This window comes from Rhodamnia argentea, chromosome 9 (genome assembly GCF_020921035.1).
Source record: "Rhodamnia argentea isolate NSW1041297 chromosome 9, ASM2092103v1, whole genome shotgun sequence".
Classification (NCBI taxonomy): Eukaryota; Viridiplantae; Streptophyta; class Magnoliopsida; order Myrtales; family Myrtaceae; genus Rhodamnia; species Rhodamnia argentea.
The window spans coordinates 8,847,506-8,919,207 of record NC_063158.1 but is presented as its reverse complement, the minus strand read 5'-3'; the positions used below and the strand labels follow the sequence as shown (position 1 = coordinate 8,919,207).

General features: G+C 39.1%; 6 protein-coding genes and 1 long non-coding RNA gene across 8 annotated transcripts; 3 read left to right on the top strand and 4 right to left on the bottom strand.

Annotated features, from left to right (window-relative positions):
- Positions 1-14,826: 14,826 nt before the first annotated feature.
- Positions 14,827-20,783, top strand: LOC115730291 (long-chain-alcohol oxidase FAO4A). The gene is given in 4 exon segments (XM_030660922.2): positions 14,827-15,175; positions 15,427-15,699; positions 18,826-19,088; positions 19,090-20,783. Coding segments are annotated over 4 exon segments (2,400 nt in total). The 5' UTR covers positions 14,827-14,908; the 3' UTR covers positions 20,687-20,783.
- Positions 20,784-23,468: 2,685 nt separating this feature from the next.
- On the top strand, positions 23,469-26,588 carry LOC115733301 (pentatricopeptide repeat-containing protein At4g19220, mitochondrial). The gene is given in 2 exon segments (XM_030663962.2): positions 23,469-25,929; positions 25,931-26,588. Coding segments are annotated over 2 exon segments (2,955 nt in total). The 5' UTR covers positions 23,469-23,529; the 3' UTR covers positions 26,486-26,588.
- A 2,062-nt stretch (positions 26,589-28,650) lies between these two features.
- LOC115730847 (ABC transporter E family member 2) lies at positions 28,651-34,305 on the bottom strand. Its single transcript, XM_030661465.2, has 12 exons — positions 34,141-34,305; positions 32,937-33,022; positions 32,760-32,857; positions 32,539-32,656; positions 32,366-32,455; positions 31,654-31,958; positions 31,369-31,564; positions 31,102-31,287; positions 30,727-30,996; positions 29,656-29,901; positions 29,167-29,301; positions 28,651-29,082 (listed from the first exon to the last, which is right to left on the bottom strand). Exons 1-11 carry the CDS (start codon positions 34,241-34,243, stop codon positions 29,182-29,184), a joined length of 1,818 nt encoding a protein of 605 aa, XP_030517325.1. The 5' UTR covers positions 34,244-34,305; the 3' UTR covers positions 28,651-29,082; positions 29,167-29,181.
- A 4,178-nt stretch (positions 34,306-38,483) lies between these two features.
- LOC115752920 (glycine-rich protein A3) lies at positions 38,484-40,921 on the bottom strand. The gene is given in 4 exon segments (XM_030691335.2): positions 38,484-38,662; positions 38,665-38,840; positions 39,218-39,530; positions 40,768-40,921. Coding segments are annotated over 3 exon segments (534 nt in total). The 5' UTR covers positions 39,504-39,530; positions 40,768-40,921; the 3' UTR covers positions 38,484-38,590.
- LOC125316676 lies at positions 39,450-47,370 on the top strand. The gene is made up of 3 exons (XR_007199769.1): positions 39,450-39,625; positions 40,746-40,747; positions 47,354-47,370. It is a non-coding gene; the product is annotated as an uncharacterized LOC125316676 (long non-coding RNA).
- Positions 42,998-44,658, bottom strand: LOC115752919 (upstream activation factor subunit spp27). Its single transcript, XM_030691334.2, has 2 exons — positions 44,313-44,658; positions 42,998-43,349 (listed from the first exon to the last, which is right to left on the bottom strand). Exons 1-2 carry the CDS (start codon positions 44,532-44,534, stop codon positions 43,224-43,226), a joined length of 348 nt encoding a protein of 115 aa, XP_030547194.2. The 5' UTR covers positions 44,535-44,658; the 3' UTR covers positions 42,998-43,223.
- On the bottom strand, positions 46,787-51,999 carry LOC115752914 (uncharacterized zinc finger CCHC domain-containing protein At4g19190). 2 transcript variants are annotated; one of them, XM_030691327.2, is made up of 7 exons: positions 51,628-51,999; positions 51,473-51,535; positions 50,841-50,995; positions 50,613-50,729; positions 48,459-48,660; positions 47,892-48,006; positions 46,787-47,812 (listed from the first exon to the last, which is right to left on the bottom strand). In XM_030691327.2, the coding sequence occupies exons 1-7, from the start codon at positions 51,850-51,852 to the stop codon at positions 47,295-47,297; spliced, it is 1,395 nt and encodes a 464-aa protein (XP_030547187.2). In that variant the 5' UTR covers positions 51,853-51,999; the 3' UTR covers positions 46,787-47,294. The 2 variants fall into 2 exon arrangements, with proteins under 2 accessions (XP_030547187.2, XP_048141551.1); XM_048285594.1 differs by having other exon boundaries at positions 47,892-47,982.
- Positions 52,000-71,702: the final 19,703 nt, after the last annotated feature.

The following is a 71,702-nucleotide window of genomic DNA, read 5'->3' as shown; positions in this document are numbered from 1 at the left end:
TTATTGTGATGTTATTTTCAAGAGGCAAATGGAAGTATTTTTTACACCTCGTAAAGTATTTTGTTGTTCTTTACCCAAAAAAAAAAAGAAAGTATTTTGTTGTTAAGTACTGGAGATAAGCGAGGGAGGTGTAGTTTCTTTGAATTGGCCCGTCGGGGAGTTGTAAGGACGGTGTCCTCTCCCGTTGGCCCCAAATTGGGTCTTTAATGACCAGTTTAGTCGCGTGGAGCTGGGTGCCAAGCCAACTGTCCCTTTAATCTTGACCCTACCAATCACGGCGATATATTCGAGTCAAACTGGGTCGAAAGTGGAAACCATTTCCGCATTATGAGTATGAGTTGAGAAAGAAGCGGAAAACTGAATCTCCGTATATTTCGATGTATATAGAAAAGAAAAATATGTCGTGCTATTTCCATTCTAGTTTTGACTTTCACATTACCAAAAATTCTATTTTTACCATTCTGTCCCCTTGTCGTTCCTGCTTTGGTCAAATTTTTCTCCTTTTTTTTACTTATTTATTCCTTTTCTTTTCTTTTTTTTTTTTTTTTGTTCGGGATCTTTCCCTCTCTATAATCGTATGAGATTCCACATACAAGAGTTTTTTTTTTTTTTTTAAAAAGATGCTTTGGGGACATTATGGTACTGCTCACGAGGCTCAAAAAATAAAATTGCTCAAACAAAGCACATTCAATGATAATTATCTTGCTTGTTTAGGCTTCTCAGCTTTCTTCATCACTATTCGACGTCGTGCCATTATCGAGAGATCTCTGTTCTGCTCTGCTCTGTGGTGGCAAGGACCGAAGAAGTCGAATCTCGTTTGAAGCTCATTCGCAAGCATTAAGTTCGGTCCACCGACGATTTCGAAGCTTACGTAATCGATTTGGTCATCCATCGAGCTTCGTTTCACTCCATTAACCAGTTTGCAACGATGTCCTTTCTATCTGTTCTTCAAAAAAAAATTAAAAAAAAAAAAAAGACGAGATGTAATCTTCCCTGTTATGATCTAATTTAGCTTGGTTTCGTCTTTCGATCTGATCTCCGGAGTTGGAAGTGCCAGAACCGCTGATTTCGCATCCGGTGGAGCTCCTCTTCTTTCATCGTCGCTCTCTGCCAAATTCTGAAGCAACGCTGGTACCCAGCAGCCGAATTGGCTATTTAGCAGTCTAATTCAGGCACTTCATATGACGGTCTAAATTTCCGTCGATTTACTTCATGGATGGAATAAGTAATGTCAAGTTTGAATTATACGGGATTATGAATTGACAACTTTAATATTTGGTGTGGCGAAGCGTTGGATTTTGGTTCGTAATGGGCCCAATGAATTCAGGAATTGGTGGATTGTTAATTACCATTAGTTGTCTTCGAACCGCGATAGAACAATCGCGCGAAATCGGGACAAGAATGGAGCGCAAAATACCCCAATCCGCCCGGGCCCCACTCTCTCACCTCTCTTTCTCTTGCTCGTGGACCCCACACACCCCGCGCCCTAACTCCCCCCCCCACACAAATTCCGGCCGACTCTCCTCCACCTCGTTCTTGTATCAACGACGCCGTAGCTTGTTCCCGGTGGACAGTGAGCTTCCCTAGCCGTGCACTAGCCCTCGACGCCGCTAATCTTCTTCCCAATGTGCCCTTGTAGCTGCGCGGTGTACCAAAAAAGGGAAAGGGTGGTTTGAGCTCATCCAAGCGGCAAATCGACCTCCATTTTCTTGGTGCGGTAACCCAAGGCAAGTACTACCTCTATCCTAACCACTACATGTCCGATAGATGCTTATTTTGGTGATTCATGCTGTTTTGAAAACGGGTATGATGTGGGGAAGTTCTGTGTGCATGGAAGGGAAATCGCTTTCGTTTGAACGATCGGTTGCTAGAATTAGTTTCCTCAAGTCATGGGTAGCTAGAATTCATGGATTAATCGCCTTGAACGTCATTGAACGGGTGGAATTTTGGGAGTGGAATCATACATGACGTTGTCCGTGGGTTATTAGGAGTGTTCTTTGGAACTTGTGGCTCGGTTGTTGAAGTTAATGGTCAAATCCCAACCCCCTAGCTCTGGTAGTGCGGATTTGAGGACTGATTGTCAAGATTATCGCTGGAACAGAGTGAATTGAACAGGTTAGTTTGGGCAAGGATGGTTTTGACAAGCGTCCTAAGGGAATTGTGCACTTCGGAGCCCTTCGGTAATTGATTCTAACAGAATTTTCTACCTAACCGTAGACTTTATCTGTGTGCTTCATTGTGGTTTCGTCATTGCCAGCTGATCTTCGCCTGAATGAATGGTGAATCGGATAGTTTAGTCATTCGGTTAGATGTTTTACTTACTAAGCTTTGGCTCACTCCCTCGTTGTTACTCTATTTCCAGTTACTAGGTACCAGTTGATACAAGCGATAAACGCGAAGTTGGAGCTCGAAGATGGTGCTAGCCTAGTGCTTGGATGTAGAGCTTTCCCATTGATTTTCCTCCCAGTGTATTTCTTGTCTTGTTTTTAAGAAGATGTAATCTAATCATTTGTTAGCTATAAAAATAAATATTTTGTACATACCGAATGATCTTCCCGTATGCCATATAGGTTAGGAAACCATATGAGTAAGGTCGTACCCTTTAGGCATCATGCCTGCCTTTTCCTTTTACATGCACTTGTATTTTTATCCTTTTTTCCGCATACGCCATGTTATATGTACTAAAAGATTAAAATAGAACGCGATTAGTAAGGCGACGTCCAGAGCATGGATTAAGGACGGTTTGTGACATTGTTCGTATCAGAGCAAATGGGGTTAAGGACGGCTTGTTACACTTCGAGCCTTAGTTCGATGGAATTATCATCCAATCCCACCAAAATCTCTGCCCAATTTAGAATATGGTTACGGCTGCTCCAAGCTCGCGTTACAAAGTCTCGGATCCGGAATCTGAGCATGTCACCGCCTTTATCTTTCATGGTCTTCATCATATGCATCTCTGTTCTCTCATCTAGTCTCGTTATCCGATTGATTATATCACATTCCCTCTCCTCTTTGCCTCGTTCATTTCCCTTGCGGTCACTATTCTCTTCAGTCTCTTTCCCATCACCATCATCTACATTCTCATCCTCATCACTTGCCGCTTAGGCTCATTGAGTGCTTCAAGCAACTTGCGGAGTTGGTTTCCTCGTAGCTGGCGATGGGTTGAAAAGTAGTTTGTCGATCGTTGTTGGTGGGGTTGGGGAGCTAGGGTTTCCTTCGTTATTATTGTCCAACGTACTGGAGACATGACAAGGAAGAAATAGGAACGTGGGAACCACATGAAAAGAAAAGTAATAAATAAGCAAAAAAGAAAATTTGACGAAAACATGCGAGATAAAGGGGCAAAATGGTGAAAACACCATTTTTTAATGTCAAAGCCAAAACTGAAGTGCAAATAGCAGCAAAAAAAAAAGTATAAGAACACTGCAAATGCCAATATTTGTGTATAGCACTAAGTTTGATGCCAATATTTATTTTTTGGATTACTTAAGTGCCAATTTTTTTTAAAAACGAATATTTGAGTACCAACTCCGGTGAGACAAAACTTACATAGCAACTACATGGCTCACCAAAGGATCCAGTTAAAAAAAAGCCAATAATTAATAAAATATTTCACATGTTATTAAAAAAAAAAAAATAAGCTAAAAACTAAAACATAAGCTAAAAATTAAAAAAAAAAAAACACACACACACACACACACAAGTTCCAATGGCGAGGGCTTACACAACCTTCATCGCCATCACCCCCACCACCACCTTTGGGCATGATTTGCCTCGCCTAGCTATGGCGAGGCTCAACCTCGCCCGATTTGCGAGGTCGAGCCCTAGTTAGCCATCGGCAAGGGTCGCCGGCCATTGGCAAGGGCTCGGCGACCCTTGCCAACCCATCTCCCACCCAAACCACAATGCGAAGAAGTTCTTTTTTTTTTTTAGTTTTTAGCTTATTTTTTCAATTTAATATGACTTTTTTTTAAAAAAAAATAGCTTAATTTGTAAAAGTCAGTCCACGTGTATTGAAATTTTCTAAAAAATTTGCCACATGGACTTATTTTTAAAAAGAATGGCATGGGGGCTGCCTTTTTAAAAGAAAAATCCACGTAAAATTAAAAAATTATTAAAAAATGTCACATGGAGTATTTAGCTAGAATTTCTCGCCGTTGGCCCTTAAGTGATCGTTTTTTCTCCGATTTGGCACTTAACCGTGCCGGCAAAAAATATTAGCACCAAAGTTTGTGCCGTAAACAAATATTGATACTTAAGGTGTCTTTTCGCTAAAAAAAATTACATAGAGAGCCTATTAATAGGCTTTATTAGAAGACTAAATAAGCAATAAGATAAATATAATATGAAATACAATCAATTAAGGATAATGCACAATTAAAAGAGATATATGTATAATCATGAAAGATATGCTGAATTAATTAAATATTCTAATATTGCTAATAATATGCGTGTTGCCTTACATCTTTTTGTTTTACCACGGACCGGCGCTTAAAATGAAAATTCTTGACGGGACACGACGATAACTTCGATAGAATGTTCCTCTCCACGGCAATGAAAACGTAATCAGCAAAAGGATGTCTCCACGACTTTTCCAGTAGATGTATCAAGCTTAGGGCTGTTTGGATTGTCAAGTGAAGATTCCAAGTGGCGCACTCCTCGTTCACTTCTGTCCTTCAACCGTCTGCTCCAATGTCTAACGTGGTTACAAGGGAATTATTCTCGCGGCGTCGAACCTGTGTGGACCGAAGGAATTGTTATAAAGCGGTAGAGTCTTAACATTAATCGATAGAGAGGACAGTAGTTAGAGTTGCCGTCAGTTTGAAAAGCAAAATCGGTATCAAGTGTGGCATTGGATCGAGTGTCATAAGTAGGATCCGTCAAACGAGTGAATCGAATCGGATAAAAAATATTCCGACTCAAATTAACCCATTCAAATGTGATGAAAATTTAGTGAATCATACATGATCGACTCATACACAATCTATACCTAACCCCGACACATTTACTAAAGTATTTCCATATGTAATCCAATCTATGAAAATCCGTATCCACTTATTTAATCCACTTTAAGCGTTTTAATGTGTATATGTTATTTGAATAAAATTACTTTTTCGACATCAAGATGTTACAGAATTGGCTTTCAATGTTGCATAGAATTTTCAATTTTTATATTAATTCATAATACATAATAAGATAAAGGGTACTTCATAGTGCATTAATAAAATTACAGCAACAAATAAAGTGGAGGCTTTAAAATTTTGATTAAATGCAATGTAAGATATTGAAGAAGATGATTTTAAACATGCCATGGATTGCAATGACAAGAACGAAGATTAGAATATTACAATAAGATGAGAAAATTTGTCCAAAAAAGTCCTAAAAATATTGCAATTTTGTCAATTCAGTCTTAAATCTTTTCACGTTTTATCAATTGAGTCCATCGGCCAATTTTGGCTAGAAATCACCGACGTGGATACCAAATGTCCTACATGATTTGGTCGATGTTGACGTAGATAAATTTTAGTAATATTTTAAATATTTTTTTGATTTTCTTATTAACTTTTTTCCTTTTTTTGTTTTCCTTTTATTTTTTACTTCTTTTCCTTTTCTTTTCTTTTACCCTCAGCCTGCCATCGCCAAGGCCTCATCTGCCGGCCTCATGCAAGGGTCGGCCTTGTTGGCCCCTAACAAGAGTCAGCCTCACCTAGGCAGGCGTGGGCCGGCCTTCAACAAATCAAGAGAGGCCTAGCGAGGGTTGCCCATGCCCTCCCAAGCAAGGGCAACCCTTGCCAGCCTAAGGCTGGGCGTGGTGTTACTTGCCTGAGGCCACGACCTCTACCAGTCATCAATGAAGCCCAGCGATGGCTGGTGGAGGAAAAAAGTACAAAAAAAAAAGTACCACTTGTTAAAAATAAATAAAACAGAAAAGCACAAAAAATAAATAAAAAATAAATAACAAATAAAAATAAATAAAAAATATTAATATATTATTAAAAAACTGTTCATGTCATTGATGGCCGTGTTACGTAAGACGATTGGCATTCATGTCACCGATTTTTAGCAAAAATTGGCAAGATTAACTCAATTGATGAAATTAAAATGTTTATGATTGAAATAACAAAAAGTGCATTAGGTTTAAAATTTTTTGGTCAATTTTCCTAATAAAAATGACAACGTCACCGGTATGAGACCGCTCATGAAATTGATCTCTTCTGCCCTTCGACAGCTAAAGTAAACTACAAGAAAAATAATTGTCCGTGGACTAGATGTACTTAAGCCGCCCTTCGCATGAAAAATAATTGTCCGTGGAATAGATGGTGGCTTCTTTATTGAGATAAAACCGTTAGATTTGCTCTCGGACTAGTTAAGCCGATGTGGCTCATCCATCTGAAACTTTCGTAAAGTTGACATCGGATGCGATAACAATTCAGAGGAGCTTCCACCACAAATAGATAAAGCCACCACGTCATCATAAATAGTTTATTCGGGGTCCTCGTCATTTAAATGCATTAATTCTCTTTGAGGCCAAGAGGACTTGAGTACATTCAAGTCACTGGTCATGACAACTGCGGCTCGTCGAGTGGTTTAATTATGATCACCAGACACCCACCTCTGAAGATAAGGATGTCTCGTCCGATGGACGACAATTGAAACTAAACTCAGAAGCCATCTGTTTTTTTACTATTATTATTATTTTTTAATAACCGAAATGTCCAGGCCAACTTACGCGCATCTCGACTTTTCCTCGAGAGAGACTAGTACAACAACCTACCGCCATGACCCTCCATTTAAATCATGGTTGCTCAGCCGGAGAATCGAACCTGGGACTAGTACCTAATCACACAATTCCAAATGTGTCCTAACCAATTGAGCCACCCATGAGTGGGTAGAAGCCATCTGTTTTTTTTTTTTTTTTTTTTTAAAGAAGTAGAAGCCATCTGTTTCTTGCCATTTAAACGAAAAAGGACAACTCTGACCAAAAAGAAAAAAAGGAAAAGGACAACATATTTCCCAATTGTAGACCAAGATATAAATTCCCAGTTGAAATCGAAGTTTTGAATTCGCAGGATCAAAACCCCCATCTGCCACCAAACTATGGGGTCTCGCCAGAGCCAAAATTATTCCGTGGATGGTGAGGTGGTGGTAAGGACATAGCCATTAGGGCGGTGGACCTTGGATGGTGGGTCGGCCTCCATCGCCACCGGCTACGGTAGCCACTAGCGAGCTCAAGGCTTGCTCGAGGCCAACAATCTTGAGGCCGCTAGATCCAATGGCTGAGCTCAAGGCTCGTCAGGGACTGGCAAACTCAGCCAACGGCCCCAAGCTTGCCATTGGCCACCGCCAGCCAATAGCGGTGAGGGAGGAAGAAAAAAAAGAAAAATTAAAAAATTAAATTAAAATGAAATATTAAAAAAAAATTAAAGAGGAGCAGTTTCTGAAAATATTTTCACCTCTTTAGTTTGGGGAATTCACTTTCTTAATTTTGCACATGAACTTTCCGTTAATCGGAAAGTGTTTTCTATTGACTAAATCATTTTTCGGTAAATCAAACGGATGAAAGTCCGGAAAAATAATTTCGGGAGAACACTTTCCCCGAAACAAACACGCCTAGGAAGGGAACGATTTTTCCTTCTGATAAGAAAAAAACGTTTTTTCTAAATCACCAAATAAATGGAATTAGCTGTTTTTTTTTTTAAATGATTTTTATAGAATATATTTCCCCTGTCTTGAAATTGCAAAATAAACTCCTTTCTTTGGGGCTACATTCACCGCAAGTGCAAACAGAAGATTATTCCTTCACCCAATCACTTGAAACATCCGCTTTTGTCCCATTAACCCTCTTCAACGGCAATGTCTTCCTTTATCCTGCGAAAGTTGGTATCAAGAGAAGAACAAAATCAGTGATGAAACATTTGCTGGTAACATCCATGTAAGGAACTTGTTGTGTTCGTAGAGGTATGGTGTGATGTGGCTAACAATATCATTTAGAGGGAGTGACTAGGTGATTTCAAAGAATTTGATAAATTAATGTGGAATCCAAAACTATCAAATTCAAAACTAATCCGAACATGAAGAGCAATATATTCAGATTCATGTCTGTACAATAAACTCTCGGATGCAATAAGTAAAAGTTAAGGGATATTGAGATTTGCACGCGATGTTTATAGTGGTTCGGTTTTGGTCAAGTCTACGTCTACTCTCGATGCCAATGGCCTACTAGTTGGATTTCACTAGCAAATCAATGAGAGATTACAATGAGTGAAGCTTTTCAAAGGGATAGATAACACTAGCTCACACAATCACTCTTTTCATCACCTCTCAAGGATTATAACTTCGAAGCTCACGAAGACAAGTGTATAAGAATTGAGATTTGCACACGATGTTTATAGTGATTCTGTTTTGGTCAAGCCTATGTCCACTTTCGACACCAATAGCTTACTGGCTGGATTTCACTAGCAAATTAATGAGAGATTATAATGAGTGAAGTTTCTCAAATGGATAGATAACACTATCTCACACAATCACTCTTTTCACCACCTCTCAAGGATTATAACTTTGAAGCTCACGAAGATAAGTGTATAAGAATTGAAGCTCCCTTTGAAATTTGGAATTTTTGGCTCTTGATATCCCATAGCTTTTCAGCACATTGGTCTCTTTTTATACTCATCCACTTCCAATCTACCCATCAGACAATCTTCAAAAGATCACTCTCCTATCAGCACGTTGGATAATATTGTATAAAAAAGATCGCGTACCCATTGAGGGATTAAATTAGAATCTCCATGGATTCAGTCGCCCAAACAATTTGAATCTAGGTTTTCGTGAATAGAGTTCTTCATTTATGGAAGACGGCTTGCCTATTCTAATAGAGAAATCCAAGCCAGATCACTAGCCGTTATAAAAATGATTTGTCTCCGAATCTAAATGTTGCGTCTAATACTCTTTTTAAAGTCTGAGTCATACTCATCTCAAAGTCTGAGTTTGAATAGACTTCATATTCCGAAGAAACGTTATGAATCTAAATACTCTTTTAGTCCGAGGAGACTCCACATAGAGTTTAAACACATCTGAAATAACTCCAATGTATACGATATCCACAAATTAAATATTCAAAGATTCAGATGGAATATATAGAACTTCACTTGAGCTTTTATCTTATGGTCTCTCTAAGCATATTGGAAATCACGGCCATACTGCTCCATTCACTATCCAAGGTCCCTTCAAGTTTTACCGAACTTTTCATTCTAGGCTTGTTCACCTTCTACTCCGGTACTTCCACCTCGTAGGCACTTCTTTAGCCAATGCCTTATTCACCATTGATAGACAACTCATAACCCTCAAACGTTATGTTAAGACATCATCTACAACGACTTGTGCATCTTTCACCCGGTTCCACTCAATCAATAAACACATTAGTAGTGTTTGATTATTTTGTGATCTCAAAACGTCATAAGGGATTTTCCATAACATGGTGAAAGATTATCGCTTGATTCTCCTTTTCGCATGTCTTGATCGAAAGCTCAAGAAGAAGATGACATTATTCATATTACATTGGCGGTTTTATCATGATTCAAACCATCTCCTTACCAGAAGGATGCCACTAAATGCCTAATAGTACCTTTGGTATTTAATTGAACTCGAAAGTTCATGGAAGATGGTTCTCATAGGCAAAACATTCAGATCCGAATAGCCAAACCTCTGCGCTCGCGCCCCAAGGCTATCAAGACAACAAGTGCAATTTAATTCTCACCGAGTGACATTTCAGTATAAAGTTGCATATTGAAGAGGAGATTCGAGACAAATACTATGAAATCATCCAAAATATTACGACATAGACACTTTTAGACCTAACTTTTTATAGAGGTTCTAGACGGTTAGATCCTAGCCATTTCTTAAATATCACCGGGGTACAAAGTCTAGAAGGTGTGGTGAATCATGTCGCGCACACCCAAGTCAATTCCTAAGCCGCAACACTAAGTTGCACCTTCTATTACCAATAATCAAAAGGGTCGGCTCAACTTCAAATTAGAATAGAGAATTCGCCGTAATTTTTCTCTGTCGTTAGTATATAAAAGACAAGATCGAACGATATATAATGTTAGGGAAACAAAATGTGCCGACCCTTCTCCTCTGGAGACTCCATTCTATGCAAGTAAATTGTGACCGCGTCTGAAAGTCAAAGGAAGACTCGTTCACGCAGAAATTATCGTCGAATCCATTATGTCATTAGGCGTAGAAATTGCGGAAAACATCTTAGACAGCTCGAGCGTGACCTCATTGACTAAATTATGTAATTGATATTGATTGATAGTTGCCATTTGCGAAGGTCACTCTCAAAGCCAAGCCCTCTGTCTTTTGTGGCCTCCAACGGTTGGCAATCATATTTCTCCTGTTTATTAGGAAAGAGAAATGAATTAATTAAACGAATTAGAAAATGAGTCAACAACCAATCTATTTATATAATGCATTTATGTGTGCGTTAGTTACAATCTTCTTTCACATGTGAACCAATCCTTACAGGAGCAACATATAAAAGAGATGGATGTAATCACACTGAACAGAAGATTGAACACACGAGAAATTGCATAACGAACATAAGAGAAAGTGTCGGGATGAGAACTCAATCCATTTGATGCTAAAAAGGATCTTTTACAGGAAGGTTGGCCAAAAATTTCTCGTAAAAACACGAGCAGGACCTGTGCTCCAATATCACGTTAGATAAATAGTCCCCTTTTTACTTCTTTTACGAAGTCCTAAATCGTTAGAAAATGGATCGAAAACATGTGCAACATACTGCTGCAACTATAGTACACTCTAGGCTCTCTTCCTTTTTTTTTTTTTTTTTGTAATTTTTGTTCCTCACTTTTTAATAATATTTTTGCTGTTAGAGCCACCATTGTCGCCAGTTCAAATTGTAACAGTCTAACCCATATTTTAATTCTTCAACGAGTCGAGCAATAAGAGGGCCTGAGAAGTGACAGAAGCTTTGGTTCCATGACCCAAATCACACCAAAGGGTCATTCACAAATCCTCTTTCATCTCCAAGTTGGACGAATTGGGTGTAGCTTGTGGCAGGTAGAGCATCAATTGGGCATGAATTTGAGCTTTAAGATAATGCAAGTGAATGAATAAATTAAGGCATAAAAAATTATAACTCATATGACTTCTTCTTTTTAAATAGCAATTTGTTTGACTCGAGATTCAGCCTTTGCTAGCTAGTGATCATCCCCACAACCTGCCTCTACAATAACTAATAGGGCCACATTGCATTCATGCATGCAGGCGCTGGGATGTGGAGGGGATTCAGCTATTCCAAGTCAATTTAATGAGCGGCACTAGCAGTTGCACTGAGTTATGAAGTACCAACTGGGGGCTACCTCAAAATTATTTCACCATATCAATGGATTGTCATAATTTAATTTAGGGGGTAAGTGCATTGGAAGTCCTAAAATTTGTCATGAAAATATAATTGAGTCATAAAACTTTCAAAAAAATTGCAATCAAGTCCTAAAACTTCTCAAATCGGTCCAATCAAATCCTTTTGTGGATTGCACTTTTTGATAATTTGAGGACTCGATTGCATTTCTGTTATAACTTTTAGGAATTAATTACACTTTTTGAAAATTTTAGGACTCCATTGCGCTTTCGTTACAAGTTCTAGGACTTGACTTAAAAGTTTTACGACTCAATTACGCTTTCGTTACAAGTTTTAGAACTTCTAATGCACTTGTCCATTTAATTTAAGCAACCATCTTTGACAACGACCCAAGCTAGAGCACGAATAACCAAGCATAATTGCGTTAAGATCTATCATGCCAACGTTATATAAACAGAACAAATTAAGAGTGACCATTTCAGTTTACCGATTTATCATCTTGACCGGCCAGACATACTGATGAAACAATGAATTCTTCCAGTATTCATATATTTAAGCGAACCTTTTATGCATAAACATGGAAAGCTATTTGCCTAACGTTATTATAGTAGCAAACACAATTCAAATTGCAAAGATGACGCATGACATTCTTTTGAGCAGTCATCACTATAGTGTGGACTGATCCGAAGATGAGAAGACATGAGTTTGGCTTGAGCTGGCTTGAACTCATAATTCAATCTTGTTTGGTTTCATTTTCCTTGAATTTGTATTCCGGCATCTTGGTTTGAGCTGGTATCTATTAAGGTGGGCTTTCTGGTATTGATAATTGAATAAAGAGATGAAAGCTTAAGTTGTTAGATGAATGCACGGTTTAACATTTATGTATTCCAACACTTCCCCTCACACATAAGCTTAGGTTGGACTTTGGTCTTAGCCTAAAGCGTGGGAATATGGAATTGAAGAGGCAAATAAAGGCCCGAAAGATTCTAACTCATGATCTTCCACTCTAACACCATGTGAGATTTTTGTTAGGAATCGCGCGCCAATTCTAGAAAAATAATCCGAGCAAACAATCCACACTAATAGAATATAATAATAAAAAGAACTTAATCAGAAGAACACACAAGAAAATTTGTTATCGAAGTTTACCCAAACTTGAGCTACGTCCCCACGTAGAGGTACTCTGCGAATCCACTAGTCTTCTAGAAAAGTAGAAATACAATGATGATCTTCTCACAAGATTGGGGCAAAAAGAGATTGAGAACACTCAGAATGATGTCACGCCTTTTCTTTTTCTTTTTGTTTTTGTTTTTGTTTTTCTTTTTCTCTATTCGCTACTTTGCACTTCTTTTTTCTACTCTTGACGGCTACTACCTCTACATTGCTAATGTGAGGTATAGCCTTTAACCTAGAAGCAAAAAAAATGATAAAAGACAAAAAAAAAAAAGCCCTTATTAATAAATTTGGCTTCACCGCCAGCAATCTCCCATTTGAAGACAAATATATCCGATGCACCAAGCAACTTTGCATCCATCTTCTTCAAAAAAACTAGTGATTGGAATTTGTGCTTCTACGATACTCCTCATCTATTAACATGGAGTAATGCCAATAGTAGTAGTACAAAAAATATGCTTCTCTCTATCTACTACCTTGGTAAACATATCAGTTGGATTTTTTTAGCCATCAATCTTCTATAGTTTTAACTCATTATCTTTCAATGCTGACCTAATGAAGTGATAACACTTCTTGATATATCTAGTCCTTGAGTGGTAAGTTGCATTCTTTGCTAAGTGCATTGCACTTTGACTATCACTCCTCGGTGTGCTCATTGGCTTGCTTTCAGCCATACAAGCTTTTCGTCAAGCGACACACCATGTATTCTTTATCTTTGATCTCAAAACCTCTAGGTTGCACTATGTATAACTCTTCATCTAGATCACCATGCAAAAATGCCATTTTTACATCTAACTGCTAGAGATGAAGATTCTCCACTATAACTATATTTAGCAAAACTCTTATTGATGTCATCTTTATTATTGGTGAAAATATCTCGGAGTAATCGATCCCTTCTTTTTGATAAAAGCCTTATACTACAAATCTCGCCTTGTATCCGATACTACCATCCGCTTCACTTTTGATCCTATACACCACTTGTTTAACAAGGACTTTTTACTAGTGAGCAACTCGATCAACTCCCAAGTTTTGTTACGAAGGAACGTGTTCATCTCATCTTTCATAATACGCTCCCACTGCATGTGAGATGTGTCTTTCTTTGCTTCATCATAAGTCTCTCCCAAATTTGTATATAAGCCATGGCACATGATAGTATTAGCTAATAGATAAAAAAAAAATTTACCTTTGGCTTTCTTACACATGTAAATTCCTCAAAACAAATACTTCAAGGTCGTTAGTTTATTCCGGACTATTGCACTCTTCTTGAGCGGCATGCTCTTTGATAATATGTTTATATTGAACCTCCCCTTTAGGTGCACTCTCATCTCTTGGAATCATCTTCACGGGAATTATGTCCAGCTCAACATATCCTAGTTTTCTTGTAGTCTCATGCTCTGTCCGATAATATTTGTACATCTTTTCTTCATGAAACACCTCATTCCGACTAGGAATGACTTTGTTATTTTCACAATCCCAAAGCCTATATCCATACTGATCGCCATCATATCCAATAAAGACACACCAATTCCAAAAAAATATATATATCCGAGCAAAAAATCCGTAATGGCATAATATAATAATAAAAAGAATAGAATCAAAAGAACACACCATAAAATTTATTATCAAAGTTCACCCAAACTTGGGCTATATGTTCATGCAGAGGCACTCTACGAATCCACTAATTTTCGAGAAAAGTAGGAATACAATTGATGATTTTCTTACAAGATCAGGGAACAAAGAGATTGAGAACACTCCGAATGCCATCACAATCTCTCTTTTTCTTTTTCTTTTTATTTGCTACTTTGCGCTTCTTTTTCTTACTTTTGATGGCTACCACCTCTACATCACTAATATATGAGATATAACTTCTAATCTAGAAGCAAAAGAAATGAAAAAAAAAAAGCCCTTACTAATAAATTTGGCTTGACCGCCAACAGTCTTTTGATACCACTACTAATTATTCTAAGAATTTAAACCAGTGAATTAATGTCTATTTTTTAGGACCTGTCTCTGTTTGTACACTCATTTCCGTTGGCGCATCCCACAGCTTTGGTTCGTCATCCTCACCACGCTGATCTCTCTCTCTCTCTCTCTCTCTCTCTCTACCAAGTGCAACACCAACGCACACCGTCTACTTGGCTGATGAATGGGCTTTGAGAAGCGAAGATGTAACCCTTTGCGTATATGTCTCTCTCTCTCTCTCTCTCTTTAATGCGGTGCCTGGGACTATAAATTGACGACCCAGTTCGCCATTTCTTCTCGCAAGCTTTCTGTCACAAAGAGAGAGAGAGAGAGAGAGAGAGAGAGAGAGTGAGTGAATGGGGCTGAACGAGAAGGGAAACGCGAAACTGCGAGATGATCATCACACAGTGGAAATCGAGCTCGGCCACGACGAAGAGCTCGTCAGATCAGCAGGAGGAGGAGGAGGAGGAGGAGAGACGACCAGTCGGTTATGCGAACTCTCTCTCTCCACGTCAGATGGACACGCTCACCGCCCTCTGCGACACTTTCTTGCCCTCCATCGCTCAGCCTTATCATCCTTTGGGTGGCGGTGGCGACGGCGACGAGGAGGTAGCCAAGTTCTATCAAACGTCAGCTTCCATGGCCGGAACGCCGGACAAGGTAACTTGACTTTTCATGTAAATTTGCTTCTCTTGTAGGCAAATGGTAAACCAGACAGTTCGTGTCGATAAAATTGTCTTAAGAGCCCATTTGCTTCGCGTCATTAGAGACTAAAATCGAAATCTGAAATCTTCCTACTTTAACCCTTCTTCTTTCTCGGGCCATGCTTTCCTTCGTTCCGGTCCTTGGCCGGGGGAACATTTCTCCCCCTCGAACCATTCTTTAACCATTCTGTTTGCCGTGTCATGCAGCTAGGGGGTCTCATCAGTGAGAGGATGAAACACCCGAAGCTATGGCTGCTCCGCCTCACCTTGTGGCTCCTCTCGACGTGCGTCGGAACCTTCATCTTGTGCGGCCGAGAATGCTTCTCAAGCCCCCGCTTCCCATACGTGCAGAGATTCTCCGAGATCCCACAGCGGCGGAGGGAGGAGGTCGTGCGGCGGTGGTCTCGCAGCGTCTTCCCTCAGCTCCGGATGTTCGCGCGAGCCATCAAGTTTCTGACCCTCCTCGTCTTCTTCACTCAGGTGCGGCAACTTTCCATGTTCCATGAAGGGAAACTGTTCAAAAACTATCATCTTAACACTTAATGCACCGAATTGTGCCGTACGTCTCTCTGAAAAATAAGGGAAGTGGGGTGAGTTGGAGGAAGAAGGACAATATTAAAAAAAATAATTTTTTTAAATAAATATTTGAAAAATATTAAAAATTATTACATCCACGGATCTGTTAACCGAGATCATCAGATTGAATTGGCCAAAATACAAAAAATTTAATATTACAATAGATTTTATTTTTTATAATTTTTCTCGGATTAGTGTTTTACGATTTGTACAGCTAATTAAATGCGCATCTTGAACTTTAAGGCACACAGGACATTTCTTCTTTTTTTTCCCAAGTGAGATATTTCATTAATGTTAATAAAAGATATGAGACGTGACGAAGAGAGTAGCAACTTGTCACCTTCATCACCACACTGATCTGCATGCATGCCACGTGGCGTTTGGTAATGTCTTTATGGGAATTATTATTAGAGGAAGCATTAAATAAATTTGGGCTTTTTGCTTGGCTTCTGGACTGCTTCAAAAGTAGTTTTGAAGTTACTTGAATAAGTAAAAAATATTTACTTTTCTCTAAAAGCAAAAGTGTTGTCATGCACGTCCTAAATTGCTACAAATTGCTCATTTAGGAAGCACGAGCTATGTTATTTCTAGTGCAAGAAGAGCTGAATAGTTCTTAAATATGAAAGTGAGTTTGTACAAATTACTATGTTTTTTGTGATATGACACGTTTGTTCTTGTTAAGTCCCGAACAATTTCAATTACTTTTTTGATCAACTAACTATAGTTGTATACAGATAGGATGTGGCGAAAACACACTAAAAAATATATAAATTTTGAACCCATTAAATATTTAAAAAAATGATGACATGAGATCCAGCCCATTAAAGTTTATTGATAGTTATACTTTCACCTACTAGAAACCCTTGTGAGAAATATCTCGCATTATTCAATTCGAAAAACAAACGACTAAACCTAGTTCAACTTGTAATTTTGTCAACTACGTTTCCGTGAGAAAATGAAAAAGAAATCATCCTTCCGCTCATCATTTGATTATTAATCAAGCAAGGAGTAAACTAAAATTCACAAGCTAAACCGACTGTCCGGGAAAGGCAAGATGTGATCATATGAATTAGGTCAGTTCCAATTAATGAGGTGGGCTCTATATAGTTTAGTACAGATTAGGTGATGCAGCCGGTCAACAAGAGTTGGTAGTTGCAATAAACAAAGATTTCCATCGAGATTTTCTTTTTTTGGGTTGAAAGATGCTTACATATTACTGATCATGAAAGGCGAGATGTACAAGATAGATTCGGTTAGGCGGGTGAAGGTTCGATCTGATATTATAAATGTTCCGACGGTCTCGAATTAGGTGGGCACACAATTTATGCCTCGGCCACGAGGAGCTCATTGAAAGAGAAAGAGACCCTTTGATGAGTTAGGAATTTTTGAAATTTGAGCGTTCTATATAGCTGGAGACACCAAAATGTTCAGACCCATCATCTGATTAATTTATATTCCTCCAGGGGACAAAAATTTAATGACTCATCATAAATGTGTAGGCTGCAATTGCAAGAGAGGGGATGGGACTCGATCTCAATAAATTCATTAAAAGAAATTTAGAATTTTTTTATTTATTTTAATCTTATCTTAATGACTTTGAGCTTTATCCTTCTGTTTTTTAAGCACGTGTCCATTATGATAGTCCCTGTTGCTGTTGGTCCCTATCTATGTAGCATGGGCACGCTTCCTCGCCAAATTTTCACTTATCAAACACGTGTCGGTGCCGGACATGAGCCGGACACGAGCCGGACATGCGCAGACATGGCCGGACACGCTCGGACACGCCGTCAACACGTGTCCGAGCTCCGACACTTGGTCAACCGAACGGACACGCGAGGGACTCGCATGTCCTGAGTAAAGAGAGTCAAAATTGGAAAAGACCCAAATTTTTCTGACCCAATCTCCATCTCTCGCATTCTCTACCTCTTGCTCTCTCGGCTCTGTCGCGACTCTCCTCTCTCTCTCTCTCTCTCTCTCTCACGTCATTGCTTTCGGCTCTGTGGAGATTCGCCCTCTCCTAGACGTCTCACGGATTCTCCCGGGAAACAGGCAGGAAAGTGAGAGAAAACGGAGGTGGGTCTTTGACGATGGCCTTCGTAGAGTTCATGCGAGGCATTCCTCGCGAGGGAAAGGCGCTACCTTTCGTTGTTCGATCATGGAAATGGAAACTGCACACACAGAGTGAGAGAAAGAGAGAGATAGAGAAAGGTGTAGTATTGTTGCTTGATGGAGAGAGAAAGAGGGGGGAGGGGAGAAGAAGCGGCAGAGATTGAGGATGAAGAGAATCGGGGAAGAGAGAAAGGCATGGGTTAAAATGGAAAGTGAGAGAAAAAAAGGGAAAAACTTAAATTTTTATTTTGGTAAGAAGGGGATAATTATTGGAGATTTTCTCTTATTAAACGTACAACTTTAAGATCAAAATAATCCGATAAAAAAAATCAAAATAATCATTGTGGATAACATCTTAGGATCAACCTCAATGTAAAAAATAATCAATTTTATTTATCGAATCATAAAAATAATAATTTATTATGCATATTTAAAAAATATTCATTTAATATACAACGTATCCCAATGTGTAGGAATTCTTTATTTTTTGAGAAAGTGCGTGTCGACGTGTCGTGTCGTCTCGTGTCGTGTCCGTGCTACATAGGTCCCTATCAATAAGGCTTTAATGTGGAACCTACCAAGGCCAAATCTACTAAATTTAGCTCCCACTTGCTCTTTGGTCCATTCTATCTCAACAAATTGAATGTTTGAAAATAGTAGGAACACTTGCACAACATATAATATATATAATTGTTCGAGTGGTAAGATAGATATGATTTCTTATTTTGATACAATGGACATAATCCATCATAATAGCAAAAAACTACTGGCAGCATAAGAACAAATGTTAATGTCTAGTGATGATTTGAATTGGGGAGACCCATTTTCCCCTCACTTGTTAAATGATTTGATCCAATACCATAAATTACCTATAAAATAGGAAGATGGGTGTGTTTATGATAAGTTTTGATTTGTTTTCAGGTCGACGAGACGGATCGCAACCTTTCCTGGAAAGCGATTGGCTATGTCGGACCAGATCCAGAGTTCGAAAACTCCAAGAAATTAAAGCGTTTGTCTTGCCAAATCTCAGCTGATGAACAGCAAGACCAAGAACAAGCGACAGCCAAGAATGGTTATGAAGATGAAGCCGTCTTCGGACCTCTTCATCGAGGTCTTGTCCACATGGTGCACCCACGAGATAACGTTGCGAAAAGTCTCCAGCAGTTCGGGTTCCCTGTTCTCGTTTGTCCCTCCGGATTATAACGTACGGAAGCATTGTTTCCCATCTTTGAGCATCCAGTGCGACGCGGTGGTGATTGGTTCAGGCGCAGGCGGGGGGGTCGTCGCTGGCGTGCTTGCAAAGGCGGGCCACAAGGTGCTTGTCCTGGAAAAGGGAAGCTACTGTGCCAGGAGCAACCTCTCCCTGCTCGAAGGGCCTACCATGGATCAAATGTACCTCTCCGGCGGTCTCCTAGCAACCCAAGATATGAGCGCACTGGTACTCGCGGGGTCTACCGTTGGAGGGGGCTCGACAGTCAACTGGTCCGCCTCCATCAGGACGCCGCAGCATGTGATGAATGAGTGGTCGAGCAAGTATGATCTAGAGCTGTTCGACAGCAAGTTGTACCGGGAGGCGTTGGACGTCGTCTGCAAGAGAATGGGAGTTCAGTCAGGTATAGACGAAGAAGGGTTCAACAATGCAGTGCTGCGAAAAGGGTGTAATGAATTGGGCTATCCTGTGAGCACCATTCCTAGGAACTCGCCTGCGGATCACCACTGCGGTTGGTGTGGCTTGGGCTGCAAGGACGGGAAGAAAAAGGGTACCGCAGAGACATGGTTGGTGGATTTAGTGGAATCCGGGAATGGGGCGATCCTCCCCGGATGCGAAGCCATCGAGGTCCTGCACACAAGGCGGAGCGGAAGAGAGAGGGACACAGCGACCGGGGTCGCGTTCGAGTTTGAGCAAAACGGGGTCAAGGTGGTCTGCGTCATTGAGTCCAAGGTCACCATCGTGGCGTGCGGGGCTCTTAGCACGCCAGCTTTGCTAAAGAGAAGCGGCCTCGTAAATCCCACTATCGGGAAGAACTTGCATCTCCATCCGGTGACGATGGCGTGGGGCTACTTCCCAGACGCAAAGACGGCAGATCTATGGCTGGAGAAGGAGAAGAAGAGCTACGAAGGAGGCATAATGACGGCAATGTCCACGGTTGTCGGAAATTTCGAAAAGTCCGGGTATGGTGCGGTGATCCAGACCCCAGCTTTGCACCCGGGCATGTTTTCGGCCTTAATGCCCTGGACGTCCGGCCTAGACATGAAGGAAAGGATGACCAAGTTCTCAAGGACAGCCCACATATTCGCTCTCGCTAGGGATAAAGGGTCGGGGACGATTGCATCGTCGAGCTCTATAAGTTACAAGATGGAAGACACGGACGAGCAGAATCTGCAGAAGGGGCTCGAGAAGGTGCTGAGGATACTGGCAGCAGCCGGGGCCGAAGAGATTGGGACGCACCACATGGGAGGGAAAACACTGAACGTGAAGCGAGTGAGCTACCGCGAGTTTGAGCGGTTCGTGAAGGAAGAGAGTGCGAGGCCGATAAAGGGCCTGTCGACGCCGCTATGCTCTGCCCACCAGATGGGGAGCTGTCGGATGGGGCCCGACCCGAGAAGCTCGGCGGTGAACCCAATGGGCGAGACGTGGGAAGTGGAAGGGCTGTATGTGGCCGACACCAGCGTTTTTCCGACGGCTCTGGGCGTGAATCCAATGGTCACCGTCCAGGCGATCGCGTATTGCACAGCACAATCAGCCCTTGAAGCTCTCAGGAGGAAGAAGAGCAGACAGTGATGGTAGTATTCATGTATTCACAGATCGCATTCTTCTCTTTGTTCTCCTTGCTTTTCAGTTTCACCTCTTACTGCAGCAAAGCTTTTGGTCCCCACCAAGTGTACGACAGCAAATGAATCGTGATCTCCATCACTGAGTCCGGTTAAAGGTCTCTATCACTTTCAGATACCGGAAGTTCAGCCATTCTGAGATATCAGCAAAACAAGAAAGCTCGAACCGAAACTTCACGGTTAAAATCGATTGGAGATCAAAACTTAAAATAAAGCAGCTACAGCATTTTCTGAGTTTTTTTTTTTTTTTTTTTTTTTGGCAAACGAAAATTTTTATTTTACTTGAAAGGGAGGTATATCACTTAAAGATAAATCAACTTGGTATAGCTTGTAAATACTCGCTCATTTCACAAAAATGCATCAAAGGCCAACCTCCGAATCTCGTATCAATATGAGCGATGAGCACACGCCAAAATTTCCTTCTCCAGTAACTACGATTTTGTCAAAAGGCGATGCATGCCTAGATTCGATGTTCCCAATACCATCACCGTATATGGATAACAACAATTCCAACTAGTTGAAAAACAACAGATAACGCCTCATAAATTCTAGATCTAATTCTACATCGGAATAAAAGAGTACCCAAAGTTAAATCTAATTATAGATCAAGAGAGAAGACATGCAAATGAGATACCAGTTGATTACAAAATCACTTTCAATAAGCCGACCGAAGCAGTAGAGAAGCCGCACTCGACTATAGGAGTAAGCACGGAAGCCAAAACGAGCGAGCAGATCCGGAATAGCGAATTCTTCCGTTTGAACTCTGAGCTCTTCAAACAAAAATCTTCACGTGGAAGAAGAAGTTAGTGGGTTATATGCAAAATCAATGAAGAAGTCTTCGAGAAAAATTTGAGGATATAGAGAAGGGCAGCTCTATTTCCACTCTCATTTTCGCTAAGGCACTCTTCTTTTCAATCAATAGATCGAAATACTCTTCCCCCTCTTCAAGTTATTGTTTCTTTTTTTATCAACCTAACCAACATAATTGCCTTTATTTCTATTTTCCCTTTTAAATATCAAATTCACAATATAAATGTCAAACTAAACCAAATAAAATATCATTTTATAATGCATCAAGTTATCACTTTTACTAGAGAAGTTCGTTATTCTTAATTTATGATCTCATGTTTTTAATTAGAAAATTTATATAAAATATAAGAAATTTCTAGTTATAACGACTTATGAACACATAATTAACTATCTATTTTTTATGAAATAGTTTGAAGGAAACTTTATTTCAAAGTTGAAATTTAAAATCCAATATATTATCAAGCGGATTTTGATTTTGAGGGTAATTTTCAAATTGACTTGCAGGTTTCTAAAATTACAAATGGCTTATTTGTGCCTTTTTTTTTTAGCTTTTCACATTTTAATATGAATTGTAAGATGGGGTTGAAATTTTGTTTACACATTCTACCCTTTTAAAGACGGGTGCAATTTTTTTGGGGAAAATTTTAAGTGTATTTTAAATTTTTTATCCACTTGCTATGAGATTGAATTTATAATCGATATTAATTCATTTCATTATATCAAGAGTTGAACAGCACAAAAATTCATGTTTTTTTTTCCTTTATGTGTTTATCCTTTGTTAATACATATCTAAATACAAATATGTGTAACATTTTATTATGCTTTTAACATATTAATCTTTTTCCATTTTGTGATCAATTTTCCTTTTCCGTTTTTATCAAGATCGACTAAAAATAAAGGCAGATTTGTGGATTAGTTTGATAAAAAAAGAAAATTTTAATTGAAGAAAGATGAGGGTATTTTAGTAAGTTAACTAGCAAAAATAAGTGTCTTAACCAAAATGGGAGTAAAAATAACACCGTCTTATAGAGAAATAGAAAAGCTAAAAAAGAAAAGGCAAAGAGGGGTGCATGAAAACCATTATGTTCCAAAAATAGATTTCTAGCTAGAAATTGATTTTTCTATTTTTGTTTCTAGATGAGTTTCTAAGCAAAAAAATGTGTTTGATAATGATATAAAATTTCTAATCTTGGAATAGAAATTCATTTGACAATAGTTGAAAATTTTTGCTTCTAGAAATTATTTTTTTTTTTTTTGGTAAGGTGCTTCTAGAAATTATTATGTACTATTTAAAAATAAAAAAATATTATTTATTTTTTACTCCGAGGCGTGCGGTGGTTGCGGCGGCCGGGCGGTGGGTGGCAAGCGGTGGGGTGGGGCGGCGACTAGCGATGGGTGGTGGGAACGGGGAATGAGGGTTGTGGTTGGCGATGGCGGATATTTGAAAAAATGTGAGGGGTTATTATTTCCGATTTTTATTTCTCCGAGAAGTTAAAAATTTTTGTTTCTGATTTCTCTTCCAAATCTATTTTTGGAACAATTTTTTATTTCAGAAATAGAAAAATAGAATAACGTTACCAAATGAGTTTCAGTTGCAAATCTTTTGCAGAAATAGGTTTCGAATAAAAATAGAAATAGAAAAATAAAATAGTTGTCATGCATTCCCAAAGTCTAACAAGTTTGGTCATTTTTATTGGCTTGTGGGTCGGGCACAATTGAAAGATTCGCCGGTCTCATATGGCGCGTGCTTCCCTCCTATTTCGATTTGAGCATGGTCTTTCGGGCTATGCTTATACGATATCGAATGTCTGCTTATACACATGTGGGAGCCCTATGTTTCTTCTGACCCATTTTGCCTAAGCATGTCTCATGCGAATGTTTCTTGTTTCGTGGTATCTTATTATCCCACGCTCTTCGTGAACTCACCTGCATGTTGTCGAACGACCCGTCTGTGTCGGAATCATTGACCAGCGAGCATGGTTTATGGGTCGCTGGAGCTTGTTCCTATATCCGTTCAGTCCGAAGGTTCTCACTCGCTCCGCACGAGCACGACTGTCCCAACGCATCCCCTTGCTGTCCGATCTGGAAGTCTCCAAATTTCGTCCGTGTAAAGCGAAGGCGGCTCTCGTAGAAGCAAAGAAGACTGCTGCTGAGAAAACATCGACCGGCTTGTCTTTGAGAACTGGATTTGTGCGCCCATTTCCTGAAAATGTCGATTTCAGCCGCAAATATGGTTTGCGACCCGGAATCCATGCTTCTCACATTCTTAAATCTCGCCGCGCGTTTCCGCAATCTGTCAGTTTCTCTTCCGTCTGCGACCCGTTCGACGAAATGGGTGACAGGGAATGGCATTCGCGGGATGGCCGCTTTCACCGAGTTTTTGGTTTCGCCAAAACGTCCGCCGTGAGAGGTGACAAAGAAGATGTCTCAATTGCCCATTGTTCGGCCCTCAAGATTGGGGCTCTCGCTCACTTGCCCATTTCAACCTCTCTGCTCATGGCCTACTCACGGGCTGCGGACCTGAGTGCTTTACGAGCTTTCTTTGACGAAATTCCCGACAAAGATGTGATTACTTGGAATGCGATGATCACTTCCTTGGCTGATAACCAGTGGTTTGTTCAGGCCCTGGATCTATTTGCCAAGATGATGCAAGGTGGAAGTGGTTTTGATTCCACTTCTCTTTTAATTGTTTCATCAATATTCACACGCACAAATCAGTTGATTCAGGGTCGTATTGTTCACAGCTTAAGCGTGAAGTCAGGGATGCTATCCGATTATTCGCTGTGTAATGCACTTATGGATATGTATGCAAAATGTGGTGATCTAAGCTCATCAGAGAGCATTTTCGTCGGTATCGGTCGTAGGGATGATATTGCTTGGAATTCGATACTCAGTGGATGTCTTCACAACAACAATCCTATAGGGTGCCTACTGTACTTTAAAGAGAGAGCACTGTATGAGGAAATGGGGGACAGTATAAGTCTCTCGTGTGCTATTTCAGCTGCAGCTTCATTGGGAGAACTAAGTTGTGGTAGTAATTTGCATGGTTTGGCAATCAAAGTTGGTTACGACCAATGCCCCCGCATTTCAGTTGCCAACTCTCTTATTGCGTTCTATTTTCAGTGTGGGCACTGTGAGGATGCCGAGGCTATTTTTAGAGGAGCAATGGCTCTATACGACATTGTTTCTTGGAACACAATGATTGACGGTTATGCCTCCAATGGAATGATTCTGGAAGCTTTCGATCTTCTGCATGAAATGCAGTTAACAGCGCCCGTCCAGCCTGATTCAGTGACTCTTCTTACTCTAATTTCAGTTTGTGCAGATGCAATGCTACTGATAGAGGGAAAAACACTTCATGGCTACGTTACTCGCAGAGGGATGGGACTTGATCCTCGAGTGACAAACAGTCTTATGAATATGTACTTGAGATGCGGTGCTGTGAGGAAAGCTGAGATTTTGTTTGATTCCACTTCAGAGAGGGACGTGATCTCATGGAACACAATGATCTGTGGGTATTCCCAGAATGACCTATCTGAGAAAGCTCAAAGTTCATTCAAAGAAATGCTGCTATGTTGCTCAGGATGCAGCTTACCTACTCTGTTAGCCATTCTTCCTTCCTGTAATTCCCCTGAATACCTCAGATTTGGAGAATCGATCCACTGTCTGCAGTTGAAACTTGGATTTTCACACAGCGTTGTTGCTTTAAATTCCACCATGTACATGTATGTTGTTAGTGGAGATATTAGAGCAGCATGCAAGTTATTGACTACCTGTTCAGTTCATGAAGATCTCACTTGTTGGAACACTTTCATTGCAGGCTGCTCAAAGAGTGGCTTCTTTTGGGAAGCTTTAGAAGCATTCAACAGAATGAGGGAAGAACATAATGTCTCTTTTGATTCCATCACACTTGTCAATATTTTTTCAGCTTGTGGAAATCTTGAGCTGTTTCTTGAAGGGAGATTGATCCATGGGCTTGCTCTCAAAACTCCAATAGGATCAGACACCCGTGTGTGTAATGCGCTTATTACTATGTATGGACGATGCACAGATATTGCAAGTGCGAGATTAGTCTTCAACACCATTGGTAATAGCAATTTATGTTCGTGGAATTGTCTGATTTCTGCCTTGTGTCAGAACAAGGCTGCTAAGGAAGCAGTTGAACTCTTTGGACGTCTTGCATTTGAATATGATGAGATCACCATTGTCAACATTCTCTCAGCCTGTACACAGCTTGGCCTTATGCAGTTAGGAACAGAAATTCATTCTCGAGTTTTCAGAGTAGGGTTTCATGAGAATTCTTTTATATCTGCAGCTCTTGTTGATATGTACAGCAACTGTGGGAAATTGGGTGTTGCTCTTCAAGTATTCAGAAACTCGCCTGAAGAAGTCCATTGCAGCTTGGAATTCCATGATTTCTGCCCATGGGTACCACGGTGACGGTAAGAAAGCACTGAAACTTTTCGAGAAAATGCGTGAATCTGGGACAAGAGCGACTAAAACCACTTTCATAAGCCTTCTATCAGCTTGCAGTCATGCTGGATTAGTTAAAGAAGGTCTCTGGTATTATGAGCATATGGAGGACAAATATGGAGTTGAACCTGTTACAGAGCATCATCTTTGTGTGGTTGACATGCTTGGCCGTTCAGGAAAGCTGTTTGAGGCTTATGAACTTATCATGAAGATGAAAACTCGGCCCAAGCCGGGCATATGGGGCGCTTTGCTAAGTTCCTGCAACTACCATGGCAATATAGAGATGGGAAGAGAAGTTGCAGAGCTGCTTTTTGAAATGGAACCCGAAAATTCCGGGTATTACATTGCACTGTCAAATATGTATACTGCTGCAGGGGGATGGGTTGATGCTGTGAAGATACGTGAATTGATTCAGGAGAAAGGGTTAAGGAAGCCGATTGGGTACAGCCTTTTAGAAATGGGTTAATAAGGATGAACATCCACTAAGCGTGACAGAACCACAGAGATGCAGGCACCGTTTTGCATTGAATCTGCTCTCAATTTTTTATTGGCTCATGTCTATATTGTTACGAATGGTATAGTGTTTATGCCTTAAACAGTCAATTAGATCATGTTCGCTTGCAGAAAGATACTCCTAATAAGAATCTGTTTGTAATGAAGGGGGCCAGCTAATTTTACAATGATGCAGCAGCATTGAAGCTAGACGAATTAAGTGGAAGGAATATGAAGCCCGTTTATGGAACTGAAAGGGGGAGCACAAAACAAAAAAGTGACCTTCCGATCACAAATAGGAGAAAAGAAGAGTACAGAAATCCCATCGATGTTACTTAAGCTTCAGGTAAAATTCGATTTGATATGAGTTCAATAAGGCTGGCAATTTTTGTTATGGCACTAAAATGTCTGACCGTTTAAGCATTATGCCCAAAGTACGTGCATCTGATGTGGGAATGCTTCATTGCACCTTTGGCACATAAAGGAATGATAACATTTCAAAGAAATGAATTTGCAATAACCCTTTTGAGATAGTTTTCTCATACTCATATGTAATGGTCTTTGGATGCCCGAGCGAGAAGATGCGATCAGTAGAAAACTTGGGGTTAAAACCGGCGATGGAATACTTGGAAATGGGATCAGAAGATGAAGGAAACATGCGAGAGCACCTAATTAATTACAGAAGACTGGAAGCACAAAATCAAGGGCAATTGCATGATAAGACTCGTGACGAGGATTTGTACTCTGGCCCAGTCTGCTGTAAATATTCCTCTGCAAAAGTTTGTTTACATCCTCGGTTAGGTTTCGAGATTCAACGTCAAACTTCGTACAAAATTTCTCCGCTGTCAACTAATCTTTCGGACGGCTCATCTCTAGTTCATGCCATGTCATTAAGGGTCTGCATGGTAACAATTTTGTTTTTGTGATCCTGTTCCCAAAAGCAAAAAAAATGAGAATCATGTTTGATAACACATATAATTTTGATTATGATTCTAGAAGCAAATCGTTAAGAAAAATACCATTTTGCAAAACCACAAAAAGTTGGTTTTGACAAAAATAATCACTTTCAAAACACAAAAACCTTTTCTTCCTCCTTTCTTTCGTTACTATTTTATATTTACATTTTTCAAATTAAAATTTGGATCTTATTTATAACATGCTGAAAAAAAAGTGTATTTCAAATTATTATTTTTGTGTATTGAAAATTGATCTTCAATTTACGAAGAAAATTTTAAAGTAATTACAAAATTAATTGATTTAAATAAAAAATTGAGAGAAAGTATTTTTGGGAACATAAATTTTGTACAGTTATCAAACGTGTTTCTATTCATGAACAGAATCACAATACAATTATCAAACACATTCTGATTCTCTAAAAATTCATTATAACCATAATCAGAAAAAATCATTATAACCATAACGTTTTGGGAAAACATTTGCCCTAAAACGATTGGGATAAAGACCGCAAGTACTTGAACTTTTTGCATGTTTTATAATCAAGCACTAAAGATCTTTTTCTTTTTCTTTTATCAACGTAGTAGCTCAACTTTTTAAATTTTAGTTTAATGAAAGATCTTTGAATAAAGTGCCATGCCATGTAATTTTGCTAATGCAAAATTTAAGCCCAATTAATAACGTAATTTTTTCAATTAAGCCTCAAGTGATGAGTAGGGAGATTAGCTATATGGGCAATTTTAACTGTCTTCTTTGTCTTTGCCAATTGTTACGTCACCTCAGGAGACCAGATTAGATGCCTATGTAAATAATAAATGGTTATTTAACAGTTTCAAAAAATATTATTTTTTTTTTGGTCGAAACAGTTTCAAAGTTCAAATTGGCATTTTCAATCCGCTGGTCTTAATGAAAATTTCCCATTGACCCGCATTTGAAAAGTTAAGATACTTAATTGAATGAAAAAAATTAAGTGCTCGATCAAAAATCAAAGCACTTGTGGTGTCATCATCCCGAAATATATTGCTAACATCTTTTCACAGCTACACAGTCACACTTCACTTATCAAAGCAGAAAACGAAACCACACATTCCAACATTCGAAAATGCAAAATCTCATAACCTTACCAACTCATGCATACCAGCAAGCAATCTGTCTAGCATATAGAAAAATGACAGCTGCAGAAACTACAAGTCCAAAAACATCTAATAGGTGCAGTATATTTCTGTAGCGAGAACCGGCATTCTTGGGTGTCAACCAAGTAGTGCAAAGTAGAAGCACTTGCAAAACAAACAGGCACGTACCCTCTGTTACTCAGATTCACATCTTTCCCTGTTCCTCTACAAATTTCAAACACCAAGCAAATAATATAATGCAACAGGTAATGATAAAACCAAGTTGCATTTTTTTAAGCTATATCATCAGACAACAGAAACAAAAATGGTGGACGCAGAAGGGCATATTGAAGGGTAAACTGTATTGAAGCTGCGTCCTTGAAGGGCTCTCGCAGGCTGTTCGAGAGAACAGGCATCAACTCTTGGATGGCACTGTGGTTTCCATTGTTAGTCCGGCACTGCCACATCGCCTTCATGAGCCCTTCAAGCTTCAAACAACCCAAAACTGCAAATGGAGAACCACCGACCAAAATTTAAGTTTGCAAGTGAAGGACTACGTGATGTTTGAGCATGATCGAGTCAGACAAACCTGCCAACAGGGATATTAATCATCCAAGTAATAGTAGGATCCAGCCGATTTCTGCTCCCTATCCTTGGTGGAGTCTAATTTATTGATCCTTGGACGATAATTAGTTGGGTCCCGTCTGAAAGTTATATCCAAATGCTGCAAGTGCACAGAGTAAACATGCAAATCAGCACATTCCCTGGTATTTTTCTATTTTATCTTTTTCAGGGGGGAGTGAAACCATGTAGAAATATAATGTTACTTTAAGTATCAACCAAAACCGGCAATGTCAAAAAGGAGTAGATGCGAAAAATGGAAAAAAAACCATATTGAGATTCCGCCACTAAACTACGACCATACTTTTCTATCATACCCAGCAAAACTAACATATTGATGACCGTAAATAACACCACTCACATATTTACTATTTCCTCTTCTCCTCTGAAGATTTTGCCAGTGATATTCACAGTTAGCATCGGGCATAGCATGAAAAAGGTGGTTGGGACTACTTACAGATAAGAAAAGATTCATCCCGGTCAACAATGACTGAGGAGAATTGGCAATACAATCCACAGAAGGCCTCCCCTCGTACACTATCACTCTATCAGCCAAATAAGATGCCATAATGAAATCGTGCTCAACCACAAAAGCAGTCTTCTTTGCATGGAGGATGAATCTCTTGATAACTTTCGAAGCAACAATACGCTGCTCGGAGTCCAGATATGCACTTGGCTCATCTATTAGGTAAATGTCTGCTGGCTGCATAAATTAGACAAGACAAAGTATTACACCATTATGCATCCACATTCCCATGGTTACATTATTCATACTGTATTGTCCATAGGTAGCCAGAACAGACGAAACTACATCTCTTACAATACAAAAGCAGTATACAACAGGTTAGTCAACATGCTACAAATTTCAGGCTGGTATCCAATGAAACAACTTGATCTCTGCCACTATCCACCAGATGTTAGTAATCCACGGGTCAGTAATATCTAAGGCTTTTTGGAGCTTTCAGAAAATGAGCAGAAACTATGCAGAAAAAACTGCCAAAGCAATACAATCCAGGGGACTAATTGCTAATGCTTCTTTGGAACAAGAGCATAAGATGTTTACCAAACTACAGTTTACTTAGTTAAGTGACAATCTATACAATGCTTGATTGCCACCATGCCAGATAGGGTGGAAACTACGAAAATCCATGCCACAACGAAACCTAGAAATTGGTATAATGCAATGGTGCACGGGTCATCTACCCTTCTCCACACACCCAAAGGAACGAAAAGAGAGAAAATCTGAAAAAGGATCAAGTGAGAGAAACACAAAGCAAAGGAAGAGGTCCAGAAATTAATTGCAAGAACTTTTTAAAACTCAAAGCAAATGACAAGTTGATTCCAATGTCCATATTCAGGAACATGCTACACATATGCTCAGCGCAAATGAACATTTCCTTGTAAAGCTCAAGAAAAACCATGGCACTACCTCTGACAACTCAAAAATTGCATTCTTGTAGGATTTTATCTAAAATAAACCCTGTAAAGGACCCATCAATGAGATTCCATCACAACTACGATGATTTACCTTTCCAAGACAGAGACATAATGCAACTCTTTGCAACTCTCCACCAGACAGATTCACGACTTCTTGATCCATCAGTTGTTCAATGAGAAGAGGTTTCATTACATCTGATACAAACTGAGGATGCATATAAGAATCCCGTATTTTTTGGTGCAGCAAATGTCTAACAGAAGCTGGAAATTTGGGACTGATCTTCTGAGGCTTGTAAGAGACGTTGAATTCAGGTATCTCCACATCGTCGTCTTCAACGCTGTCAGGTTTCAGCAAACCAGCCTACAAACCGCAACTCCTTTGCATGATCGTCGGATCAACAGTATAATTGGTATGTTAGAAGCAACGGAAGCAGTGCATGCAACTAAAACACGAAATATTCATTACCAGCATTCTAATAAAAGTGGTCTTTCCAGTACCATTCTCCCCCAGCATCACTATAATCTGTGAGTCAGTAAATTCACCCTCTATGACCTTTAGCTTGAAGTTTCCCTGAATTTTTGTCATAGTGGGGTATTTGTACCGTGCATAAGTCTCGACATCCTCAGTGGGTTCCTGTGGAGTCTCAGCAACCTAGGAAGAGCAACAACCAGAATTATACAAGTCCTCCACAGCAGAATGAACCATATCCACGTGAAGTGATAGAATTGACACCTTGAAAGTAAGAGACTCGTCACGGAACCGCAGATTCTCAGTGGGAACAAATCCAGCTAGGAAGATATTTATTCCTTCTCTAACGGAGAAGGGAAGGGTTACAACTCCATATGCACCAGGTTTCCCATATAAACAGCAAATAAAGTCTGATAAGTAATCGAGGACGCTGAGGTCATGCTCCACAACGATTACATAGCTGAGAAGCATCAACAGAGTATCACACATCAAGATGAAGACGTAACAAATTAGGAAGCAAACAAATTAGATTATCAAACAAAGACAAACCTGTTAGGCCTAAGCAAAGATCGCACAACTTGGGCCGCTTTGAGCCTCTGTTTCACATCAAGATAACTTGAAGGTTCATCGAACATATATATTTCAGCACTTTGTATCGCAACGACAGCAATGGCAAACCTCTGGAGCTCCCCACCTGATAAATCCCCAACATTCCGATCTTTAACCTGATTCAATTCAAGGTCAACACAGAGTTCCTCTTTCATATCCCTTTCATCCTTTTGGTCAAGCACCTGTCCCACATTGCCTTGAACAGCCTTTGGAATATGATCGACATATTGGGGCTTTATAATAGCCTGAACATAGAGAGTACAGTTTAGCAGGAGGAAACCGCAACTTGCAGGGCTAAGATCAAGACAAAGAAATGACACACTCAGGATAATCCCCAGCATAAAATATTTGGAACGACAAGGAACGCACCAGTAGTTCTCAAGAAGTACAGCCCGATCTAAGAGAGTAAATCATAGGGGAAAACAACTAAATGACAAAGTCGTAAGATTAGTACACTCAATTAAATCATTCAGCATGAATAGCTGCAACTAGAAACCCGCTCAGATAAAACTTTTTCAAGGACATTCACAGTTTACTCTGACAAGTTCTCTAACCTGAACATTATTTCTCCAGCTGTACTCTTTAAAAATATGCATCACTACAATATGTCATGGACATAAAAGAGAACAGTCAGAGTCAAGGTCATCCGCACCTTCAAATTATCCTCCAAAATCCTGGTGAAATAATTTTGCAATTCAGACCCACGGAAGTATGTCAAAATTTCCTGCCAATCGGGAGGATTCTGCAACAGAAAGGGTCCAGGACGTCAGATAACAAAAAGGAACTTAGAAGCACCAGGAATATGTACATCTAAAGACAGCACACCTCAAAGCGACCCAAGTTTGGCTTTAGTCTTCCAGCTAAGATTTTAAGAGCAGTAGACTTTCCAATCCCATTTGTTCCAACCAAACCGAGAACCTGGCCTGGCCGCGGGACTGGCAACCTGTAATAAGAAATTCCGTGGCTTCACCATACAAAATAGCCGAGAATCCAACCCATGAGGCAACTAAAACCACCATTTCAAACCAATTGCAATTGGTGGCTACCTGTGCAACTTAAATGTGTTTGGTCCATATCGATGAGTAGTATCTTTATCCAAATCTTTTGGCAAGTTTATTATCTGAATTGCCTCAAAGGGACATTTCTGTAAAATTAAATCACAGTTCAGTGAAGTTGACCACAAGTGTAATGAATCTCACAGCAAACATGGCCTCATGACACACCTTAACACATATACCACATCCTATGCACAATTCTTCAGAAATGAATGCGATCCTTGACTGAGGAGTAACCTCAATACACAGCTTACCTGCATATGAACAAGCACCACAGGAGTTACAGACTATGCTCATTCACCACAGAGAGACATGACATGTTCAAAGTCAGCACTAAAACCACGCATCTCTACATGCGTGCTTGATCGTAAGAAATCGTAGAGGCGTAGCAAGCAAGGAATTCTCACAATTCATTCCCTAGAATTACATCTGTAAGCCATTACTTACTCGTATTAGCCTAAGAGCCGGAAGTAAACCCATCTAATGTTATAGACATAACTAGAATCATCGCAAACTTCCAGAAAGAAAAGACAATTGATAGAGACACTTTTTCCAGCCAATATATTCCAATGGAGAAAATGCTTATCTCAGAGATAGATCAGCAAGATGCATTTGTTAGGGGTTATAAACAGAGAAACTGCAATTTTTTGCTTTCCTGCTAAAATCTAAACAATAATTGTTCAAACGTTAAAAAATAATGAAAAAATCATATGTGAACCTATGCTTCAACATTTGTAGATTTACAAATGCTTCCATGTCGTTGAATAAAAGTCAAAACTACGTGCACCCTCAGCCCCTTCTGTTGCAGTTGCAGTAAAAGCGGAATCCATTAGACCAGGAAAGGAACATGCTTTTCCTAAGAAAAGAATCAACCAACTTCTGGAATTTCTGTGGCAAGCCCTTATCATACTGTAGAAATTCATCATGACTCAGCAACTCTCTCCTCAAAACATTGGTAAGAAGTAGATGAACCCAAAATCAGTAAATTTCATAGAAAATTTATCAAGTTCAGAAAATCCTAAAGTCGTATAAATTAGAAAGGCTCATAAGATATAATATTTGATAACTCCTGATCGGCGTCACTCTGCTCTCATACTAATTTGATTTATCCATGTCTGCAGGATATGGCATGGGTGTGGGTTATGGTATGGGCACACTTCATCTCCAAGGCGGTCATGCTATGCTTCTGGCTTGTTAAAAGGGACTTGAATTCAGATCATTTACAGCGATTCATTACCAATCAAACAAAGCATATAAGGATTCCAATCAAAATCCTCCATTCAAAAAAACCATCCGAAGTCGTATCACCTTCCGGAATCAATCCGCAATTTTTACAGCTCGCCCAGGGAAAAAAAAGAAGAAGAAAAGGTACCGGTTTTGACGACGGGGCAGCTCTTCTTGCATTCCTGGCGGCACTTCTTGGGCTTGCACCTGTCGGAGCTCACTATAGCGATACGCGTGAGCCGATCCGCCATCTCTCGCGCGCAGTCCCCCTCTCTTAAGACGCTAGCTGATGAATCTGCACCGATCAATCACTGAAGAGTCAAAACCAGAAAGCGGCAAACGCTGAGACGGCAATACCGACAAGAAGATGAAACCCCGAGCTCAAACGGAAAGGCCAAATTACCAGCGAGGCGCTGATGATGGAGGAGGCGTGCGTGTGCTGGGAACGTTTTCTGGCGTGGTGCAAAAGCTGAGCAGACATACGATTCAAGTCCACCTAGGGTTTTCTCCTACTGAGTCCGACCCGTTCCTTCTAACCCGCTCCGGTGATTTGTAACTTTGTGGCGTCCGTCCAATAATGTTTTTGTGGCTTGCCACTTATATTCTTTTTTGGGAAAAAGCCACATAAAAAAAAAAAATTTGGTCCCATAAAAAAGCCACAAAAAATTTTCAATTATGTATATTGTGACACATTTATCCTAATTTTTTTTCTGTGAGACCAACGACTCTAAATTTGTACTTGTGTGATACACTTAACATCCATCAAAATTCCGCTAACGTAAACAACTAAACATCTTACGTGGCTTTCGACCAAAAAAAAAAAATTCTTATATGGCTATCTATATGGACGACTAAAAGCAAATGGTATTGACGTAATGTGCCAACTTATCATATGTTTTTCTTTTCTTGTTCTCATTTTCCCATTTTTATTTTTTAACTTCATCCGTTTTCTTTCTTGATTTGGCAACACCGAGGATGGCGGCCGTAGTGAAAATAATGGAGAAAGGGAAAAAAAAATCTTGAGGGAGGATAAATGTGTGGTGCACGTCCGAGTTTGGAATCTTTAGTGTCATGAAAAATAAGTTTGGTCTAAACGTGTCATATGAATACAAGTCTGAATTTCTTGTGTCACAAAAAATTGGGATAAATGTATTACACGAGTACAATTAAATATATTTTACATAATTATTTTTTTTAATAATCTTTTGTTTCTAGCCATTTATGATACTAAACTTAATTAAGGAACAATTTCACAGTTCAAATTGTAAAGCCTTATGCATGAATAAAATAAATTTATTTTTTTCAAAATTTTTTAAGGTCGGATTTTTTTTTTATTTAGTTCTAAAAGATTAAATATGTGGAGTAATAAATTAAAAAATAAAAGTTTAGAGGTCGTGTGAGTGCAGTTCCGTTTTCGGTTTTAATTTTTAAGAATGAAAATTAATGATACGAATATGAATCCCTCAATGACATTAAATTCTGAGTTTAATTAAATCCCTTTTTTTTTTGTAAGATAAGTATGTGTAAACTTTTCAAAGCTTAATTAAATCCCTTTTTTGTCCTTAGACTATTCAAAGTTATTTCCTAAGACAACCTCCGAAGTCAAACGTTGACCCAAACTCCATGGGATTTTTGTTAACTCAATCATTCAACCCTCCTTAAATTGGTGAATTTTGATCATCTTACTAGGGTTTCTATGAAATCGTACGAAGGAGATGAATTTTACCCATTATTATTTTTTTCGGAAAGCGGAAATCTTAACAGTTTATTGTTGAATCATTCATAGAAAAAAGAAATATAAAATCCAGAACATACTTTTCCATCTTCTACCTTTATCCAAGACACTGTAATCCAACGGTGACTTTTCGCAGGTGTGTTAACATTAAGGATTCGATATCAAGAGCATGCACATTAGGGGTGAGCATGGCCCGGTCTAGACCTAGACACTACAATAGATCCTGTTATAACTAGTTTCCAGTTTTTAGAATCGAAAACTAACCTTGTTTATCTTGGAATCTATTTTGGAACCGACCTTATTTTTCGGTCCAGTTCTAAAATATACCCGAAAACCTATTTTTTTTTAATCAAAATAATATGAGTATCAATGAAATAAACAATAAAAATTACAATCCACCAAAAGCAACAGTTCAAAATATAATAGATAATACAACAAGATGGGAAGAAACAAAGGACTGAGAGGAAATGAGGGCCATGAGGCAACCAAAGGGCAAGCGACACTGGGGTCGGACACTAGGATTTAAAAAAAAAAAAGTAACTAAAAACCGGTTTTAAAATCGGTCCGGGTGGGTCTTCACCTAGAACCCGAAATCAGACAGATCTTAGCCGATTCTCAAAAATTGGAACCAATTTCAAGATCGGTTTGAGCAAGAACCGATTCCCAACCCTTTTTTTTTTTTGTGAGACGATCCGGATTCCGGGTAAACTCAGTCCAGTTGCACACCCAAGTGCATATCATATCTAAGGTTAAGTGTTTGCCAAATGACGTTATCAACTGATTACTTTTTAGCTTCATTTTCATGTTGGTAAAACATCTGTACTTCACGCATGAACTCTCGATTCAAACAATTCTTAGATAGCTGTAAAAAAAAAAAAAAAAAATAAACTCGCCCATCTTTCCTTTCCTTATTCTACTTCTTTTTCATTTATTGAAAAACCCCCTCCCTCCATTCCGCCATATTAATTTCATTTTTAATTATTTTTGAAAAACAATTCCGAATTTTTTTTATTTTCTAATTTTTTGATATTATGATATTGTAATATTTTTATTTTTTTTCCTTTTCTATTTCTTTTTATTTTTGTTTTTCCTTTCTTTGCCGGTCGCCGGCAACGGCAACGGTGGCTCCCGAGGCCGGCGAGCTCGGCCACGCCTGTTCCAAATGAATTTCTAACAATTCTTTTTGATATCGGAGAAACCATTTCGTTTGTTGGCATCAAAATGGGATATCGAGAATAATAATGAAGAATCTATTCTCTAAAGATATCGGAGATCGTGGAACGCCAACTCTTGAACTCTTTTTCCCATTCCTATTCTCGACAAAACTTTCAGCTCTCGCACATTTTTCTGATACAATTGCGATATCGCGGCATTGGCATCGCGATGTATATGCTCGCATGTTTGATCCCATTTTGTCTGTTCACGTGCTCAGTCGACAGATGAGAAAGAGCTCTTTTAAGAAAGGATCGTCTCCAAAGCTTTCGGTGTTCTTGAAACCGCTTTCATGAGAGCACATTTCCATGGAAGAGGCCTGGAGGCTGTATTTTCCTCCTTTGATGCTAGAATTGATTGTGGGTTCGAACCACACCAGCACAATCATCTCAAGACGAGCTCGTCGGTCATCTTCTGCCTGTCCCTCGATCGTTTAACTCAAACAAATGAGTTATAATTTAACTCTGTCCTGAGAGTAGACCTGAATTGACTTGTACCTAGCGATCACATATTAACAAATAAACCTAAAATCACCTCTCTCTCTCTCTCTCTCTCTCTCTCTCTCTAATGGTTGGAAGGTGACGGCCACGCCATTGGAAAAATTACCAAAACAATGCTAAACTTGTTGTAATTGTGTTAATTCATCATAAACTTTTTATACTTGTGCAAATTTAGTCCATTTGACTAGCCGGCACTGACATTATCCATTTTTAATAATATTTTAATTTTTTAAATATTTTTCAGATTTTTTAATTGTTTTTTAAATTTTTCTTTTCTTTTTTTTATTCTTCCTTCCATTTGTGGCCAGCGAGCTGGCTGGTGAGGGCCGCATCCTCGCTCGCCTCTCCCGCGGCCAATTAGTTGCAAGCGAGATCAGCCTCGGCCAGGTTTGGGCCCTGGCCGCTGGCAAGGCCGCCTTCGCCCATTGCCTCGGACGCCTGGCCTAGTGGGCAAGGCCTGCCATGGGCCGTATGTTCCTATTTCCAACTTTTAGAATTGGTAAATGCACATGGGCGCCATGCTGCTACCTTATAAGATCCATTGTGGCAGCCAATGGTCACATCAAACATTAGCTGATTGATCCAAGTGAACGACCACAACACCAACAAGCACTACCGAAAGGTCCGTTAAGCTTTTTATTGAGATTAAGAATCTTTCCTTTGAAACCATAGAAAGCAACTAGGACGACCTATTCTCTCCGTGTTGAAAAGAATGATCGGAATGAACTCTCGATTCGAAGCGCAATCCCTGTGAAACCCATTCTCCCCGACGATAGGCGATGCACCGTGTTGTCGATCTCGTTTCCACAGCCCAGACCACCCATGCCCACTAGACCAAGACCTCACTTTTCTCAAGAGAATGTAACGTCGATGCAAACGCAACCATTTGCCGTAAAACAAAGGGAAAAGCAGCATCATTCAGGAAGAGCCGATCAATCCACCGCTAAGCAACCAGCTTTTGTTAGTAAATGATGGTACATGTACAAGTCAAGTACGAGAAGGAAAGAAAAAACATCTGACGCATCGAATGTAAGAGGTTACTAATATCCATGTTTGAAAAGCATGGTTTATTCAAAGAGACCACTATAGTCATCAGTCAAGCATAAAGAGTTTTGAGGCAAACATTCACTTCAACTTCATCACACGGTTAATCACTTCCACTTCTTGAACTTCCCTCCAAACATCCCGTGCTTGCCCTTCCCAAACTTCCCGTGCTTCCATGCTTGCCGAATTTCCCGTGCTTGAACTTCCCGTGGCCGTGGCCATGGCCATAGCCATACCCGCCACCGTAGGGGGCTCCATGTGAGACGTGATGAGTGCCATGAGACAGCTGGTGGGCACCGTAAGCAGCTGCAGCAGCAGCGGCTCCTCCAGCTAAAAGAGCCCCCATACCTCCGTGCCCTACATTAAAAGGAGATGAAAGAGAGACCCCATTATATTGACTATCTCCATGACTCGCCAAAATTTAACATTTCAACTCCGATCAAACTCTCAACTTCAAGACCTGAAGAATCAAACAGGACATCGATATGAAATACCGTGATACGCCTAGAGCTAACAAAAGAACAAGTCAAGCAATGCCAACAAGAAGCAAACTCTCAATGGCCGTCCAATGTTGATTTTGGGTTTAGCTAAAAGGAGTCGCTACCGTAAAAGTGCTCCTATAGCAGAAAACCCAAGGCTAGAAAAATATATGACGATGTAAACATGACAAACTGAGAAAGCATTACTGCGATTACGCAAATTTGAGAAGTAACCGAGTGAGATAAAAAGTATACCTGAATGGCCAGCAGAATGGCCTGCAGGGGGATATCCTTGTGGGGGATATCCTGAGGGCGGATAACCTTGCGGAGGATATCCTCCTTGTGGGGGATATCCTCCTTGTGGGGGATATCCTTGAGGTGGATAACCTCCTTGAGGAGGGTATCCTTGAGGAGGATAACCTTGAGGAGGGTATCCTTGAGGAGGGTACTGGCCAGGAGGATATCCATGGGATGCGCCATGCGCTAGGTGGCTGAACAGCCCTTTGTCAGATTCGTCATGCTTGTCCTTTCCGCCTCCCATTGTTTCAGAAAACCAAGGTCTGATTCACTGCCAGGAGAAACGATATCTCTTAAGATGAAGTAGAAACTACAAACACAAGAAATACCACCTAAGCAGAACATCAGCGAATTATTGGCAGTTTGGTTGTTGTAGTATCGATACAGATTGAAGGATACAGCAGACGGGAATTAACATGAGAAAATTACATAAATTGGCGCTCCGTAAAAGATGAGTACTGATGTAATGCTACTTCTAACAATGATCAATCACCCGCGAAGACATCCACAATATGGTCTGCATATTATCATGTGATCACCCAGCCACAACCTCATCGAAAAATTAAAGGAGTGCTAGAATCACATGAAGTAAGCCAAACAAATAATATGCTGATGAGTCAGAACCACTATAAATTTAGAACCCGAACTCAGAATGTCGGATCATAAACCAATGCTAACCCCAGAGAAAGAAATTGGAGAACCTATTCCAGCACGACGAATGCTCAAAAAGGAGACAACTTCACGAAGCTAGTCTCTATTTCACAGATCAGAAAATCCAACTCAACCAAGAGCGAGTTAAGCACCGCCCCCTTTTCATAAACAACACCCCAGACATTCTCTCATGTAAACACCCCTTCTCTCACTTCCCAATTCGTAACAACAGAATCATAATTCCATCAAAACAGGACTCAGTTGATGAACACAATGATCTGCAAAACTCCAACCAGTTGAAAAGAAAACCGAACACGGTAACAAGCATTCGCCCGACACACCAGGTCAACTCTAACATGGTCCTGACTCAGCGTTAAAACCAAACACCCTTTTGTCATACAACAACATAAACCAAAGGAACGTCCCTCACACAGGGCAGATCAGATCTGATCTCTGTCTCTCTGTCTCTGTCTCTCTCTCTCTCCCCTACCACCAACCTAATCTTCGAGATCCGCACAGTGAGCCCAAAGATGCATGCATTTTGACAATTTTCTCATCGCTAACACAGGGGTGACCTACTCAAAATACGCAGAATCTCTCGAATCCGAACCCACTCTCTGGCTCTCGCCCATCGTCAACGCGTGATCAACCGTGGAATCACAACAAGACGCAAAATTTCGAGCATAAACAAAAGCAGCGACAAAACGGGGTAACCCGACCTCCCGAAGAATCCAACGGTCAATCAAATCACGGGAGAATTTCCGCAAATCACATCTACAACAAAAGGACCCAGATGACCCAAAGAGCCCGAGGCCGCCATAAACAGAGAAAGGAGATGTTTCTCCCTTGGTTCGTACCTGTCGGAATTTGCAGGCTGAAATTGCGAAAATCGCGATGGGAATGAGGAGGGAAGATAAGGACCGGGCGTATATATAGTTTATTCTATCTTGAGGCCTTTGGATGAACGCGTCCGAAATACGCGTAAAACGACGCGTCTCCCGAGCATATTTTTTTTGCATGGGCCATGCCACGTGTACATGGACGGTCCTGTTTGGCGGAAAAGAGAAAAGAAAAATCTTAATTCTTAAGAAATTGGTTTTGACCAATAATTATTCACGAAATTCCTTCGCCCCTCACCCATTGCCATGCAATCAAATCCTTACCATGTGTAGATAGAGAGAGTGAAAGAAAATCAAGTAACAGCCTTAATCATTATGTTTTTACGTTTGAATATTCAATTTGTCCCTAGCTAGTATTGCATAAGTAAAGCATGCTTTTAGCGCAATTGAAGTCTTAAATTTTACCATGAAAATATAACTACATTTTAAAAATTTTCAATTTATGAAATCAAGTCCAAATAGACCCAAAAAAATCAAGTTGAAAGACTTATCAAATTTGCGTGATCAAATTTAAAGAAAACAATAAGTTTTTGTAATGTCTCCATCCATTTTGGTGGTGGCGCTCAAGGTCGAGAAGGCTGACAATCGTGTGGCGGTGGCAATTGAGAAGCTTTCTAAGCCCTCGCCTGTTTTGCGAAGAATGCCATGTGGCCTGCTTGATTGGCGTAGGTCCGAAACTAATGTTCCCCATTCAAGGACCTTGGCCATCTGAGAGACAAAGCCATTGCTCTTCTTATTTTTTTTTCTCTTTTTTGAAATTTTCAAAACAATGTTACAGGTCATCAAAAGACATTAATAGGAACATGTTTCTATCTTTCGTAGCTCCAATTGGACTTAGTTAATGGATATACATGATTGCGCAAATTTAAACAAATTTAAGGACTTGATTGTCCAAATTGAAAATTTTTGGGGCTTAATTGAAGTTTCCAAGACAAGTTTTTGTTTACTAAAGTTAAACTTACCCCTGTAATATATGGGAGATTCCATGAAATGTACTGATGGTAATTTGATACAAAAATCATTTTTGAATTTTTATTTACAGTGTGCAGAGCTCAAGGGGTATACCACCCCTAACGCTTATGAAAGAACTCAATAAAGAAAGATTTGCATTAATTGGTGCAGCCAAAATCAAACATTTCCTCAAGAAGCACTCTTAAAATGTGGAAGATAAGTGATTTGAAAAAAAAATTTTTTGGAAAATAATTGCCTACAAAAATAAATAAATGATTTTTTTTTCATCGCCTATGAAAATAAATAAGCATAAATTAGTATTTACGATGAAAATATTTTCTATTGATTAATTATTTTAAAAGATATAAATGATTATTTTTTGAAAAATAAGCGATCATGTTGGAACGGATAAACCTCGTTGACTTTTAGGAGTTTGTCGCTATAAAAAAAGAGGAGATATTCACTTTATCTTGTACTAGCAAAGAACTTCACGATGCAGGGCTCTCTGACTTGTCAACATCCTGCTTCCTCCGAATCCCTGACTTGTCAACGCCTGCTTTCTTCAAAAAATTCCAAGTCGCGTAGGCACAACGCAGCGGACAGGATCGCATGCTACAATCATGGTCAAAACCTTAAACGGTGAAGTGAGATATAGTTGGTCGAGTTGGATAGGAGGCTTGCCCTCATTGGAGTCTACCTAGATCATAAGTTCAAATTCTCAAATCAATAGTCTGGATTTTAATTAGGGATAAGCACGGTTTCACGATGGAATAGATAATCAGAGAACTGGACATATGAGAATTAATCCAATACCAATTTTCAAGGTATGCATGGTAGGTTTTATGTTCCAAAAATTGAAAAACCAGTTTGGACAAATAGATTCTAGATAGCTTGAAACAGGAGACCTAAAACCTAGAATCTAGAACAAGCCTTTGTGCCTTTGTGTTTTTCTTGATCTGTGATAACAAAAACCAGCAAAAGTGACCGTAGTGCCAATTCTATCTTACGGCCTTCTTTTCCTTCCCCTTTGTGTTCATGGTAGCAAACGAGCCTTTAGCGTAACGCCTGTTTGTGTGTGTGTTTTACAAAGGTTTAAAGCATCACCATTTGCCAGACCTATTGATAAGTTAACCAATCATCTCAAACAGCATTTGTATTCCATGTATGTTTCCAGATTTTTGGATGCTCGAGTTCTCACCCTTTCCGCAAGAAAAATAAGCAGTGGTAAGTATTCTTGTGACAGAAGATGGAATCAGGTTTAGCAAATGAATATAAGTACTGTCATGACTAGAGCAACCAAACTCAAAATGCTTAGACAAGCAATAAGCTAGTAAATGAAGCTGTGTAACCCCCAGAAAAGATGCAATCCAAACCCCCCTTTTCATATCTTAAGCTGTCTACAAAGTAATAATCACATCAACCAGACATCCTCATAGAACAATCTAACCAGGCCGAGGAAACCATCAATGTGCTCTGACAGGTTGCGATGATAGCAGTTTAACAATCTCCGAGATACCCACCCTGTCTTTCCCTTCCAAGATGCTATATAACTTCTCTTCGCAAAGAATGTCCTTCTTGATTCCAGGATTCTGCAGGTAACATGACAATGTCAAGCTGAATAAATAAGAACTCCAAAAATCTAAAAGGACCAGAATGGTAGGTAAGCCGGAGAGGTAGTAGTGCAGGTAAATGGTCTCATCACTATTATGACCATGTGAAGGAGAGTGAAGAGCATATCGCAACACTAATGTAGTTTCACGTAATTGTCAGGAGTCGGTGTGAAGTATCATTGCAGTCATCTGTGGCAGAAAACTTGCTTGTGACACACAACCTATGGTCTGCACAAGGAGTCCCTCGTAAACGAAGGATAAAATCCATTTCGACAGAACTCAAGTTACCCTGAGGTTTTAGCTCCACGTGATTTTCGGCACAGGAAAAGTCTCAAGGAAATGGTGATCCAATGAAACTAGACTCACATTCACCAGATTAACTGTGGCGACTCAAGCAATTCTGATGCTAACCCGAGGAATTCAATGAATCCCAACATAAAGCAATTAGAAAAGGAATAAAATCCAACTCCATGTGCCACAATTAGTGAACAAGATGAATGAAAAATTCCATCATCCAAGCAATTTATACCAAGGGGTCACACAAATAAAGGAACCAAATTCTTAGTCTCCGATGCTAAAACCATCAACCTAGGACTTTACAAAAAACCAGCAATCCAGGACTTCATAAACATTTTGACGATGCCCTCTGGCTCTGCACCATCATTTCAGCTCCAAGGAGGCAAATCTGGCTTCGATTCACAAGACTGATCAACATTCAGCATACGTAACCACATTATTATCAGTGACCGCTCAGTGGAACATTTCGATCTACAGAAAAATGTCTTTCTTATCTCCAACAAAAAGAAAGCTTTCGTTTTCTTTTGTAAAACCATATCTTTCGGTATCTGCGTTCCTCGCATTCGCACAGTAAATTCATCAAACACCTGAAGTACTTAATGAACACCTGACCAAAACAACGCGAGCGAGAGAGAGAGAGAGGACCTGGCGAGTATGGAGCTTAATGAACCTGGAGACTAAGACGGCAGTATCCGAACGAGAAACCTCGGGGATGCCCATGAACTTGCCCAGCTCTGAGGAAGCCGGTGGTTGCCCCTCTTCTTTTCCTTTTGACAGACCTTTGGCCCGTGCCAATCCACCGGAGGAAGGACGGAACTTGGCGCCGCCCCCCTTCGTCGCCGACGCCAATATCCTCGTGACCGCCATGTTTGCTCTGCTTTTGATAGCTCCAAGCTTCCTTCTTCGGTTTCCGATCCAGCGGTGCCACTTGCGATCCAGCCTATGTACCGGCCACCCTCGAGATGATTAGGAATACTTATGTACTTGCTAATCACTAATTAAGAAAAGATTACAATTTTAGTGCATCATCAAAAATCGAAATTCATTTTTTAAAATATATATTTGACGGGTATTTTAAGAGTATTTGTTTAAAAAAGTAAAATCTTACCCATCGTAATTGAGGCTCGATATTGTCAACAAAGGACAAAGTTACCGATATCACACCAAATAAAAGCTTACTTCATATTTTAAAAAGTCACAAATTAAATGTGAATAATATTGATTGTGCATTAGCCGATAGTAATTTCATTACATTGACATTCACTAATCGCCTGAATAGACAGCCCAAAGGTGGTCCCGAGGCTAGATTCTTGCCAAACTAGAAGTTACTTAGAATAAGAAGGAAAAAGGACGATATGTTTGAAATTACTATGGAGAGTAACTTATAAAGATTTGACACGTTGAAAGTTGTTTTTCACTATGAAATATTGTTACTATAGTGAAAAAGTTACTGGTTATTCATGGTTATATATTGGCATTTTTAATACGAAAAGTTATTAAGCATAATAAAGGCGCGCTTGACAACAATTTTTTTTTTCCTGTGGAGAAAACAAATTTGGAATAAAAATTTGTTTGATAAAGCTATTTTATTTTTATATTTTAGGGATAAATTTTTTGCCCATAAATAGATTTAGAACATAAATGAGAAGTAGAAATTTTCTACTTTTCCATTTCTGGAACAAAAATAGAAATAAGAATTTTTTTCATTGCTTACTTTTTCTCTCTTGTGTGCGGTCTCTCTCTTACGTTCCTACCATCAATCACCATCCGCCAACCATTGGTCTTCGGTTCTCAACCACCGGTTGTGGTTTGCCAACCGTTGTTCGTCGGTTACCTCTCTCGTGCCCTTGCTGCCATTTGCCTTTTCTCTGGCAGGCGGCTATTCGCCATCCGCCGGTCCCTGGCTTCCATTTGCCGTCCGTCGGTTGCCGTCTGCCAATCGCCGGTCTCCCGGTGGCTAGGCTAGCCGGGGTCGCCTCTCTCGCGTCCTTGTCACCGGTCGATGTTCACCATCCATCGGCCACCGTTCACCATTTGTCGGCTACTCATCGCCATCCGCCGGTTTTTGGTCGCCCATTGCCGTCCACGGGTCGTTGGCTGAGGCCTAGTGGGCGGGCACTGTAGAAATGTTATATTGTTACCAAACGAATTTATGTTTGGAAAACAAAAATTTTGTGTCTTTATCAAATCCATATGTCTACTCATAAACTCGTCCGATAATAGAAATAGAAATACATTTTTGGCCAAAAAATAGAGCCCATGAAGAGAATGGTTGTCATTCGCGCTCTAACTTTTTTTTTTTTTCGTGGTCGACATTCGCGCCCTAACTTACTTGACTTATAATATGAAAATTGATCAGCTAGATAGAGCAGTTATCACTAATAATTGAAAGATACTTTCTTGTCCTAGAGGGTTAGCAATTGCGTGGAGTAAGGTAATACTAGTTTTAATTACATACATAATTACTTTTCCACTGTTAAGATTAGTAGGCATGCTTAAAAATTTACTTAAGATTTTTTTTTTCATTACTAATCAAGTTGAGGAGTTAAATACTATTGAATGATTGACAACTGCTTGTTCTTTAGGACAGTCACTCCTTCAAGGAAAAACTATTGCCACGTACTTTCTTTTTAACATGAAAAAATTAGTAAGCAAGTCGCCGGAGATGCTTCCTACTTTTACTATGTTAGAAGTGGTCTTCTTGACAAAGTTTCTATCATAAGGACTTGGGTTTGTTGGTCTGGATTTATGAAAAGTCAAAATGTTTTTTCTTTGAATTTTAAAGATCTGTTTACATGGTTAAGATTTTTCAAGCGCTTATATTAAAAGATTTTCAAAGTGCGCGCCGCAAGATTTGAAGGGGAAAAAATCAAAAGTGAAAGTCACTCCAAACAAATTCAATTGTCCATATGTATTCTCACTTTTCAAATATGAGTTGTTACTACTCAATCCTATCTAAGGTAGATTGACGCTTAATTTCATCAAATCTCGAAATTTTACTTTTATTTTCATAACTTAACAGGGTCGACAACCCCGATCAATTTGGTTTGACGGTCTATTTCTTCATACGTGAACCAAACTGACAGAAAGCTCCTCAAGTAGAATAGTGTCGACAACCCCGATCAATTTGGTTTGACGGTCTAAACTTTGAACCATTTCTGCACGTCTTTCTAGTCTTAAAAACTGTATGGAGAGCAAATCAGAATCAAAATTTTCCCTTTCACAAAGAATCCTGTCGAGGATGGTAGAACTTTCCTTTCGAGCAAAGTTTCCATAGACCTCCTCTGCATTTCTTCAACCACAACGGAGCCCAGATCGAGACTTCCTTCCTCACAGAATGATCACTACACAAGACTTTTAAATATGCAAGGCGAATCAAATACATAGGAAGATGATGGTGATACAACTTGCCGCATCCGCTCAAAGCCCACGTCGTGGAGAAACTATAAGCCAGACAGCTTTGATAGGCCCTTAGGTTTGGAAGCAGCTATTCACAATACAAGAGTATTCACTTCAGATTTCCTTACTTCATCCTTAACCCACATGGCTTCCCAGAAAGTGTCTATCTCATACCCACTCCACTGTATGAAGCAGTTGACCATAATGAAATAGAACTTGAAAGTGCTTTCAGTGCAGGTAGTGATGGCGGTAATGGTGATGGTGTCTACTTCTCTGGCGGCTAACAGAATCAAAATCCCCAGATGAATATGAATAAGAATGGTCCCCCGCCCGCCTGCTCCTTCCATGTCTATGGCCTTTATCAACTTCTTTATTTTCAGAATCCCTCAAGTGCGACTGCTGCTTTTTGCCCCTTTTACTTCTGTGATGCCTATCAACATCGGAATCCTCGGATGAATATGGATGCTTGCGCCTGCTCCTTTTGCGATGCTTCTTATTGGCTTCTGAATCATCAGACGAACTTGATTCAGAGTGATTGCGCTTCTTCTTATGCTTGTTCTTCTCCTTCTTGGACTTTCTCTCCCCATGATCAGAAGGTGAAGAGGATCCATCTTCTTCAAAATCCTCTCTACTCTCAGGAGATGATTGCTTTCTGTGCCGTTGCCTCTTTGAGGATTTCTGTTTTTTCGGTTTGCTTGCAGGAAAGTTGGTCAGCAGATCTGGAATATTATTGGCACCAAGAAAACCTATCCATTTGAAGATGACCATGATTAGCATGACATTAGATTACAGTCCATCACTGTTTTGCTGGTGGGAAATTTGTACCTCCATACTCGTCGAATATGTCCTCAGCAACTATTTGCTGGTTTGGATCATCGGGATTAAAACCTCCACGTGGGGGACTCATACCAGGTTTCTGTTTCAGTTCCCATTTCAGAGGCTGCAAAGCCAAAAGGTTATTAATAAGAAAAAGACGTAAGCCATTCCGTATTTAGTATAATATCATGCTGCATGATTAATTCCGAGCAAATAAACGTGAGATGAGCAATGTGGTCGATATATCCTCAATGAACCCAAAATGAAGGTTGAGCAAGTGCACAGAGAAAATGAACTCTCAAATCAGAACAACAAACATTTCATCAGCTAGCAAGAACAAAAAATTCATGATGAGAGGCCAAAAACTGAGATTATTTAAGATTATTAATTAACCATATTACATTGAAATTTGATATTATCTTACAAAATATCAGTCCAGTTAGTGAGAAGGGCCAGAAAAATTTAAGCTTGACCATATTCCTGGCAAGACGACAATTTACAAAGTTGATAATCAAGAAATGGAATTGTTAACATATTTTGGATAATTCCAACACAACCTATAAAGTTTATCCTGACCTCGGTTGGATCCGTGTGAGCCAGGATGGCAGTCAACGGATCATCTCTTCTTAGTCGACTCTCTTCATTTGGCATTATGGCATCCTTCAATGGACATTCACGATCACCGCTTTGGTGACCAAAGTTCCCACATCTCAAACATTTCACATTTCGTATTTCAATCCCAAATGGCTTCACCCTTGCAGGAGCACCCGTTTCCAGCCTGTAAAATACAATTAGAAAGCAATCTGCATATGAAACTGGTCCAGATGATAGGTTTAACTTCTTTTGCATGAATAAATGCAAGAACAATCACATCAGAATATGCTAGAGAAGATAAAGCTGAGAGCACCTGACATCACATGCGAAAAATAAGCAAGATCGATAATAACACATGCAAACCTCCACCTACTAATTAGAGTCAGAAACATGGATTCTCCTGTGCACTTATAGCCTGTATAATATGAGATCTTCCATAAGAATTGTAAGACTAAGTAGACACTCGAGAACCTTCATTTGATTTAATAAATTTCTTACAAGTATTCCAAGAGGCATTAAAATCTCAGCATAAACTGAGAAGATCTGCTTACTTCAAAAGCTCCAACTGTGGAAAATCCCATGCCTAAAACAAATGAACCTCTTTCCATGGCTGTGGGAAATGAATTGTGCAATAATCAGCACTGGCACAGAGCCATGCCGCATGTACATACGTCAAGGAATTAGAGAGCTACATGCATATGCCCCGCAAGAACAGTTGTGGATGATAAACATTCAAGCATTTGCTCCAGGGAGAAGAAAGTTAAAATCAAGCTAGAAATGACAATGTAACCAGTATGTTCAGTGTGAATTAACTTTTTTCCTCTAGAACTTAAGCTGTCTGGAACAGTGTTGTTAGTTGGAAAACACATAAAATCATTGTATATAAATATTGTCGAGAGAATTATACCCAAAACTGACACTGCTCTATTGTCAATACCCAATCTGACTTCTAACCTCTGAATGTCATAAAGGTGCAAAATGAAACAGTCCCAAAACACATAAAAGCAAACTTTCAAACAATACCCTAAAAGAATCAACTCAGACAAAAATATAAAAATATTTATTATAGCCTATTGAAGCCAGCAAAAGAGACGAGACCAATCGTAAATACTCAAGCTGTGACTGTCGGCCAATGGCTGGTTGGGGACCGGGTGACAGCTAGTTGAGAACCGACAACAACCAGTCTAGCAGGTTTTCAAGTTCCTTCACTAGCTTGAGGCCTGAGAGAACCAAGTCAGCTGGCGTGTTTCCACATTTATTTTCTTATCTTTTTTTCCTTTTCTTTTTTCTATTGTAGTTGCTTTTCTCAATTTTCAGCTCATTTGTTCTGTTTAATACCCAATACTTGTTTAGCCCAACCTCTACTATAAAGCACAACAGTACAAATTGTCACTGTTCGCCTAAACCGTAAAGTATTGTACAATATGCATTGGAACATGCAATTTGCTTACAATTACAAGCACTTGATTCACGAGTGCGAGATGAATTGATCGCAGGGTGAACTGAACCAAATTGTACGATTCGGTACATGTATCGGACAATGTTTACAACACTACTGGGAAACTAACCCACTATGCATATCAAGCATTTATCCTATTATTCGCCCTTGGCATTAAGCCAAATGTTACACAAGGCATGTATTATGTGAACACAATTACAGTTAACTACATACATGAGGAAGTGCTAAGATTCAAACCCTTAACCTGAAGTTTTAGCATCATGTACATTTAACCGTTCTTCTCAACGATTTGCTGTCCGGAATAAGTTAACTGACATTGCAAAGTACAGCATGAACATGCTTACAAATCATCTAAACCAGTTTGCTCAAATCTTAGTACAAGTGAATACGATGTGCTACATCTAGCATCACTTTGACCTGACCATGGCAAAGACTACAAAAAACAATACGAACAAGGTCAGTTCAGCATTCTAGAATCAAACATGGGGTAAAAAATCCTATTATCAAGATTGCTGATTAAGTCTCTCTCCTGGTGCTTTATATAGATGCACAAAATCATTACCAAAAGGAGTGTCCTCAAATGGAAAAAGAAGAATCTCTGTTCAGGAAACTTGCTACCCTACTTTCATGGCAAGACATTGCAATTGAGCTGAAATTGAGCAAACATCAAAAGGTACCGTGGAGCATTTTTAAGGATCCCAAACTCTTCTTCTGTTGGCAAAGGACGCCCGAAAACATCTTTTGGCCTAGGTTTTTTCTTTTCTTCAGCAGGGTGATGTCTTTGCTCAGGAGGCCTGCCAGACAGAATGGAACTAGTAACTAACATATTAAAGGCATGTGCCGGTCCTCACCAATAACAAAAAACAGAAAGTAGTCGCCAAGAAGAGTATGCAAATGCATAGTACATTGAACTGGAGGCTCCACTGATGAGTGGGTCCTCAGTTGGGTTACTCTGCTCCTGCCTTTTTCGTTCATCCTCGATTTCTGCAGCTTTGGCGCTTTCAGGATTGAAGCCTGGTGGTCTAACATACATGAAGCTAACAGCCTTCATAATCTCCACCTACATTATTTAAAAGAAATGATCATTATAAACCCCGAAAATAGCAGGATATAAATAAGGTCACGCATTTCTAATCCTCATCAAGAAAAGATTAGCATTTTAGTGACCATCTGAGTGAATATTGGCCACCAGACATTGCAAAGTGGGTGTTGTTCTCACTGTCTGTCAAGCGTCCCTAGGAAGTAATTGATGGCTAGTATTGCTTCATTCATGTCTCTCCATTGTCAATAAATTCCCTTTTAGGCCTCTTCAGGAAACCCAATCAAGAACAAGGTCAAAACCCCAATTCGACGAAATCAACCCGAATCGGAACAAGCAACTAAAGGTGACAAAGCATTACAGTTAACTGCCCAAAGCATAGAAGGAAACAGCCTGTGCAGCAAAACAAGCCTAAAAATTGGATCCGCATAGTATTGCGATACTCTACACCAGCAATAACAGGATAGTAATACGAAACATAAAGAGCCAAAACCGTACCTTCTCCTTCTCTTTCTTGGAGATGAGAGAAGCCTGGCGAAAGAAGTCCTGCTCTTGTGCATACTGCAGAAGAAAGCCAACCAACCAATCAATCAAAATCACACAAGAAACAAATCGGAAAAGCACGAGGCGAACAGGGAGGCAAGGGGGGAGACCTCGCGAGCGACTTCGTCGGCGCGGCGCTGGCGCTCGGCATCGACCTGCTCGGCGATCCACTTGCGGCGCTGGTTAGGGTAGGAGAGGGGGTGCCAGGGCTTCTGGTTGAGGTAGGAGTGGCTCCAAGCCGTGCCCGCCTTGGTCTTGTAGTCCACTTCTCCGCCGATTGCTTTGTCCGAGAACCTCTTGCTCAGCTTCAACCCCTCTCCTTCTTCTCCTTCCATCCTCGTCCCTCGTCTCTGTGATTGTGGTTCTCTAACCGGGGCTCTCTCCGGATTGTTAGCGAGCGCCGGACGGACAATTTGCTTTCCGTCCGACCCAGTCGGGTGAATCCGTCTTAAGAACGGTTACCTAGATAGCGCCGACCCGCAAATACGTGATTTTTCAAGATACTCAAGCAACACGTTAAGGAAAATTTCAAATAAAGGGCCAAAGTGAATTTTATTTTAAATGAGAATTTGAACTATTTTTAGTATTATTTTAAAGAAGTACCTAGTTAAAGACATTTTTATTATTTACTTTTTTTAAATTTTTTTCCTTTTTTCTTTCTATATTTTACTTTTCTTTTTTTTTCCTTTTTTTCCTTCTCCCTCCCTTAGCCATTGCGGGCCTCGAATGAGGGCCACCTCGCCGGCATTAGACGAGGGAGCCCCTCACCCTTGCCTGGGCGAGCAAGGGTTGATCGTGTAATCTTCCCTTTCCAACAATCTTTCCATTGTGGGTGTTTCTAGTACTTTACCAAAGGGGGTGATCTCGGATGGGGGTTTTTGAGGTTTTGATAGTGGTGATCGTGGTTCTTGCTACTTTTTGTCTTGAATCACTAATCTTATGCAATGTGGCTTCTCTAGGAGCTTTAGCTCCGAACATGGGTGCTTGAGTTCGAGATTGATAGCGGCGTCGCTTAACCCTCATATGAGTTGACATCGAGAGAGTGGCCTTCACCTAGGCTTGGCAAGCGAGAACGGCCTTTGCTTGAGTCCAGTGACCTTCGCTATTGGCCCGATGATGGCCCGAGGAGGGAAGAGGCCAAAAAAAAAAAAAAAAAAGAATAAAAAAGAAAAAAGAAAAGAAAAAGAAAATAGAAAAAGAAGAAATGGAAAAAAAAAAAACCAATAAATAACGAGAATGCCCTTAGTCAAGTCATTCTTTGAAATAATGAGGGCACTTTAGGCCCTTATTTAAAATAAACTTCACACCAAGCCCTTCTTGGAGAAAATGAGTACATTTCGGGCCCTTATGTGAAATTTTCTAATAAGAGCATAAAATTGGGAAATTTTTTCAATAAAAGATTAAGAATGGATATTGTTTCAAATAAAAGCTTGACCCCATTGGCTAGTAAACAAGTCATATAAAATTTCTAGCTACTAAAGTATGAGTACTTTCGTCCATAAAAATTTGGGTAAAAACTTGCAAACCCTGAAAAGGAAAAGCCAAAATTGCTTCTCTCTTATTTCTTGTTTCTTCCATATTTGTGGTAAGGATAGCTGATTTTACGATTGATTCAAATTTCAATTGAAACCCGAAATCAACACTATCGTAATTGGTTCCCATGTTTTACAACCTGGAATCTACCATGTTAGCTTTCCAGGTGAGTTCTAGGCTCTACTTGAGAATCGAATAATTTCTTTTTGTTGTTTGTTTCATTTTTTTCTTCTTTTTGTTCATTTTTAATTAAGCAAAATGAAAGTGAACGTCAATAACAAAAATTTTCATTTGTCAATAATAACAATCCATGAAAGATGAACAAGTAAAACGAAATAAACAATAAATATTCAAACATGTAACATAAAACCTTAATAATAGAACTTTATTCCTCAATCATATAAGAAAAATTGCTCCAAATTCTAACCATATGAAATCAAAAGAAACAATAAACATAATCTAATTAAGGGTTAATACCACCAAAAAACCCTAAACTGGTACACCCGTGACAAATTTACTCCAAACTATTTTTTTGCCCACAAAAAACCCCAAATTGGTACACTTGTGATAAATTTATCCCAAACTGGTATGTCTATGATAAATTTACCCTCCGTTAGTTTTTGTTAAATTTAAATGTCAAATTGCTGAGTTTGTGACATGTGGTAGTTGATAGGTATACTAGTTTTGAGTTTTGATCCTTTGTTTGCGAAAGGTTTATCAATTTGTGATTTTTCGTGATGTTAATTCAATTTAACGGAGGGTAAATTTGTCATAGATGTATCCATTGGGGTATTTTGTGGTCAAAAAAATTAGTTTTGGGGAAGTTTGTCACGGATATACCAGTTTGGAGTTTTTCATTGTAAAAAAAATAGTTTGGGATAAATTTATCACATAAGTGTACCAGTTTGGGGATTTTTCGTGGTTAAAAAAATAGTTTAGGATAAATTTGTCACAAGTGTACCAATTTATGATTTTTCATGGTATTAACCCCCTAATTAATAGTAATTTTAAATAAAATAATCATGAGAAAAACTCACCACATATATTTTTTCCACTTCAACGCATAAGTTTGATTTACTAATGATTATATCCTTATTAGGACAATCCATATATTAAAAAAGAGGTAGCGCAACGTTTATAATTGATAGCAAGAGTAAAAAGATAATTTAGAATTAACTTAAGTCCGATTTGTTGGTTCCTTGTTATTGGTGTTGGTCCAGTTACTTGGTTCCCAATTTTGGATTTAATTGTTACCTAGGAATTGGGAATCAAACCATACAATTTTAATTCCACTTTTTTTTTGGACCTAGGAACCAAACTTGTAATTGCGGGAACCTAGAATTGGAATGGTTCCTATAGCCAATTCGGTCCATTTCTAGTTCTATCTTGAACCCATACTTACCTCTAACTCGTGGAGCATTCTCTGTTTAATCAAAAATTTCCTTGAAGCAAGGGCATTTAAGAATTTATCGAGAAACTTGATTAAATTCTTAGATGCACGGCTACGGAATTACCCAGGAATGTATGTTGAATCACCGGTGCGTCCTCAACGAATCTGCAACTCCACAATGTTCCGAATATAATCACAAATGAAAAAACTCAAGTTTCACAATGTAAATGCTAATCGATTTTGAAAGTAACAATGCATTAGCTTTAGTGTGTTTGTCCGTTTTTGAGAGAGAGGGGGAGGGGGCGGGAGAAAGAATGTACGTTGCTTATGTACGTTTCTATTCAGTTATCTTGCTCCCCTTGGAAGCTATCTACCTTTCTTTTATAGATAAGAAGTCAGCGTTTCAAAAAAGGCACCTCTTCGTAAAGACCTCTCAAACAGTGTCTCATAAACACATCCGTTCACGTTACACCCCATCATGAGCGTAATATAACATCTCCTACTCGGAGATGGGCTTGATAATCATCTATCAAGAAGCTAAGACATTTAACATTATCTACTTTAGAAACAATTCATAATGGCAAATACATTGTGTGACCTATTAGGGATACATAACGGTTAATACCTAAAAAGTAAAATAATGTCTCACACCGCCCCAACATATTTTGTTACATCGCTCTAAGTATACCCTTAAGGGCTATACCTATCTTAACTCACCATGTACTTACAATTATGTCCCACCCCTAAAAGTTGATATAATTTGTCGACCGGTAAATACATGTATAGATATAAAACAATAATAGTCTTCCTTCTAACCATATTAATTTCATGACCGCCGGTAATATGCGAAAGTAGCAAGATTGATTCGTTACTTTGAGGACATAGTTAGAAGTAATATAGGGCACAAAATGAGGTAATCGATTTGTAAATTACCTCAAGGATTTACACGATGAGTAAATATGGATACTTATAATCATTTCCCCATATCGGTCGAATTCCCTTAATCGGTCAAATAAAGCACATATAGTATGAATTACAAGCTATAGTGGATTCTATTTCTACAAGAGCATATGTCATTTATCAAACATATTCACTCTATGGATCTTAGCCTAAACATAGTTACATGTTTCTCACATACATATGTTTAACTCGAGTACTATATCGCCTCGCTCTCTATAGCACCCAATTAAGCACTTGCATTCGGCTTCTATCAAGCATACATGATTATGGGACTATCATGTTCGGTCTTATCACATATAAATCACAGAATTCATCTTGATCCAATCAAGTCATATAAAATATATTATGTACTGAATTTTCTTTTCTAGCATCTTTCGTACACACGGTCTCATCTTAACTACTTACTATAGCTCTTAAGACAATTACCAGTGTAAGTGAGCCAATCATTGCCTGATGACATACATTTCAATAATATGTGTTTTTGTGCTAGTCTCATAACAAATTTTACTAGATAATGAAACATCGATTTATTTAATAACAAGCACAATATGTATACATAATGTATTGATCCTCAATAATACTACATATCATATTCTATACATTCATCTTGTTCGTAGAAATATATTGTAGAATCACTTCCTTTTGCGTTATTACATTTATGATGAAGTTATTCTTTATGTTTATGTGCTTTGTCCTACCACGATACTTGGTGTCTTTCACATAGGTAATAGCTGCTTGACTATCACAATAAACTGTCACTGGTCTTGGAACATCGGTGACAATGGCTAAATTTTCGAGAAACGTTTTAGACATACTACTTCTTGCACTGAAGTAGAGCACGAAATAAATTCAGCCTCCATCATAGATAGAGCTATGCATGCTCTAAGAAATTGCTCCTTCATTAAGCAAGAGCGCATATCTAGATATTGATTTACGCTCATCTAGGTCTCCTCCCCAATCAGCATCTGAGTAACCTAATAGGCATAAATCATTTCCTTGAAAACAAAGTCGATAGTCCATAGTGTCTCTTAAATATCTTAGGATCCTCTTTACTACTTTGTAGTGTGCTTGACAAGGATTTGACTAGGAGCGATCACTAACCCGGGACATGACATATGTCGGGTCGAGTACACATCATAGCATACATCAAACTTCCAACTGCACTACGATAAGGAGTAGTTTCCACTTCTTTCTTTTCTTATGGAGTCTTAGGACACATTTCAGAGCTCAAACATTCACCTTATATGATAGGGATATCAATGGGATAACAATGCTACATATTGAAAAGTTCAAGAATCTTTTAATTATAAACTCTTGAGATAGAGCAAGAAGATTCCTTGAATGATCTCTTTCTATTTTATCTCCCAATATATAAGCGACTTCTCCTATGTCCTTCATTTCAAAATTAGAAGACAACCATAAAATGATAGCCGAACCCTTATCATTCTCAACTAACAGAATATCATCCATATAAAGTGATAAAATCACAAATTTATCCTTGAACTATTTGACATACATACATTGATCTTCTTCAATCATCGTAAATCCAAAAGAAGCTATGGCTTGATGAGAACGAAGGTACCACTGGCTAGATGATTGCTTAAGGCCATATGTCGAACGATGAAGCTTGCAAACTTTACGTTCTTGACCTTTAGCTTTGAAATCTATCGGTTGCTTCATATAGATTTCTTCATCTAATTCTCCATTGAGAAATGTCTTTACATTCAATTGATGTAATTCTAAGTCCAAATTTGCGATTATAGCTAAGATAAGCATATGGAAGCAAACCTTACAACTAGTGAAAAGGTTTCCTCAGAATCTATGCCCTCTTGTTGAATATAACCTTTCGCCACAAGGCGAGCCTAACTGTAACATCCCGAAAACTCGCCTCCTTAAATTATTGTCTAATATTATCATAATAGGTTGTAATTAGGGACAAATACAGCCTTTTAAATATATGTCATTTTGAACACATTGCTTAACATTCTTGTAAAGGTCCTGTATAGAGGGAGGAAGGTCCACCTTTCCATGTGAAGGTCATTGTAGATATATTGCGAGAGGTACTCGCGATAAGTTATAAAGTGTAATCGATGACGAATAAGAGGTCCGTGAAGCCATTGCTAGAGATAGTAAAATTAAAGATAGAATTTAACTTCGGAAAACTTTGAGGAATTCAACCGATTGGAAAGTGTGTGATGCAACAAATTATTTGACAACATGGATGATCAATTTTATTGGAATTACGCCTTAAAAATCCTATTTACGTTGAATTCAAGACTTACGGATTTAAGGCCCCAAACATGTGCAAGAGGTAAATTCACATTAAAATATGCTAGGAGGAGGTGGTGGATAAAAAATCAAGAAGGGATTAAATGGGAATGCCATGCTTGCGGTTTCCTAATGATGGTTAGTTTATGGACACTTGGCGGATAACTTCTAAACTCCACCAAAGCTAGCTAATAATAATCACGAGGAAGAGGAGGCTTTTCCCCTTCATGCCTCGCCGAATCCGCCTGAATTGGGAAGAGGAGTTCTAGATTTTTCTCTCGGTGAAGCTCTCAATTTCATTCCTCATCACCACCATTAACAGCCTACCTTCACTATAGATCAAGTCGCCGTTCCTCTTCACCACCAACGATCAAGGCGAGTGAATTCTACCCTTCTCACTCTCATTCGCTTCATTATATGTGTTCATCCATGATGGGTTGCTTAAATGGGCAAGAAGTGAGATTGTCGTCCTTGAGTTCGGGTTGACAAAATTTCGGGATAGACCGTTGAACATGGTCGGTGAATAGTGGTTAGCTATGCTTGGTGTTTGGTACCGGAGGCTTGAACAAGGGATGGAGTCTTTGAATTGATTTGCATGTCATATTTTTAAGTTAAATAGTCATCTTTGACTGATGAATAGACCGAAAGTGAACTTAATTAGACGAGATCATCTACGGATTGTACTTGGGTTTGTAAGCTAGATTCGGAATGGCCTCGCATGAGTGTGATTGTGACGACCTAGGATCATCTCCACGCTTAATAACTCGTTCTAATTCATTTAACTGTTGATTTGATCAAGCCACTCCTGCCGCTAATGCCGTCACTGGGGAACAAGCTGCTGACCCGATCGCTTTTGCATCTGCTCGTCTTGATTTGACTAAAAAAAAGCTGCTCTCAATTCTAAAGCTACACATATTCTTTATTGTGCTTTATCTCTATCCGAATAAAACTGAATCTATGCTTGTGTTTCAGCTAAGGAAATATGAGATTGTCTTGAGCTAGTCTATAAGGTACATATAGAGTAAAGGAGACTAAAATGAACATCCTGTTTGGAAAATACGAAATATTCGGGATGAGTCCGGATGAAACATTACGAGAAATGTATGTGAGATTCACCGAGATAGTGAACGGTTTGGCCAGTCAAGGAAAGATCCTCACGGACTATGAAAAAGTGAACAAGCCATTTAAAGCACTTCTTGATGCATGGATGATGGTGAAGACATCAATCCGAGAAACTATGAGAATCCAACTCATTAGCACCGACGAATTCATAAGCACACTGATGTCATATAAAGTCGAAGGTGTGAACAAGCAAAATCTTGCTAAAGGTGACAAGGTAATTGCTTTTAATGTTGGAGATGAAAATGCAAGAGATGAAACATCTGCTGAAGAAGGCGCCGACATTGAGATGGCCTTGTTCACCAAAAGATTGAAAACTCTCATGAAGAAAGGCGGAAATTTCAGAAGCAAAAAGAATCAAAGATTCTCATAAGAAAAGAAACCTTTAAAAAAAAAGGATGAAAGCAAAGGCAATGACATTATCTGTTTTGGGTGCAGGAAATTAGGAAGAAACCTTTCAATCCGAAATGTCCACTCCTAAAGAAAAGAGGAGGAAGATTCAAAAAAAAGCTTAGAAAGATGAACTTGAGAAACTACAGAAAGATTTGGTCGACTCTCGGAGAGAACGCGACTCTCTGCAAGAGGAAAGCAAATATTTAAAGGAAGACATTTCAAAAATCAGCACAAATTTTTTCTTTAGTTCAAGAACCTTTCAGCACATTCTTTCCATTCAAGTTTCTCTTTATGACAAGTCTGGACTTGGATGTGAAAAGAAACATGAAGAGAAGAATCCTTTTCCAAATGTCAAAACGAGGTTGAAACAAGCACCGTTTTTTTAGTCTTACAAAGGTCACTTTGCACGATAATTCACTTGTTCTATTGGCAAGCAATGCAACTACTCTATTTGCAAAGAAACTGACCATAACAAGCAAGCATGCCCAGTTGAGCAAATGAAGTCCAAAAAGATCTCTTGGAGACAGATATGAGTCCAAAGACTAACACAAAAGGACCCAAGTTTGTGTGGTTACCAAAGAAATCATGATTTTTTTTTTTTGATTGCAGGTGATACTGAAGAAGAAAAAGTGATACTTGGACAACGGATGTTCACGCCACATGACAAGAGAAAGAAACATGGCCATTAATCTCAAATAGGTGGACAAGGGAAATGTCACCTTCGAAGGAAACGGGAAAGGAAAGATTATTGGCTTAGGGAATGTAAAGTTAGGAAACTTAGTCATTCAAGATGTCTCATTAGTCTAAGGGCTTGGATACAATCTTCTCAACATAATCTAGCTATGCGACAAAGGATACAAGATCAACTTCGAAGAAAACATGTGCATTGGAACTAGTGGGACCTTACCCGATCTTTTACGGGTAAAAGGCATAGTAACATATATTTGCTGAATGTTGAACTTGATGAAATGCAGTGATCGATGTCTATCAAGGAGGAATGTGATCTATGGCACAAAAAACTAGGTCACATCAACGTGAAGCACATTTTCAAGATTGCATCAAAAGATCTGGTGCGTGGCCTACCAACGATCAACTACAATAAATGTGATTCGTGCAATGCATGCTCCTTGGGAAAATAGGTCAAATCATCTTTCAAATCTATCAATAATATTACTACTAGTAGACCTCTGCAATTGTTGCATATGGAACTATTTGGTCTTGCTTGCACTGCAATTCTAGGAGGTAAAAATATGTTGCTCGGTGATTGTTGATGATTATTCACGTTTCTCTTGGGTTATTTTTCTAACTCATAAACATGAAGCATTTCATTCCTTTAAGAAACTTGCTAGAAAAGTGCAGAATGAAAAAGGATACGGGATCACAACAATCAGAATCGATCACGGAAGAGAATTTCAAAACCAAAGCTTTGCAGATCTTTATGATGAAAATAGAATTGAGCACAACTTTTTTGCGACCTAAAAATTAGGCTAACAGATTATCGGATTAATTAAATTAACTAGCCTAATTCGGACCATCCCAAGTCCTACCGAATTGCAACTTAGGCTCATTCATGAAAAATATCATTTAATTGGAGCTGCCACTAATCATTTATGGTAGGTTGATTAGAAACCTATATAAAATAGCGGGAGAAATATTTTATTTCTACGTACCGGAGAAAGAGAGTTTGAGGACTTGGTTACGCTAATTGGAAAAATCCCTATCAAAAGCTAGAATTCCACTCCGATGAAACGTACGGTTTTATCCTGGAAACTTCGAATTTCACTAATGATTACCGAGAAATTGTGCCTATAAATGTTTTTCTCCTCAAAGTGAATTTTCTTTAAAAAATCCCGACTCTCATCCTGCGTCCTAAGTCCTCGTCCTCAAATGATGTGTCAAGATTTAAAGCCGAGGTGCTTTGTAGGCTCTGCTCACCGGATTTCCTATCTCGATCTCGCACCTCATTACCTTGCACATGCATCGGACCATGACAAGGAAAACAGGAAGACTACCTTATGGAGCATTGACCGGTCAAATTTTCAAGAAGAAAGGCATCCACATCTCCCAAGTATCTAAAGAGGTTCTCACTCAGATTGTCATTGGGAAAAAGACACTCGAAAAGATAATGCTAAGGGCTTCTCCGGAAGGATGGCTGAATTCAAGAGATGTGATCGTCAACATAGGACACGGAGATGATAACAAGCAAGAGAATTGCTCAAGGAAAGGTATGTGGAACACCCGATTGCAATGACCAAGTAGAGAGGTAAGGCGGCGCAGCCAAGAAAGCCTCGCTTCTCTCTCGACCCGAGCTTCTTCTTTAGTGGCACAATATACTTTTGTGTCTTCGGACGTCCCGCAAATCGTTCAAGAGGATGTGAGGGATATGAAAATATCAATGGCCATCATGTCTAGATATCCAGTCAAGCTTGAGAGGACCATCATCGGCCTAGATTGTTACAACCCTCTAGACACCCTTTTTGAGTCTACCCAATCTCCACTCTCCCGAAAACGTAAGTGCACAAGTCCCAAATGAATACATTTGTTGTTTTGCGCTTTTGCTGTCTGTTTCTGATGTCTTGTGTATATTGTTTTAAATGACGTGTTTGAGACGTTTTTCATATCCCGTGTGTTATCTCTTTTCATTGTTCTTCTTTTTGTTGATAACAAAAAGGGGGAGAGTTTTTATATGGATATGTAAACAATATATTTACACAAGATGTGCAAATTCTAAAGGAAGCACAAAAATAGGGGGAGCCTAAAGGCAAAAGTCTTAGACTTGAGAACAAAAGATTCCCTCTCAAGATGTTTACTCTGAAATGCTTATCTTTTAAACATCTTGAGCTGCGACTACTTAGCTAGATCAATTTTTTTCCTTTCAAAATCAAAAGATCAGCTTAGTCGGTCTCTCTCCAGATTCATTTCCAAATCTTTTGGCGAATTCTTTTATCTACAACTGCGCCTTATAAACGAACACATTAGCTATGCATATCTCTACTTTATTGCACTCTATAAACTCTGTCTCACTATACATCTACGGAATAGTTTTGTCATCATAAAAAAGGGAGAGATTGTTGGAGAAACATCTCATAAAATATTTTGATGATTTCCAAACTATCATTTGGTATTTTATTTACCTTTGGTGTGTAGATGTTTATTGTAGATGGCTAAGGATCACAAGATGGCCATCGGATAAAAACCGCGTGAAGACCGAAACACTTTTGCGATAACATGCGGCGATGATCGTAAAAGATCCGGTCACCAAATTTTTGATATCGAAGATTGAAAGATTAGGTCAAATAAGGAGTATAAAGTCCATATATGCCAATGTTTCGAAAAGATCAGCTGAAGTTGGCCACGCTTGATGGAAATGGCCAACGGAAGATTTCTATCTTCTTGAGAACAATTTACTACCGTGTCGGAGAAAAGCTAAAACTGTCGGTGCGTAATAGCAAGTCAACACCTATTTTTAGGAAAGTCCTGTCTCACGAAAGGAAAGCAATTTCAATGTAAAAACAAGCTGTCCCATCGAACTCTAATAGCTTTATTGCACCTCCAGAGATGCTCAAATTGCTATTTTGCTGAGGCTTATAAAAGGAGGAGGTCGTGAAGGCCAAATGAGAGAGAACTCGAACCGATTGAATATCCAAGTGTTGCTCTAGAATCTATTCTAGTTGAAAAGCATAAGTGAAAAAGATCTTGTGATATGTTATTACCTTGTAATCGTGTAGAAATAAGTATACATCTCTAAGTAGTGAGACTGTATCAAGATAGTATGATCTATCATGTGAAAGATCAGCTCACGTCTTGTTAGTGACTTGTAAGGCGGTTTACTAGTGCATTTCAGCCCGTATTGTGGCTGTTAGTTGTGTGGAGTGGATGTAGGCTTGGTATATAAAATGAACCATTATATATATCTGGTGTGCCAATTTTTTCTATCTCATGTCTCTACTTGCACACATCCATATACTTGTTTAGCAAAATATTTGCTCACCCGATCTTTTTCTTATCACCTTTTGAAACATTTGAAACATCTATTTATTTAATAACAATCACAATACATATACGTAATGTACTAATCCTCAATAATACTACATATCATATTCCGTGCATTCATCTTGTTTGTAGAAATATACTTGTAGGACCACTTCCTTCGTGTTATTACATCTCCGATGAAGTTATTCTTTATGTTAATGTGCTTTGTCCTACCATGATACTTGGTATTTTTCACATGGATAATGGCTGCTTGTCTATCACAATAAACTATCACTAGTCTTAGAACATAAGTGACAATGGCTAAATTTTCAAGAAATGTTTTAGTCACACTACTTTTTGCACTACAGTAGAGCATGAAATAAATTGTCACTAGTCTTGGAACATCAAGAACAATGGCTAAATTTTCGAGAAATGTTTTAGTCATACTACTTTTTGCACTTTAGCGGAGCATGAAATAAATTCAGCCTTCATCATAGATAGAGCTATGCATGTCTATTTCTTGCTACTACAAGAAATTGTACCTCCATTAAGCAAGAATACATATCCAGATGTTGATTTACGCTTATCTAAATCTTCTCTCCAATCAGCATTTGAGTAACATAATAAGCGTAAATCGTTTCCTTGAAAACAAAGTCGATAATCCATAGTGTCTCTTAAGTATCTTATGATCCTCTTTATTGCTTTTTAGTGTGCTTGATAAAGATTTGACTGGTAGCAACTCACTAACCCTAGGAGTGCACATCATAGCACAAATCAAATTTTCCATTGCACTACAGTAAGTAGCGGTTTCCATTTCTTTCTTTTCTTCCGGAGTCTTAGGACACATTTCAGAGCTCAAGCACCTTATACGATAGGGATAACAATGGAATTATAATGCTTCATATTGAAACGTTCAAGAATCTTTTAATTATAAGCTCTTGAGATAGAGCAAGAAGATTCCTTGAATGATCTCTTTCTATTTTAACTCCCAATATATAAGCAGCTTCTCCCATGCCCTTCATTTCAAAATTAGAAGACAACCATAAAATGATAATCGCACCCTTATCATTCCCGCCTAATAGAATATCATCCATATAAAGTGATAAAATCAAAAAATTTATCCTCGTACCATTTGACATACATACATTGATCTTATTCAATCATCGTAAACCCAAAAGAAGTTATGGCTCGATGAGAATGAAGGTACCACTGTCTAGATGATTGCTTAAGGCCATATGTCGAACAATGAAACTTGCGAACTTTACTCGCCCGACCTTTAGCTATGAAACTTATCGATTGCTTCATATAGATTTCTTCATCTAATTCTCCATTGAGAAATGTCTTTACATTCATTTGATGTAATTCTAAGTCCAAATTTACGATTATAGCTAAGATAAGCGTATGGAGGCAAACCTTGCAACCAGCGTAAAGGTTTTCTCAGAGTTTATGCCCTCTTGTTGAATATAACCTTTCGCCACAAGGTGAGCCTAACCGTAGCATCTCGAAAACGCGCCTCCTTAAATTATTGTCTAATATTATCATAATAGGTTGTAATTGGGGACAAATACAACCTTTAAATATATGTCGGTTTGAACATATTACCTAACATTACTGTAAAGGTCTTGTATATATAGGAGGAAGGTTCACCTTCTCATGTGAAGGTTATTTTGGATATATTGCCATTGGTAATCGCTATAAATTATAAAGTGTAATCGACGACGAATGAGAGGCCCATGAAGCCACCGATAGAGATAGTAAAATTAAAGGTAGAATTTAACTTCTAAAAACTTTGAGGAATTCAACCAACTGGAAAGTGTTCGACGCAACAAATTATTTGATGACATGGATGATCAATTTTATTGGAATTCCGCCTTAAAAATCCCATTTACGTTGAATTCAAGACTTACGGATTTAAGGCCTTAAACATATGTAAGAGGTAAATTCACATTAAAATTTGCTAGGAGGAGGTAGTGGATAAAAAATCAAGAAGGGATTACATGGGATGCCGTGCGTGTGGTTTCCTAATGATGATTAGTTTATGGACACTTGGCGGATAACTTCTAAACTCCACCAAAGCTAGCTAATAATAATCATGAGGAAGAGGAGGCTCTTCCCCTTCATGCCTCGCTAAATCCGCTTGAATTGGGAGGAGGAGTTCTAGATTTTTCTCTCGGTCGAGCGCTCAATTTAGCTTCCTCGTCACCACCATTGACCGCCTACCTTCACTAGAAATCAAGCCGCCATTCTTCTTCAACACCAACGATCAAGGTGAGTGAATTTTGCCCCTCTTACTCTCATTCGCTTCATTATATATGTTTGTCCATAATGGGTTGCTTGAATCAACAAGAAATGAGATTGTCACCTTGAGTTTGGGTTGAAAAAATTTCGGGATGGACGGACCATTGGACGTAGGCGGAGATTAGTGGTTGCCTATACTTGGTGTTTGGTACCGATGACTTGAATAAGGATGGAGTCTTTGGATTTATTTGCATGTCATATTTTTAAGTTAAATAGTCATCTTTGATTGATGAATAGATTGAAAGTGAACTTAATTAGACGAGATCATCTATGTATTGTACTTAGGTTTGTAAGCTAGATTCGGAATGGCCTCGCATGAGTGTGATTGTGACGACCCGGGATTTTCCCTCACGCTTAATAACTCGTTCTAATTCATTTAACTGATGATTTAATTAAGTCGCTCCTACCACTCCTGCTGCTCCTACCGCTGGAGAACAAGCTACTTACCTAGTTTTGCTGCAGTTGCTCATCTTGATTTGACTAAAAAAAGCTGCTCTCAATTCTAAAGCTACGCATCTTCTTTATTGTGCTTTATCTCTATCCGAATATAATTGAATCTGTTCTTGTGTCTCACCTAAGGAAATATGGGATTGTCTTCAGCTAGTCTATAAGGTACATATAGAGTAAAGGAGACCAAAATGAACATCCTGTTTGGAAAATTCGAAATTTTCATGATGAGTCCGGATGAAATAGTACAAAAAATGTACACGAGATTCATTGGGATACTGAACCGTTTGGCTAGTCAAGGAAAGATCCTCACGGACTACGAAAATGTGAACAAGCTATTTAGAGCACTTCTTGACGCATGGATGATGGTGAAAGACATCGGTCCAAGAAACTATGAGAATCCAATTCATCAGCATAGACCAACTCATAGGCATGTTGATGTCATATGAAAATGAAGGCGTGAGCAAGCAAAATCTTGCCAAAGGTAAAAAACGTAATTGCTTTTAATGCTGATGATGAAAATACAAGAGGTGAAACATCTGCTGAAGAAGACGCCCACATTGAGATGCCCTTGTTCACCAAACGATTCAAGATTCTTATGAGAAAGGCGGAAATTTCAGAAGAAAATACAATCAAAGATTCTCAAAAGAAAAGAAACCTTTCAAAGAAAAGGATGAAAGCAAATGCAAGGACATTATCTATTTTGGGTGTAGGAAATCAAGAAGAAACCTTTCAATTTGGAATTTCCACTCTTGAAGAAAAGAGGAGGAAGATTTGAAAAAAAGAAACGAGCACTCAAAGCTGAAATATGGGGTAACACTAAACAAATGGACAGAATTATCGACTCGGATAGTAAGCGGGTTAGATATGATCAACCCCAACGCAAATCGACGCTAGAACCTTGCATATCGATTCCCTATCTACGACTACCTAAAAGGTGATTCGTGGGCTAGGTTTGGACACTTTGTGCAATGTGTCGTGATCCTTAAATATGCAAGTAAATCATGTATGATAGATCATATACAAATCAGCGCTTCAAAATCCATCCACAAAACATACATTCCCATACCCAACCTTCATAAAATAAAGTTAAGCACAAACTACACCCCTTATCACTCTAACCTACAAAATTATATAACACCTATCATGAGCAGACTTACCTCACCTTCAAGAGCGCATGTAGAAAACACATCAGAAAAATCACTCAATGTTTTAATTACGACCTAAGTCCACTTGAGAACCGTAACCAAAGATTCTAGGTTTGATCCCTAGTGGAGTCGGCAGCTTGTCATAACCCTCCGAGACCCTCGATCGTCGATTGGGTTAATGGATTGCCATTGGCCCCACCTTGGAAGGTGGCAGGCTTTTCTTTACGCGGCCCTCCCAAGCCCATACCAAATCGCGATGGGAGTATTTTTTTTTATTTTCGATGATAATAGTCAATCATGTTTGACCTTAGTATGGTCGGGTGGCATATGCATCGTGTGCATGCAATTGGAGTCGCCACCGGTCTTTCTTGGAAGGTAGACCGAAAACCTTAGAGATCGGTCAGTTCAACGGGACTAGAGATCTTGGGTTCGGAGACTTGGTTACGTCGGTATCACTACCAACGCCCTTTCGATGCCTAACGATGAGTGATTATCCTAGCTAAGATTTCATGTAGGCGCGATTTTCGGGTGAGGTGAGTTCGAATTGGGGTTTCATGCAGATCGAAAGACTAATCCTATCAATCACAATCAATGAAATGAATGTGCAATCAAGTACATAAATAAAGTACATCAATGCAAATCAAGGCTTCCCTAATAGAGCTATAAAGGGTTAGAGAATGTGTGATTAGGGTCCAAGGGTAATCTAGGAAAAGTTGGAAACGATTTGCCAGAAGGGCATAATCATCATTTTTGGAACGATAGGGGGTAAAAATAACCAAAATAGGTCTTAGCTAGTTGATTGTAGCTATGTCCTCTTTTTTGGATTTTTTTGGAATTTTTCTGAATTTTTCCTTATTTTTGGAATTTTTTATGATTTTTATAATTTTTTTATGATTTTATGATTTTTTTTTTTTTTTGAATTTTTAATTATTAAAAAAAAGTTTTCCAAATCGGGTTAACCCGATCCGTGCTCGGCCTAGACCTTAAGGGTCGAGTCGGTACTAAACGACACCGTTTTTTTTTTTTTTTTTAAAATGATTTTCTAATTATCCGAAATTCCCCCTATTAGACGCTCCAGGATGTGCCACGTAGCTTCCCTTGGTGCGTCCGATCTTGATTTAAATTTTCTGATTTAAAAGAAACCGATCGGATGGTTCATAGAGTGCTATTTGGCACAATTTCAACCGCCCAATCCATGTTCTTTTTCGAAAATTCATTTTAAAATCTGACTTTCTTAATTTTTGAAAATGCCGGATCACGACATGTAGCTAATTTATGGCCGTCCAATCCAACTTTGCTTTCTTCATTTTTTTTTTAGGAGAAACGATTGAGCTGACGTGGCGCGCCATGTGGCGCCACGTCAGCATTGACTAGTCAACAAAAGTTGACTAATCAACTGGCTTGTCGGAGAAGATGATCGGCACCGGTGCCTCGCCAGAATATTCGTTCCGACATCGGAACTACGTTGAAACACCACGATTTTGACACCAAACAACTCCTAAGCCTCCCCACATCAACATATATCAAAATAGAGCAAGAAAAACACCTTGAACTCACCTAAATCAGCCGGCATAATAGAACTTCCAGCAAAGATTTAAACGAATTTCTTTTTACGTCCAAGCTCGATTCCACTGGTTCAAACAACATTGAGAGGATATGAGAAGACTTACTTGAGCTCCATTGGAGCTTGACGACTGCATGAATAGCACCGGTGAGCTCTCAGCTCGGGCTGAGATTGACGAGGCTCAGACTACCATCCTCAACGTGATTCAATGCAAACGAAAGGTCAAGAGGTGCTTAGTGTCGGTTCTAGGTAGATTTAGAGTAAAGAAATGCGAACAAGGGTCGAGAGCTATATGGCCGAGAGATAGAATAGGTGAAATGGTTCGGCAGACATTTTGTCGAACAGTTGGCATGTACGCTTAATTTGTCATTCAAACCTAAAAAGCGAGACCTGGACGAAGAAAACCATCAAAAGGACGTTCCAGCATGAATATAGAGCCAAAGCTCAAGCGTACGTGAAAACAAAACCAAGTTGCGTGGGTCAGGAACAAACCTGTTCGAGAGGTTGCAGTGAAAAGCGAGGCTTCGGCGGTACTGAGATGGATGATGCTAAGGTCGACGAAGCTCTTGTGAGCCTTGAAATCACACGGGACTCCCTTTTTCTCTTTGTTAAGCTCTCGGTCTTTCTCTTTTTCTCTCAAGCTTTCATGGCCGAGAGCTCCCTTAGCCTCTCTAGCTCTCTCTCTGTGTGTCCTCTTGCTCTCTGTGGCTCTCCCTAAATGCGAATGAATATCCTCCTTTTGTTTTCTTTCTCCTCTACACGTCTTGGCTCCAACCATTTTTGTCTTTTTCCTACAACGATTTTTGTTGAACCGTATCACGCTAGCTCGTTGCCGTACGTTCGGCATATGTACAAGATGACAAAGATGAGATTTCGTGACATAGGGAAGGCAACGTTGTGCGGGGGTGAGCAACGGAGGGAAGAACAGGCGCGTATTTGGCTACTGGTGGTCTGGGTTGCAGACTCGGATTTGCTGGGTCGGGTCAGGTACTACTCGACAGATTCGGTCACCCCATTTTTGGTCAAATCTGGGCGCAATTCGACTATTTTTTACATATAAAATTGAGGTTAAAATTGAGTTTCCCAACATGTTTTCCATGCAAAATGGGTATTTTCACGAATTAATAGCTTGAATTTTGATAAAAACCCCAAATTTAAATTTTGAACCAAAATGATTTTTGCATTGTTGAAAGCTCAAATGATCAAATCAATCCAAAACAAGGCTACCAATGGATTCAGCATGGTGAAAACTATAGGGTGGTGGGCTTGGATTTACATGGGTGCCACTACAAAAAATTAATTTCATTTGGAACGAAATAGGGGACTAAATTGAAAATAAAATTTGTAATTAAGTCCCTTAGGTCTAAATTGAACAAATTGGTGAGCAAATGGACCCAATTCTAATTCAAGGGTCTAGATACCAATGTCTATAAATGGTGAAAATTGAAAATTAAAAGACTCCAAAAGGAATTTTTGAGCTCGATTCGGATTTATGTTTATAAAGGAACCTAGTGACCCAAATTGAATTTTTGGATTTTAAAGTGATCAATGTGAAGAGGGAATTAAAAAAAAATATTGAATAATTTTTTTTTTCATTTTTTGACCATGAATGGTATTTTTTTGCTTTTTTTTCCCTATTTTATAATAAATAAATTCAAAAAATATTAAAAATTAAAAAAATATTTTTTTATTCAAAATTGGTTCCTAAGGCTAGGCCAAGGCTTTCAAGATTGATTTTATAATTTTTATAATTTCTTTTAACTATTTTTAGTTAATTTTTCAAAATAATAAACTCATTAAAAATCAAGTGTCAATAGCTACACTTCTTTGGGAGTGATCTCGATAGAGATTTGTCCCAAAGACAAGGTGACACCCGAGCCTTAATAATCTCGACCGAGGAAAAGAAATGCTATGACATATGATTCTGATAACCTTTCGATGTATGCTCAAGTCCAAGTTAATCCCCGGTTCGATTTGATAGCATGAGTATGAGCCTGAGAGAGAGAAGTTTACCCGAAGCTTACTAGTTGGCTGTGACACTTCGAGGGCGGTTCCAAGATGGTGCTTGAGGATGTGTTATCGAGGTACTCTTGGGGTGTCGAAATCGCGGGTGTAGCACTTAAGGTTAGAGGTTGACCATGAGAATTGCTCTTAAGGATTGAGACTGACTATAAGAATGCTCTTAAGGATTGAGGCCGACCATAGGATTGCTCTTAAGGATCGAGACCGACCATAGTAATGCTCTTAAGGATCGAGACTAACCATATAATTGATCTTAAGGATTGAGACCGACCGTAGGATTGCTCTTAAGGATTGAGATTGACCGTAATATTGCTCTTAAGGATTGACACCGGCCATAGGAATGCTCTTGGATTGAGACTAGCCATAGGAATGCTCTTAAGGATTGAGACTGACCATAGAAATGCTCTTAAGGCTAGAGACCGACCATAGAATGCTCTTAAGGATTGAGACTGACCATATGATACTTTTAAGGATAGAGACCGACTATAGTAATGCTCTTAAGGATTGAGATTGAGACTAACTATAGGATTGCTCTTAAGGGTGGAGACTATTTTTTTTTTTTGCATTTTTGTGACCTCGAAAAATATTTTTTGTTCAAAATTTGTTCTTAAGGCTTGGCCAAGGCTTCCAAGATCGATTTTACTATTTTTATAATTTTTTAAACTATTTTGAAAGGAATAGCCAATCTTCTTTTAAACGGTGAATTCCTTCTTACGGGATAGCCAGTTTCAAAAAATTATAAAAATAGTTTAAAAAAAGAGGTTGGCTATCCTTTAGAAAGGAATTGACCTTTTAAAAGGAGATTGGTTATCCTGTAGGAAGGAATTCATCGTTTAAAAGGAGGTTGACTATCCCGTAGAAATGAATTCACCTATTAAAAGAGGGTTGGCTATCCTATAGAAATGAATTCACCTATTAAAAGGAAATTGGTTATCCTGTAGAAAGGAATTCACCTATTAAAAAGGGGGTTGGCTATCCCGGAGAAAGGAATTCACCTATTAAAAGGAAATTGGCTATCCTGTAGAAAGGAATTCAACTATTAAAAAGTGGTTGGCTATCCTTTAGAAAGGA

Excerpts from the sequence above, each read along its gene's own strand:
- LOC115730847 (XM_030661465.2), bottom strand. The coding sequence starts at position 34,243 with ATGGCGGATCGGCTCACGCGTATCGCTATAGTGAGCTCCGACAGGTGC. Across the intron at positions 29,902-30,726 it reads TATGTCTCTGTCTTGGAAAG|CCAGCAGACATTTACCTAAT; the intron begins GTAAATCATCGT and ends TAATTTATGCAG. Across the intron at positions 29,302-29,655 it reads GGATGAATCTTTTCTTATCT|CATTTGGATATAACTTTCAG; the intron begins GTAAGTAGTCCC and ends GTGCACTTGCAG.
- LOC115752919 (XM_030691334.2), bottom strand. The coding sequence starts at position 44,534 with ATGGCGGTCACGAGGATATTGGCGTCGGCGACGAAGGGGGGCGGCGCC. Across the intron at positions 43,350-44,312 it reads TTAAGCTCCATACTCGCCAG|AATCCTGGAATCAAGAAGGA; the intron begins GTCCTCTCTCTC and ends TGTTACCTGCAG.
- LOC115752914 (XM_030691327.2), bottom strand. The coding sequence starts at position 51,852 with ATGGAAGGAGAAGAAGGAGAGGGGTTGAAGCTGAGCAAGAGGTTCTCG. Across the intron at positions 50,730-50,840 it reads AGTGGAGCCTCCAGTTCAAT|GCCTCCTGAGCAAAGACATC; the intron begins GTACTATGCATT and ends TCTGTCTGGCAG. Across the intron at positions 48,007-48,458 it reads CTCACACGGATCCAACCGAG|CCTCTGAAATGGGAACTGAA; the intron begins GTCAGGATAAAC and ends TTGGCTTTGCAG.